The sequence below is a fragment of the Panulirus ornatus genome, chromosome 4 (genome assembly GCF_036320965.1).
Source record: "Panulirus ornatus isolate Po-2019 chromosome 4, ASM3632096v1, whole genome shotgun sequence".
NCBI lineage: Eukaryota > Metazoa > Arthropoda > Malacostraca > Decapoda > Palinuridae > Panulirus > Panulirus ornatus.
Window position 1 is genome coordinate 87,536,169 of NC_092227.1, and position 72,089 is coordinate 87,608,257.

At 40.2% G+C, this 72,089-nt stretch overlaps 1 protein-coding gene and 1 long non-coding RNA gene across 3 annotated transcripts in view; one reads left to right on the top strand and one right to left on the bottom strand.

Annotated features, from left to right (window-relative positions):
• Positions 1-12,330, top strand: part of LOC139746169 (uncharacterized) — a 339,213-nt gene extending 326,883 nt beyond the window's left edge. For both annotated transcript variants that reach the window (XM_071657053.1, XM_071657044.1), the window contains exons 8-9: positions 3,208-3,307; positions 4,755-12,330. In XM_071657053.1, coding sequence (XP_071513154.1) covers positions 3,208-3,307; positions 4,755-4,789 — 135 coding nt within the window. In that variant the 3' untranslated portion in view covers positions 4,790-12,330. The remainder of the gene's footprint in view (positions 1-3,207; positions 3,308-4,754) is intronic.
• A 3,199-nt stretch (positions 12,331-15,529) lies between these two features.
• On the bottom strand, positions 15,530-57,895 carry LOC139746176 (uncharacterized). The gene is made up of 2 exons (XR_011712088.1): positions 57,479-57,895; positions 15,530-16,033 (listed from the first exon to the last, which is right to left on the bottom strand). It is a non-coding gene; the product is annotated as an uncharacterized lncRNA (long non-coding RNA).
• Between the last annotated feature and the right edge of the window lie 14,194 nt (positions 57,896-72,089).

The window sequence follows — 72,089 nt, forward strand, 5'->3', positions numbered from 1 at the left end:
CAAAGAAACAAGCCATATAAGCCTTACATAACCCATGGAGAAATAGGAAACTTCAAGCAGGAACCTATATATTGATAAAGCACTGACTGCTATATACTATAACTTATAATGTGGATCATAGAGACTTTGATGCCAACTCATTATTATTGATTTTAGGCAAATTTCTTGATGTATCTTAATGTTTTGTGTTTCTTTGTACAATCATTTATTTTCTTGTACAGCATTACAGTATTTGCATAATTTTGCTGTATTCATTTATAAATATTGCACGACAAATTGTTGTAACTACTTTCTTGTTTTCATAGGTGTTATATACATAAAAGCTTTCTAGGTCTATTACCTTATTTGATGGAGTGTTAATAATATTTTCTTTCTGCCGCTAACATGATTAGAATTTTATTGCTACCATAATAAGTTCATCAGATTTTCTGCATTGACACTAATGCTGCTAACATCCAGTCAGTTGATATTTATTAATTTATTTTGCTTTGTCGCTGTCTCCCGCATTAGCAAGGTAGCACAAGGAAACAGACGAAAGAACGGCCCAACCTGCCCACATACACATGTATATACATACATGTCCACCCATGCACAATATACATACCTATACATCTCAATGTACACATATATATACACACACAGACATGTACATATATACATGTGTACATAATTCATACTGTCTGCCTTTATTTGTTCCCATCGCCACCTCGCCACACATGGAATAACAACCCCCTCCCCCCTCATGTGTGCGAGGTAGCGCTAGGAAAAACACCAAAGGCCCCATTCGTTCACACTCAGTCTCTAGCTGTCATGTAATAATGCACCGAAACCACAGCTCCCTTTCCACATCCAGGCCCCACACACTTTGCATGGTTTACCCCAGACGCTTCACATGCCCTGGTTCAATCCATTGACAGCACGTCGACCCCGGTATACCACATCGTTCCAATTCACTCTATTCCTTGCACGCCTTTCACCCTCCTGCATGTTCAGGCCCTGATCACTCAAAATCTTTTTCACTCCATCTTTCCACCTCCAATTTGGTCTCCCACTTCTCCTCGTTCCCTCCACCTCTGACACATATATCCTCTTGGTCAATCTTTCCCTACTCATTCTCTCCATGTGACCAAACCATTTCAAAACACCCTCTTCTGCTCTCTCAACCACACTCATTTTATTTCCACACATCTCTCTCACCCTTACATTACTTACTCGATCAAACCACCTCACACCACATATTGTCCTCAAACATCTCATTTCCAGCACATCCACCCTCCTGCGCACAACTCTATCCATAGCCCATGCCTCGCAACCATACAACATTGTTGGATCCACTATTCCTTCAAACATACCCATTTTTGCTTTCCAAGATAATGTTCTCGACTTCCAAACGTTCCTCAAGGCTCCCAGAATTTTCGCCCCCTCCCCCACCCTATGATTCACTTCTGCTTCCATGGTTCCGTCTGCTGCCAGATCAACTCCCAGATATCTAAAACACTTCACTTCCTCCAGCTTTTCTCCATTCAAACTTACCTCCCAATTGACTTGACCCTCAACCATACTGTACTTAATAACCTTGCTCTTATTCACATTTACTCTTAACTTTCTTCTTTCACACACTTTACCAAACTCAGTCACCAGCTTCTGCAGTTTCTTACATGAATCAGCCACCAACGCTGTATCATCAGCGAACAACAACTGACTCACTTCCCAAGCTCTCTCATCCACAACAGACTGCATACTTGCCCCTCTTTCCAAAACTCTTGCATTCACCTCCCTAACAACCCCATCCATAAACAAATTAAACAACCATGGAGACATCACACACCCCTGCTGCAAACCTACATTCACTGAGAACCAATCACTTTCCTCTCTTCCTACACGTACACATGCCTTACATACTCGATAAAAACTTTTCACTGCTTCTAACAACTTGCCTCCCACACCATATATTCTTAATACCTTCCACAGAGCATCTCTATCAACTCTATCATATGCCTTCTCCAGATCCGTAAATGCTACATACAAATCCATTTGCTTTTCTAAGTATTTCTCGCATTCATTCTTCAAAGCAAACACCTGATCCACACATCCTCTACCACTTGTGAAACCACACTGCTCTTCCCCAATCTGATGCTCTGTACATGCCTTCACCCTCTCAATCAATACCCTCCCATATAACTTACCAGGAATACTCAACAAACTTATACCTCTGTAGTTTGAGCACTCACTCTTATCCCCTTTGCCTTTGTACAATGGCACTATGCAAGCATTCCGCCAATCCTCAGGCACCTCACCATGAATCATACATACATTAAATAACCTTACCAACCAGTCAACAATACAGTCACCCCCTTTTTTAATAAATTCCACTGCGATGCCATCCAAACCTGCTGCTTTGCCGGCTTTCATCTTCTGTAAAGCTTTTACTACCTCTTGTCTATTTACCAAATCATTTTCCCTAACCCTCTCACTTTGCACACCACCTCGACCAAGACACCCCACATCTGCCACTCTATCATCAAACACATTCAACAAACCTTCAAAATACTCACTCCATTTCCTTCTCACATCACCACTATCAGAGTTTTTATCAGATCCCTATCTGTTACCATCAAATAGATTATCTTATAGGTCACAAGTCCTTATTACTGTGAATCAATTGCAGCTTGATTTTATCTGCACTTTGCAGTTTGGTGACATATTCCCCTGACACCATGGGCTACACGTGACATAATTGTAGCGTAATGAGGCTTTTGACATTTTGTGCCACTTCCATAGATCAGCAGAAATTCAATTCCTAGCCTGAAAACACCATTTGTTGGTCTACATGAATTCCCCTTTCTCTATGCCTAAAGGGTCAAAATCATAAAAGTAGTGTAAGGAACCCTTGGCAGGTTATTCAGTAACAAGTATGATATGGTCTTATAACAGTGCTTGTTCTTTAGTCTTGAAATTTTTGTATAGTCTTCTCTGGTAATCCTGTAATCATGAGGAATTCACTGATATTTTAAATCGTAAGTAGTGAAAAGCCAGTTTGTGACAAAGAGAATACTATATATTTTAATATGGGATTAACAGTAGCATGAGTAGTCTGTAAGAGTAAATACAGGTTAAGATCAGGTCTTTTTTTCTGACTTATAAACACTTAACATTATATCTGTTTTGTATTACATATAGAAATAACTAAGCAGTTCATTTTGTTAGGTTGAGCAGCAAGTTGCAACAATGGCAGCAGCTGTCAGTACTCCAGCACCTCCAGCAAACAACGAAACACACACTCGCAAGCAGAGATTAATACAGTCTAGTAAGTGTGTTGGTTTTTAGAGACATTTACTGTGTCCTATCTTTTATATAATTCCTTACCTTTTTTATAAGATATCATAGTAAAAGTATCTTCATCAGGTTCATCTAAACCCTTTCACTTGCTATATTCCTGACACAAATACTAACGGGACATGGACCCTTAGGTTTAATCTTTTCTATGTACATCCCAAAAAAGTCCTAAATGCATCAGCATTTCCTCTCCTAGTATACAAACTTTTTTTCATAGACTACACTTTAGTTTAATTTCTTACAAGGTTAAACTTCCTAAAACCTTTTCAGCTGTTTAAAATTCTATTCTATTATTTCACAGCTATCCTTCTTTTTCAGGATCACAGTAATCCCTGTAAAATTCTGTCACCCATTGGGTTCCCAGGAAAAGACATGCAAGATATAGCTTACTTATATACTTAGATGAATTTCCAAGATCACATTTTACTGTTTTTAATCTCAATTTATAATTAGAAATTGTGTACAGTAACTTTTACAGGTACATTCTAGTTGAGCAGCTTTTCTGTCAACCAGACAGGTTCCCCTCCAAATATTCTAATTACTTGAGACTTTATGATTTATGTATCTTGTAGAAGTTTTGGCTTTTAAGTGACAGGGAAAGCAAAAGCAGTTTTGATAAATGATGTTGATAATCAGCCTTTTTCAAAAATTCTAATATATGACAAAAATGTTATATATATATTTCTTTTCTTTCTTTCAAACTATTCGCCATTTCCCGCATTAGCGAGGTAGCGTTAAGAACAGAGGACTGGGCCTTTGAGGGACTACCCTCACCTGGCCCAATTCTCTGTTCCTTCTTTTGGAAAATTAAAAAAAAAACGAGAGGGGAGGATTTCCAGCCCCCCGCTCCCTCCCCTTTTAGTCGCCTTCTACGACACGCAGGGAATACGTGGGAAGTATTCTTGCTCCCCATCCCCAGGGATATATATATATATATCTTTCTTTCATACTATTCGCCATTTCCCGCATTAGCGAGGTAGCGTTGAGAACAGAGGACTGGGCCCTTGAGGGAATATCCTCACCTGGGCCCCTTCTCTGTTCCCTCTTTTGGAAAATTAAAAAAAAAAGTGAGAGGGGAGGATTTCCAGCCCCCCGCTCCCTCCCCTTTTAGTCGCCTTCTACGACACGCAGGGAATACGTGGGAAGTATTCTTTCTTCCCTATCCCCAGGGATAATATATATATATATATATATATATATATATATATATATATATATATATATATATATATATATACTACATGACTTCAATGCTAATTGGGGATATTTAGTCTTCCTAAATGTTTGGACAGCCAACTCTTGTCAACACGATATTGAATAACCTCTCCATAGCCCTACTTGGCATTAGTTAGGTATTAACTTCTTATTTTAGAGTCTCTAATTTAATTGAATGATATTACATAACTAACATTTTCCAGGTTCAGGAGCAGCGAGGGACACCAGAGGGCCATGATGATGGAGATTCCAGATCACTGCGTCAAAATGAATGTTATGTGCCAATAATGCTCTGCTTTCATCCAAAGATGTTTATAATATTTTGCCATCTTATGAAGAAGGCAGTTAAAGCTTTGCATTCCCTCATGATGGAGTGAAATAGCTGGTATGGACCTCAATGCCTTCTCTTAGAGCTACATTCCAAACTCTACATCCTTTAAGAGCATATAAACACACATAAAAGTGATTTCCATGACATAATGCTACACTGTGAACCTAACTAAAACAGTTTCAAATTAGGCTTTATTTTGCCTAAACCAACTGCACTTGGGAGATTTTTTTTTTCTTATTGCCCACAGAGATTTTGACATGCATTCACTTGTAGTAAATTAGGTATCAACACCAGATAATATTTGGATCCATAAGTTGATAGAATTATATTATTAAGTGCACTGGTTGACTAGCATACTTACTGAATATCGACATGAATTCTCATGTCCATCATGTTAGTTGAAGTGCTGATGCAAAAGATAATAAACAGTCTTGTTTCATATTTTTATTGAACTAGTAATTTTTTGCCAGCATAAACCAGATGCAAAAAGTATTTACCAAATGATATTTAGTATATATTAATCATAAATAATAATTATTACGGATACTTATACTGAATTGAAAAAATTCAATTGCCATCTGCTCATGCATAGGGGCTGGTGGAATACTTCCCATATTTCAGTCACTCAATTACACAAACCACCCAACTTTCCAGCATATTCTTTTGTATTTGCTTCTTTGCTTTTTTCCATTCCTGCTATCTGTCTTTTCACTCATGCACAGCAGCTTTAACTGTCCTACTCTCATACTTTTTGTTTAATCCCTGAACATTCTCATTGTTTAGTTGTGGTATCCTTAAGATGCTTCAATATCAACCCCTGTAAATTTAAACTCTCTTCCTGTTTGCTAGAAATCTCTTTTTATTGCCTTTACTTAGCTAGCCATCAGTATCATAATGCCATATAGAAAATGTATTGAATTATAGAGTTCTGTCAATTGGTATTATCTGTATATATGACATTGTCAATGTGTCAATCACTTGTCTCCCCATTATCATTTTTATCATCTCTGCCTAGGACATTTCCCTTTGTATTTAAAATGCTGCATAAGTATTTTAAATTCTTTACTCAGAGTCCTTTGGCTCTTTTGATATATTTTGCTTACTTAATTTCTTCTCAAAAAGTCACTTATATTTCTCCCGTAGCATTTCTCCACAGCCCCTTACCTAAGTTTGGAACTCTTGTGCCACCCAGCAGGACATTGTCGTCAGTGTACAACATTTCAAGACTTCACTATCATTCTACCATTCCATATAGTCAGATTCACATCCTAACCTTATATTCTTAGCAGTCACCTCCCTCACTGTGCCATCAGTGTAAATATTGAACAATCATGGTAACATAACACATCCATGCAAGACCCCTGCATGAATGCAAAAGCACTCAGTCCTCTACTTGTTCTGACAGGTGCTGTACTGTCTTCAACAAATACTTTCAGTTCTTTCAGTAATTTTCCTTCCATACATGTATTCTGAAATTTGCACAAATTTTTCCATACCTGTGTTTTTATTAATTATTTTTCGTGGTATCAACTGGGAAGATATACTTGAAGTGATTGCAATAAATTTACATTTTGATGAAATTATAGCTTTGAAATATTGATGTGTTATCTCTTTGTTTTCTGCCTTTTCGATGGCAGAATTATTCATACGGTAAATATACAGTGAAAGTATTTTTTTCAAATGTTAGTTTTTAAGGTCTGATTTTGAAACTGTTTGCTCTGGTCATTAAAATTCTATAACCAAAAGTTTTCTCATCAGAGTTTTTTTATACAAGGTACAGTAGGAATTGCTCAACATATATACATATATATTTTTAATTATTGTCATTTAGAAAAATTATATTAGTAAAAAATAATTATGCTGAATGCTAGTGATAAAAGATCAAGGTTTTGATATCTAAGTTCATGTATCAACTTAATTATGAATATGACGTTCACATGAAACACAAAATGTTTATGGTATGATATATATATTTTTTTCAAAACTTCACATACTGTACTTGATCTTTTGTCAATTATCAGCTTTTATAACTTCTTAGATTTAGCATTTACTTTTAATGACCTTTCCACAGTATCGTTTTATCAGACAGCAGCACTATACAAAGGGTACGTAGAGGGCTGAGTGGTGATAGGGGAGAAGCATTACATTGATGGTCTTCTAGTGAAGCATAATTTTGTAACACTTATTCACAACTGTGTTTCTTGCATTTTATATGAATATTTCATGTTCAACTGAAAATGTGTGAATTTCTACACAGCAACAGTTTAAAATCAAGTGTTACAGTATATGTACCCTTTATTGAATTTATAATTTCACTTAGAAATTTACATGAAATCGGAGTTATCCCTAATGGAAAGCATTGTATTGAGGATTTTTTAAAGATTTCCCCTACCTGCTATGGTCCTCTCATCTGCTCCAGAACTGCTTTTGCAGGTGTACTAGTATTGCTCACAACTGCATAAGGACTAAAAACAGTCCTGTAGTGTTAATTTAGTATAAGGATGTAAACATGTAAATCTGAAGTTTGAAAGATTTATACACTTTTTGTCCAGTGGTTGATTCACCTAAAGATGAAATTAAAGAAGGAAAGACTGGTGCTCTTGCCAAGTTGTTTTGATTTTAAATTAGTACTTTGAAATAGTGTGGCCATACTCAAAATTATACCTGTATACTGACTATCTAAAATCAGGTTAACTAACTCAATTATTTGCCCTGGTGTGTTATTTAAATTTCAAAATTTGATTCACTGAATGTATGATATATCAGATGTAAGCCAAGTGGTTCGTTTATGCAAATCTGCTGATCTGAGTTGTAGAACTCTGTGTTTGGTTGCTGCCTAATTCTCTTTGATCCATTCTTAGATCAAAAAGATTTGTATTGATTATCACTTGAACAGTCAAGATTCTTTTTAGCTCATAACTGAGAATTCAGAAAGTGAAAAAAAAAAAGTTGCAGTAGTATGACTACTGGTGCCCACATCAAAATGTTTAAATGAAAGTTGAGCATTTTTTGCTCCCTGTCATTGATAAAAGAGAAAGTTAACCTGAGAACTGGATAGTTGGGTGATTTAGGCCTTGGAAACTTGGGCCCAAATTGGGTTGCAGGTGCCAGGCATTCATATTTGTCAGAAACTCAGATCACTTCAAAAGATTCTTAGCAGACCTATCAGTGAATCTACTTTTTGTAGCCTCTTAATTCTAGTTGATCCCACATCTCATCCAGAAAAGCCATCCAACTTGTGCTTAGCAGATACTGTCCTGTTGAATGTTACCTACTTTAATGTTGTAGTTGTAAGTGTTCAAGAAATAATTAGCTACATATTTTACTGTTGTCATTAAATAGATTATAGAATTAATATTTAGGTATGCTTTTTCAATGTTTTCAGTGTCTCAAATTTCCTAAAAGGAAGACATTTTCACACATTAACTATTTTTTAGCTGCAGTAAAACTAGCTTCTGATGTTTGGATGTAGCCATTCCATGATAGTAAAGCTAATTTGGTGAGATGCTGTCAGCAAATAACTGATTTTCTGAAGGTATTACCAGTTTGAGATTTTTAACAGGTAATACTGTTTGCCATTTGAGATTCTTTTTACTTAATAAATCAGTTTTTCCTTTAGTAATTTGCTATGATAGATATAAACCATTAACTGTGCCCCTTTTCAAATAGAGTAGGTGTATCTATTCCTTTTTTACACATGTAAAATTGACTTTTAAATCAGTGCTCCAGTATCATATACAGAACCATCGCATCAAGTGTGAAAAGGGCAGTAATCACCCTTTTAGACTGTATATGTTGAGAAAAAATTGTATTGTGTTGATCAGTTGTATTTATTTACAAGATGGGTATCATGAGTGATGATAAAACTTAATTAAACTAGAAACACACATTGGAATAACTTAACAGGTTTCTTGATTTCTTACTGTTAAACAAGTGTTTCACCATTGAGATAATGGTATGTACAGTATATCTCATTTTCACTTAAGAAAGGTTTCCTATGTATCTGCCACTGAACCATACGTTGTATTATTAACTCATAAATATGCAGTTGTCTTTCTCTGCAAAAGAAGGCGTGCATGCATGTGCAACAAAAATTCTAACATTAATTTTGTACTGAGCAATTTATGTACTCTGCTTTACCTGTGATATTTGTACTGAGAGGGTTGACAGGGATTTATGTTGATAGCATCAAGTACTCTGATTTGTGCAGGAGTAAGTACAAGCTTATATTGAGATAACAAGCTCTTGATCATTTGTGATGTAAACAACAAAACTTACCAAAAATTAATGCTCTAAACATGATCATTAATGTCACCCACTCTTTAATTGTATCATTGATGACCATGCAGGAAAAGATTTGATGTAATTGATGAAAGTAAGGAAAGGGAATAAGTCAGACATTATGTTAGGTTACTTCCTCACAAAGGTTCACAATGACTGTTATCTGTATCATTTGGTACATATTTCCAACATTTAACTGTCATTACAGCAGCTCTACCAAAGGCAGTGCTTTAAAAACTTATGACTGAGCTGGAATTTTCAAATGACTGTATACAAATATCTTTGTCTCAAACTTTCAAACAAATAACATGTGTAAGACTGCACGATAATGGTTCATTCATGATATTTTAAAAACTAGACTTCATATGCACATAATAATAACATTGATTACCTGATGCTTTTCAGACCAAATAAGCATCTTCTGTTGATATATATCAGTGTAGAAAGCTACTACTTGCACTGATTTCAGAGAAACTCTGTGCAAGCCAATGAACTTACAATCTTTTTTGTAATTTGGATCCTGCAAACCATGAAGCACTGTGATTACAAATCCATGTGCTTGTATGAAAAAGCTGTTCAGGTGTGATTTTTTTTATTTTTTGATGCAGGTTAATAGGAAAGACAAGCAAAGTAGTGACATGATAATTATTTGAGCTTGGAAAAGTAATCTCTCCATTTAATCATAAATGTTGCAATACTAAGACACTGCTAGTAATAAGACTTCCACAACAATTTTCAGCATAGAGTTTTCAATATTCTGTTTTTATGATTTTATTACATATTACTTTCATAGAGGAAATGATTATCATCACTCGTAATGAGACAAACCGCCAGTAATGATTGGATGAAAGAATATTATACCAGGTTTTGTATTGTTTATCTACAGTTTAGTATGAATAAAAAAAAAATGAGTAATTTTCTTGTACTGTAGTTAGAAAGCTTGGATGTGAAAACCTCATATTTGAGGCATGGTGCATACAGCACTCAGATGCTTTCATTGGTCTGGTCTAGGTGAATCTTCACCCAGGATACTAGATGTCCCCACACAGAGTAGTAAACTCTGAGACACAAGCAGGATTAAATACCCTTTTTTGATGAGAATACACCTATTTAGCTTATACCAATTTTCTTATGGTGGGTTATTAGTATGAAATGAAAAATATGAGGTACAGGTAACTTAACCCTTTCACTGCAGCAGGTGTATGATCCAGCACTCACCACCTGTTAGGTGGATTTTTAGAAGTCAGAAAAACTATGTATATATTTCTTATGTTTTTACTGTGGCAGTGATGGGAGTACTAATTCCCAATTACAAAAAATATAATTCACTTTGATGCAATCATTTACATATCTGCTGTAAGGTGCTAAAGGGTGAGCATTGTCAGCATGCCTGGATGTTTGGTTACATTGATGCATTGTTCCTGCTTCTATTACACCAACTTTGTAGTCTTATGTCAGCATTCAAGGTAACACACATCAGTTTAGCTGGATATGTGTTTTGCATGAACTGTTACAGTATAGTGAAGATATCCAACAAATCCATGAAATTATCTGGATTTTTCTGTCCAGCTATAGCAGTGGAGGAAAATAATGTTCGTACAAAGAAAGAAAAAATGACCGATATACTATATGAAAAGGCATTATGGGATGTAGTGGATAATGTTAGCATCAATATTTACATTCCAAAACCTTGCAAGACATATTTGAAATTGGGAATCCTTGTTTGTGCCAACTATAGTGTATAGAAATGATGAGACCATATATGAACCAAATGTAGTGAAAGGGTTAAAGTATCTTATTTGATAGCCAGAGCAAATTGCAAAATGACTATAGATATGTCTGTCTCTGATGGATGGATGCAGGATTTAAGTAACTGGTGATTTTGGGTGAAGATTCTGCATGCATCATTCTGCTTGAAATGTAGGTCACATCGTGTATTAACCTTAATTTAGAATAAGCCATGCTCATTTCAAAGGTTTTGAAAGATCAAGAATACACAAAGCAAATAAAATTAACTCGTTTTCATATCAATATACAAACTAACAGGAATTTCTTTATGGCCAGTATTTCGAAAACTGTGCCCAACATTCAGTATTCCATCTTCATTAATTTTAGGTTACCTGCCTGGTCTGTGGGGTCCCACCAACTATTTTCCAATTCTATTTTCATTCCCACGGCCCTTAGGATTTTTTTCAACCCTACCGTCCTTGGAACCTCTCTCATCCTTACCGTCCTTAATATTAAGGGGTCCCACCAGAACTAACTCATCTCGATGTCCCTCAGGTTGTTACTAACATATGTTTTTTGCCTAATCCATTTGATATTCATCAGTATGCTGGAGCTAAGAATTTTTTCATGTATGACCATCTAATGACAACCACCTTAAAAGTTTGACAATTACTACAGTTTTACTACTCTTAAATATGTATGTTCTCTGATGAGGTATCTTTGGAAAGGATTTAGAGGTTGTCTTCACAGAGGGTTGTTGTGCAGGCATCTGGAAATAAAAAGAAAAAATTTCAGATTAGAAATCCATTAGTAGATAGTAAATGCTTTACTTAGTTTTCTGTCACATATGAAGCCATTTGTCTTTGGCTACCATTCTAATATTCATATTGTTTGATGGGCCTGTTTTTATGTTTTCCTCTGTTTATGCTCAAGTTATTGAAAGGGACAAATTTGATAATTCAAGGAAAAACTGTTTAGTTTTGTTGTCTAAAATGAGCATCCTCATGTATGTATGGTATGAAGTGGTTGTGTGTAAAGAATCATCCTTCAAAAATAATTATGTTATGTCATCCACCAATCAGTAATTTGCTAACCACTGTAAATGTGGTTCAGTTTTGCTTTACAATAATGCACAGCCCTTGCCTTTATGTATGTGAGGATCTTTTTCAGTATATTCATTATCATATGAGTTCTAGGTTACAGTTGGCTTGCAGCCTTTTTATTGTACCCCTGTAATTTTCAGTGTCATAAGCAGATTGAGGATCTGTGAGTGATTATGAGTCAAGGAACACCAACAACCATAGATTACTATATTTATTCAGCTTTACATCACTGGAAAACCAATCAATGTAATCACTGCAGACATGTCAATCCCATCCCATAAAACTTATGTCATCTTAAGACTAATTTGTTAAATTTGAAGATTATGGAAGAGTTTCTTTTGTTGTTTCATTAACCTTAACACTTAAAATGGCCAGCTGTGATTAACTGATATGTCTCAAATCAGAAGAATGAAGCATTAGAAACTCGCAATTCAATTTACAGAAAGGTTTTTTTTTTTTTTATATACTTTGTCGCTGTCTCCCGCGTTTGCGAGGCAGCGCAAGGAAACAGACGAAAGAAATGGCCCAACCCCCCCCCCATACACATGTATATACATACGTCCACACACGCAAATATACATACCTACACAGCTTTCCATGGTTTACCCCAGACGCTTCACATGCCTTGATTCAATCCACTGACAGCACGTCAACCCCAGTATACCACATCGCTCCAATTCACTCTATTCCTTGCCCTCCTTTCACCCTCCTGCATGTTCAGGCCCCGATCACACAAAATCTTTTTCACTCCATCTTTCCACCTCCAATTTGGTCTCCCTCTTCTCCTTGCTTCCCTCCACCTCCGACACATATATCCTCTTGGTCAATCTTTCCTCACTCATCTCTCCATGTGCCCAAACCACTTCAAAACACCCTCTTCTGCTCTCTCAACCACGCTCTTTTTATTTCCACACATCTCTCTTACCCTTACGTTACTCACTCGATCAAACCACCTCACACCACACATTGTCCTCAAACATCTCATTTCCAGCACATCCATCCTCCTGCGCACAACTCTATCCATAGCCCACGCCTCGCAACCATACAACATTGTTGGAACCACTATTCCTTCAAACATACCCATTTTTGCTTTCCGAGATAATGTTCTCGACTTCCACACATTCTTCAAGGCCCCCAGAATTTTCGCCCCCTCCCCCACCCAATGATCCACTTCCGCTTCCATGGTTCCATCCGCTGCCAGATCCACTCCCAGATATCTAAAACACTTCACTTCCTCCAGTTTTTCTCCATTCAAACTCACCTCCCAATTGACTTGACCCTCAACCCTACTGTACCTAATAACCTTGCTCTTATTCACATTTACTCTTAACTTTCTTCTTCCACACACTTTACCAAACTCAGTCACCAGCTTCTGCAGTTTCTCACATGAATCAGCCACCAGCGCTGTATCATCAGCGAACAACAACTGACTCACTTCCCAAGCTCTCTCATCCCCAACAGACTTCATACTTGCCCCTCTTTCCAAAACTCTTGCATTTACCTCCCTAACAACCCCATCCATAAACAAATTAAACAACCATGGAGACATCACACACCCCTGCCGCAAACCTACATTCACTGAGAACCAATCACTTTCCTCTCTTCCTACACGTACACATGCCTTACATCCTCGATAAAAACTTTTCACTGCTTCTAACAACTTTCCTCCCACACCATATATTGTTAATACCTTCCACAGAGCATCTCTATCAACTCTATCATATGCCTTCTCCATACAAATCCATTTGCTTTTCTAAGTATTTCTCACATACATTCTTCAAAGCAAACACCTGATCCACACATCCTCTACCACTTCTGAAACCACACTGCTCTTCCCCAATCTGATGCTCTGTACATGCCTTCACCCTCTCAATCAATACCCTCCCATATAATTTACCAGGAATACTCAACAAACTTATACCTCTGTAATTTGAGCACTCACTCTTATCCCCTTTGCCTTTGTACAATGGCACTATGCACGCATTCCGCCAATCCTCAGGCACCTCACCATGAGTCATACATACATTAAATAACCTTACCAACCAGTCAACAATACAGTCACCCCCTTTTTTAATAAATTCCACTGCAATACCATCCAAACCTGCTGCCTTGCCGGCTTTCATCTTCCGCAAAGCTTTCACTACCTCTTCTCTGTTTACCAAATCATTTTCCCTAACCCTCTCACTTTGCACACCACCTCGACCAAAACACCCTATATCTGCCACTCTATCATCAAACACATTCAACAAACCTTCAAAATACTCACTCCATCTCCTTCTCACATCACCACTACTTGTTATCACCTCCCCATTTGCGCCCTTCACTGAAGTTCCCATTTGCTCCCTTGTCTTACGCACTTTATTTACCTCCTTCCAGAACATCTTTTTATTCTCCCTAAAATTTAATGATACTCTCTCACCCCAACTCTCATTTGCCCTTTTTTTCACCTCTTGCACCTTTCTCTTGACCTCCTGTCTCTTTCTTTTATACATCTCCCACTCAATTGCATTTTTTCCCTGCAAAAATCGTCCAAATGCCTCTCTCTTTTCTTTCACTAATACTCTTACTTCTTCATCCCACCACTCACTACCCTTTCTAATCAACCCACCTCCCACTCGTCTCATGCCACAAGCATCTTTTGCGCAATCCATCACTGATTCCCTAAATACATCCCATTCCTCCCCCACTCCCCTTGCTTCCATTGTTCTCACCTTTTTCCATTCTGTACTCAGTCTCTCCTGGTACTTCCTCACACAGGTCTCCTTCTCAAGCTCACTTACTCTCACCACCCTCTTCACCCGAACATTCACTTACATTCATTTACAGAAAGGTATTTTTTTTTTATTCCCAATTACAAAAAATATAATTCACTTTGATGCAATCATTTACATATCTGCTGTAAGGTGCTAAAGGGTGAGCATTGTCAGCATGCCTGGATGTTTGGTTACATTGATGCATTGTTCCTGCTTCTATTACACCAACTTTGTAGTCTTATGTCAGCATTCAAGGTAACACACATCAGTTTAGCTGGATATGTGTTTTGCATGAACTGTTACAGTATAGTGAAGATATCCAACAAATCCATGAAATTATCTGGATTTTTCTGTCCAGCTATAGCAGTGGAGGAAAATAATGTTCGTACAAAGAAAGAAAAAATGACCGATATACTATATGAAAAGGCATTATGGGATGTAGTGGATAATGTTAGCATCAATATTTACATTCCAAAACCTTGCAAGACATATTTGAAATTGGGAATCCTTGTTTGTGCCAACTATAGTGTATAGAAATGATGAGACCATATATGAACCAAATGTAGTGAAAGGGTTAAAGTATCTTATTTGATAGCCAGAGCAAATTGCAAAATGACTATAGATATGTCTGTCTCTGATGGATGGATGCAGGATTTAAGTAACTGGTGATTTTGGGTGAAGATTCTGCATGCATCATTCTGCTTGAAATGTAGGTCACATCGTGTATTAACCTTAATTTAGAATAAGCCATGCTCATTTCAAAGGTTTTGAAAGATCAAGAATACACAAAGCAAATAAAATTAACTCGTTTTCATATCAATATACAAACTAACAGGAATTTCTTTATGGCCAGTATTTCGAAAACTGTGCCCAACATTCAGTATTCCATCTTCATTAATTTTAGGTTACCTGCCTGGTCTGTGGGGTCCCACCAACTATTTTCCAATTCTATTTTCATTCCCACGGCCCTTAGGATTTTTTTCAACCCTACCGTCCTTGGAACCTCTCTCATCCTTACCGTCCTTAATATTAAGGGGTCCCACCAGAACTAACTCATCTCGATGTCCCTCAGGTTGTTACTAACATATGTTTTTTGCCTAATCCATTTGATATTCATCAGTATGCTGGAGCTAAGAATTTTTTCATGTATGACCATCTAATGACAACCACCTTAAAAGTTTGACAATTACTACAGTTTTACTACTCTTAAATATGTATGTTCTCTGATGAGGTATCTTTGGAAAGGATTTAGAGGTTGTCTTCACAGAGGGTTGTTGTGCAGGCATCTGGAAATAAAAAGAAAAAATTTCAGATTAGAAATCCATTAGTAGATAGTAAATGCTTTACTTAGTTTTCTGTCACATATGAAGCCATTTGTCTTTGGCTACCATTCTAATATTCATATTGTTTGATGGGCCTGTTTTTATGTTTTCCTCTGTTTATGCTCAAGTTATTGAAAGGGACAAATTTGATAATTCAAGGAAAAACTGTTTAGTTTTGTTGTCTAAAATGAGCATCCTCATGTATGTATGGTATGAAGTGGTTGTGTGTAAAGAATCATCCTTCAAAAATAATTATGTTATGTCATCCACCAATCAGTAATTTGCTAACCACTGTAAATGTGGTTCAGTTTTGCTTTACAATAATGCACAGCCCTTGCCTTTATGTATGTGAGGATCTTTTTCAGTATATTCATTATCATATGAGTTCTAGGTTACAGTTGGCTTGCAGCCTTTTTATTGTACCCCTGTAATTTTCAGTGTCATAAGCAGATTGAGGATCTGTGAGTGATTATGAGTCAAGGAACACCAACAACCATAGATTACTATATTTATTCAGCTTTACATCACTGGAAAACCAATCAATGTAATCACTGCAGACATGTCAATCCCATCCCATAAAACTTATGTCATCTTAAGAATAATTTGTTAAATTTGAAGATTATGGAAGAGTTTCTTTTGTTGTTTCATTAACCTTAACACTTAAAATGGCCAGCTGTGATTAACTGATATGTCTCAAATCAGAAGAATGAAGCATTAGAAACTCGCAATTCAATTTACAGAAAGGTTTTTTTTTTTTTTATATACTTTGTCGCTGTCTCCCGCGTTTGCGAGGTAGCGCAAGGAAACAGACGAAAGAAATGGCCCAACCCCCCCCCCCCCCCCATACACATGTATATACATACGTCCACACACGCAAATATACATACCTACACAGCTTTCCATGGTTTACCCCAGACGCTTCACATGCCTTGATTCAATCCACTGACAGCACGTCAACCCCGGTATACCACATCGCTCCAATTCACTCTATTCCTTGCCCTCCTTTCACCCTCCTGCATGTTCAGGCCCCGATCACACAAAATCTTTTTCACTCCATCTTTCCACCTCCAATTTGGTCTCCCTCTTCTCCTTGCTCCCTCCACCTCCGACACATATATCCTCTTGGTCAATCTTTCCTCACTCATCCTCTCCATGTGCCCAAACCACTTCAAAACACCCTCTTCTGCTCTCTCAACCACGCTCTTTTTATTTCCACACATCTCTCTTACCCTTACGTTACTCACTCGATCAAACCACCTCACACCACACATTGTCCTCAAACATCTCATTTCCAGCACATCCATCCTCCTGCGCACAACTCTATCCATAGCCCACGCCTCGCAACCATACAACATTGTCGGAACCACTATTCCTTCAAACATACCCATTTTTGCTTTCCGAGATAATGTCCTCAACTTCCACACATTCTTCAAGGCCCCCAGAATTTTCGCCCCCTCCCCCACCCTATGATCCACTTCCGCTTCCATGGTTCCATCCGCTGCCAGATCCACTCCCAGATATCTAAAACACTTCACTTCCTCCAGTTTTTCTCCATTCAAACTCACCTCCCAATTGACTTGACCCTCAACCCTACTGTACCTAATAACCTTGCTCTTATTCACATTTACTCTTAACTTTCTTCTTCCACACACTTTACCAAACTCAGTCACCAGCTTCTGCAGTTTCTCACATGAATCAGCCACCAGCGCTGTATCATCAGCGAACAACAACTGACTCACTTCCCAAGCTCTCTCATCCCCAACAGACTTCATACTTGCCCCTCTTTCCAAAACTCTTGCATTTACCTCCCTAACAACCCCATCCATAAACAAATTAAACAACCATGGAGACATCACACACCCCTGCCGCAAACCTACATTCACTGAGAACCAATCACTTTCCTCTCTTCCTACACGTACACATGCCTTACATCCTCGATAAAAACTTTTCACTGCTTCTAACAACTTTCCTCCCACACCATATATTCTTAATACCTTCCACAGAGCATCTCTATCAACTCTATCATATGCCTTCTCCATACAAATCCATTTGCTTTTCTAAGTATTTCTCACATACATTCTTCAAAGCAAACACCTGATCCACACATCCTCTACCACTTCTGAAACCACACTGCTCTTCCCCAATCTGATGCTCTGTACATGCCTTCACCCTCTCAATCAATACCCTCCCATATAATTTACCAGGAATACTCAACAAACTTATACCTCTGTAATTTGAGCACTCACTCTTATCCCCTTTGCCTTTGTACAATGGCACTATGCACGCATTCCGCCAATCCTCAGGCACCTCACCATGAGTCATACATACATTAAATAACCTTACCAACCAGTCAACAATACAGTCACCCCCTTTTTTAATAAATGCCACTGCAATACCATCCAAACCTGCTGCCTTGCCGGCTTTCATCTTCCGCAAAGCTTTCACTACCTCTTCTCTGTTTACCAAATCATTTTCCCTAACCCTCTCACTTTGCACACCACCTCGACCAAAACACCCTATATCTGCCACTCTATCATCAAACACATTCAACAAACCTTCAAAATACTCACTCCATCTCCTTCTCACATCACCACTACTTGTTATCACCTCCCCATTTGCGCCCTTCACTGAAGTTCCCATTTGCTCCCTTGTCTTACGCACTTTATTTACCTCCTTCCAGAACATCTTTTTATTCTCCCTAAAATTTAATGATACTCTCTCACCCCAACTCTCATTTGCCCTTTTTTTCACCTCTTGCACCTTTCTCTTGACCTCCTGTCTCTTTCTTTTATACATCTCCCACTCAATTGCATTTTTTCCCTGCAAAAATCGTCCAAATGCCTCTCTCTTTTCTTTCACTAATACTCTTACTTCTTCATCCCACCACTCACTACCCTTTCTAATCAACCCACCTCCCACTCTTCTCATGCCACAAGCATCTTTTGCGCAATCCATCACTGATTCCCTAAATACATCCCATTCCTCCCCCACTCCCCTTGCTTCCATTGTTCTCACCTTTTTCCATTCTGTACTCAGTCTCTCCTGGTACTTCCTCACACAGGTCTCCTTCTCAAGCTCACTTACTCTCACCACCCTCTTCACCCGAACATTCACTTACATTCATTTACAGAAAGGTATTTTTTTTTTATTTCTAGATTTCTTTAAGTAAAATAACAACTCATGTTTATCTTCTTGTCCATGTATTTATTAAGGTGATCTATACCTAATGGTCCCTTTAAAGTTGTTCTCAACAAGTTTTCTGGTATTCAACTCTGGCAAACCAGACCAGCTTGTGTTGGTTGATGTGAAATTTACGTCAGTAAAACAATAATTTCCTTGTCAAACAGTGAAGAGGTTAAGAATGCACCTAGAATCCTGAGACACTTCTGGGGTACTAAAGGACAGGCCCAGAATAGTCTACCCAATGGGTAGTCTAAGATTTTTTTTTTTAGAAATTCACCTCATGGTGAACATTATAATGTGATAAAAGTATAGTGGCTACATCACAACCTTAAAACTGTGTATGTTGGAAGTGAAACAAACACAAAGTAAGAAATATCTGCCAAGATAAAATCAATCATGAGGTGTCAATCCACCTTAGCCCTTCTTGCTCAAAAAGCTGCTCAAATGCACTTGTCCAGGTATAGTAGAACCATGCTGGTGAAATTCCAAACATGTCCTTGACTCATTCTTTCATAATTTTTTTTGGCAGTCAAATTCAATTTTCTGAGCATGAGAAAGTTGAGTGTGCTAAAGCTGAGTTAACACTTGATTTTCCTCTGCCATAATAATTGATCTTGCAGGTATCAAGATACTTTCTGAATCTATTTTAATAGCAAAATGACTATGAATAACATGGTTCTTATGGTATAATGTAGGGAACTAACAAGTGAAGAACAAGACAAACTGTTTCAGAGCAGAATAAAGAGTACTAAATTTCTTTCTACGAACATTCCTGCAAAAGTCATCTTTGGTGTACTTTTGCTTAGTAATTTACTGAATAAAGATAGATGAAAGGATAAAGCATACAGTTACCAGCACTGTCACTATTAAAACCAGAATGGAGCACTCCTTACCAGACTGGAAAATTGCATGGTGATTTTGTTCTTGATGAGAAATGTCTGGGTAGCCATCTTCTGCAATAACAATGAGGACAGAGTGAACCTGAACCCTCTCGTTAACCCAGTCATGGTCAATAACAAACAAACAAACAAAAAAAAACCTCATTTCTTCACATCCACTCCAACTGACATGAAATACCAAAATGTTTGGCATCCCTCTCCACAGCCAAGCCTAACAGACATTTCTGTGATTTCCCCTGAACCCCTTATATGCACTGGTTTAGCCCACTGACAACATGTCACCCCTGTATACCACATCAGTCCAATTCATAAAATCACATGCAAGCCTCTCACCCTCTTGCTCGTTCAGGCCCTGATACTCGAGTCTTTTTATCTCTATCCTTCCCTCCACTTGTGACACATGTATCCTCTGTCTCTTTTCACTCATCCTCCTTATATGTGTAAACCATTTCAGCACAAACTGTTCAGCCCTCTCAATCACAGTTGGGTTACACAGCTATTCTTTACATAATCAATAATCCTTACACTGTCTTTAACCATTTCATTTCCAAAGCATACCCCCTCTTCTGTTCTTTTGCGCTTGGGGCCCATGATCTGTACTCATACAGCACCATCAGAGCCACTATAAAATCAAACATACATCTTTGTCATCACAGACAATGACCTATCTTTTCAAATATTCCCCAATGCATCCAGGAACTTATCCACTTCACTCACCCTATGGTTCAGTTCAGCTTCCATTGCTCCATCCACTGCCATGTCCAGATTTTTAAATCACTCCAGTTCCTCCAAGCTCTCTCCTTTCAAACTCACTAGTCTAACCCCCATAGTAAATAATAACCTTAATTTTATTCACATTAACTCGCAACTTCCTTTCACACACTCTCCCAAACTCAGACAGCACCTTCTGAAGTTGATCACTTGAGTATGCCACCAAAGTTGTCATATTTATATAAGCAGGAACCCCAGAAAAAAAAAGCCATGGTTACATCACTTGCCCTTGATGCTGACCTACCCTCACCTGGAACCACTCACATTCCTCCCTTCCTACAAATGCATTATTCTCTTAATAAAGCCTCCTCATTGCTTCTAGTAGATATCTTTCCACACCGCAAAGTACTCTGTCAACTCTATTACATTCTTTCTCCAGATCCATAAGACCATATACAAATTCCTCTCTCTAAGCATTTCACACACAAATTCTTCAAAACAAATCCCTGGTCCACACATCCTCTACCACACCAAGTCATATTACTACCTCCCAGTCCAATGATCTGTGAATGTCACCACCCAATCAATCACCATTCCCATAAAAATTACCAAAAATACTTAATTGACTTGTACCCATGTAATTTTAGCAATCACTTCAATCCCCCTAAAAGTGAATTCTTAATTGCTATTTTCCATATATTTTCAGAACTTACACAGCAAGCTTCTTCCCTTCTTAGAGCATCATAAGACTAATCAAATTGCATTCACAAAATCTTGAAAACATTGATCATGATATACAAATTTTTTTACTTGGTCGCTGTTTCCCATATTAATGAGGTAGTGCCAGGAAACAGAACTGGATCATGATATTTCAATGAATTACTCAAGTGACACTCTGTACAATCATTTATCATCGAAGTTCATAAAAACTTATGACCGTAGTAATGAAAATAATAAAAAAATAGTGGCAAAAGGCTGAACCACTGACAATTTCACGAACTTCTGTCAAAGTTCAGTTTTAAATAAGGAGACTTCCTCCCACACAACAAAGTATGATGGCTTTCCATGGGACAATGCTTGTATGTTTTGGGTCCTGTTTAGAAGAAATAAGGATGTTTATAAATGAGAAAAGTTGTTAATATGCAGCTTACAAATCCTATATAAACTTCACTTCATGGTGGACATCACATTGAAGTGACCATACCAGAAAACTACATGGGTAGGGAAATACAGCTTTTCTACTTTTAGACAAGATGCTTCCATCTGAGTAAAATATAGTGTTGTTTGCCAAAGGCCTTGAGATGGGTTAGCCTGCTTATTACCCATCAATGAATCGATATACAAAAGCAACAAATTATGAGTTTGACACTGAAGAAGTAAAAAAGATTCCTTTGAAAATACAGAAAACCCTTTGGATACATTTTCAGGAATTCAAAAAGAATACAGGTAACATTGTCATTTGTGAGAAATACATGGAAGTTGAAAATTCCAGACATGGCTTCTTAGCATTTATGAGAGTGGACTGAGCAGAACTGGAACTTGAATTAGCTGAGGTATGGACTACAAAATTTGGAATTTGCAAACCAAACTTGAAAATCTAGAGAAGCAGAAATCTACCCAGTCCTAGTATTTCAACACGAATGGAAGTGTTTGATATAAAATAAGTTAATTTTGAGTTTGAAATATGGAATTCATTACCTTACACTGACACATATGTGAAGATATATGGATTTGGCATTCCAATATCGGATTCACTTATCTGTGAGAACAAGTGTTTTCTAGTATGACCTTCATAAAGGTTCATCTGGTCTTTAAGTAGGAGCATCTTTAACAACTTCTGTCACTCTACCTTTCCTTCACTTCTCTGTTCTGATGGTACTATAGCTGTCTCTCCAGTAGACAAAGCAACTCTCTTTGGTTACCGTTTATCCTCTGACTCCACCTTGGATGACTCTAAATTCCTTCACCCCCTGATGCTCCTCTTATTAATCCTATGCCCCTTCCCATGTCTCTTTTTAGACTATCAAAAAAAATGCTTCTTTCTCATGTACTGAAAGAGTGTGCCTCTGAACTTGCACCTGTGATTGCTCATCTGTTCCATTTCTGTTTAAAAACCAAAACTTTTCCTTCTCCTTGATACATCCCATCCCTAAGACGGGTGACCATTCTGACCCTTCTAACTATCATCCTATTGCTTTGACATCTACCATTTCCAAAGTATTTGAATCCATCCTTAACTCCCATATCCTTAGACACCTCAAAAATCACGGTCTTCTCTCTGATCATCAGTATGGCTTGCGTAAGATGAGGTGATATGCTTTTCTATCTTACTAATGTTTGGTCATCATCCCAGAAAGATTTTGGGGAGTCATGTGTAGTTGTCCGTGAGATATCTAAGGCTTTTGACAGGGTGTGGCATCAGGGTCTCATCTCTAAGCTCCCCTCTTTTGGCTTCCTTCCCGCACTTTGCCCCTTCATATATAACTTTCTCTCCGGCCCATCTAACTCTGTGGTTATGGATGAATCAGCCTCCCCCCCTCTTTTTTCCATCAACAATGGTGTCCCTCAAGGTTCTGTCCTGTCCCCTACACTTTTTCTCCTTTTTTCAACAATTTTCTCTCCTCTACAAATAATCAAATGCACTCTTATGCTAATGACTCAACATTCCATTCATCCACATCCTTCAATTCTTCTCTCACTCGACTTGGACAGGATCTCTCAGTAGGGTACACAAAATCTTAAGTTTAATGCCTCCAAGACCCAATTTCTACCCATCTCTATCAAAAACTCCTCACAACTTTTGGCTCTCCTTTCAAGGTTCTGTAATTCCATCTCTTTACTCAATAAGCATACTTAGAATTACTGTAACATCCACTCTTTCTTGGAAATCCCATATTACAGGAATAGCTAAGTCTGCCCCTAAGAAACTGGGTGTCCTTTTTAGATGTTGAAACTTCTTTTCTTCTGAATTGTTGCTCCATTTATACAAAGGACTGATTCATCCTCAAATGGAATGCTGCATCTTTACTGGACAAAGTTGAGTCGAAAGTGGTCCGACTTAAAAACTGCGCCAGGCTAACTTCTAAACTTGACCCCCTTGCCCTATGCCACAATGCTGATTCATTTTCCCTCTCCTACAGGTATTACTCTGGTTTTTGCTAGACCAGGCAATACTCAGCAAACTGCTGTATCACATGATTACCATGTGGCCCTCGGCAAAGCAAGGGTGGGTCATTTGATACCTGCCTCTTTCCTTACATGTCAAAGCTTTGGAACTCTTCTATCTTTTCATGTTTTCCCCAATAATATGACCTGGCACATTTCAAGAGATTTTTCACTCCCTCCAAAATTCATAAATACTTTCCCTTGCCTTTTCTTTTTCTGTTTCATAATTCTCAATACATTTCAATTATGGCATACTTATGGCTTGACCTTGATGTGGACTTTTGTTCATGACTGGAGCCTTAAAAACAGAGAGAGAAAGAGAGAGAGCCAAATCACTGATACATACCTAAAATGCTCCTTGAAACTAAAAATTACAACTTACCCTTCAAACAATGAAAAACACCCCAAAAAAACTCCAAATATAAATCGTATAAAGCTATTGGTAAAATCATTTTTTCTAATATAGATTTGATTGAAAACCATGGAAAGGTCTGTGGAGGCCTGTATGTGGATAGGAAATTGTGGTTTTGGTGCAGTACTCAAGACAGCTAAAGAATAAGTGTGAGTGGATTTGGCCTTTCTTCAATTGTTTCCTGATGCTGCGGGTAGCAACTGGGTGCGAGGGAAGAGGAGAGAATGTACACGGTATCCCTTTTCCTTTCCTTCGTGCATGTATGCTGGTTCCTGTATGGCGGGGTAATGTCAGGAATGGATGAAGACAAGCAAATATGAATACATACATGTGCATACATGTATGTGTATGTGTATTGCAATAGCTCACAGAGGGGAGCGTGATCTAGTATTTGCTGATAACCCAAACACCACCATCTGGTAACATTTGTTTACCAATGGTGTCTTAGCTATATCTCTTCCTTCTATATCAACTGACTATTTGAAGGCTTCTAACACATTCTTGTATCTCCCCTGACGATATGATCATTATACGAAAGTGCACTTGAGAACTTTCCATGTTTTATTTCCTTCCTGGTTATCAGCAAATGTATGTGTAAGTATATGTATTTTTATGTATGTTTATATCTACATGTGGGTGCATATATATATATATATATATATATATATATATATATATATATATATATATATATCCCTGGGGATAGGGGAGAAAGAATACTTCCCACGTATTCCCTGCGTGTCGTAGAAGGCGACTAAAAGGGAAGGGAGCGGGGGGCTGGAAATCCTCCCCTCTCGTTTTTTTTTATTTTTCCAAAAGAAGGAACAGAGAAGGGGGCCAGGTGAGGATATTCCCTCAAAGGCCCAGTCCTCTGTTCTTAACGCTACCTCGCTATCGCGGGAAATGGCGAATAGTATGAAAGAAAGAAAGAATATATATATATGGGAGGCTGGAAATCCTCCCCTCTCGTTTTTTTTTTAATTTTCCAAAAGAAGGAACAGAGAATTGGGCCAGGTGAGGGTGTTCCCTCGGGGCCCAGTCCTCTGTTCTTGGCGCTACCTCGCTGGTGCGGGAAATGGCGAATAGTTTGAAAGAAAAGAAAAGATATATATATATATATATATATATATTTTATTTTTTTTTTTTGTCGGTCTCCCGCATTTGCGAGGTAGCGCAAGGAAACAGACGAAAGAAATGGCCCAACCCACCCCCATACACATGTATATACATACGTCCACACACGCAAATATACATACCTACACAGTTTTCCATGGTTTACCCCAGACGCTTCACATGCCTTGATTCAATCCACTGACAGCACGTCAACCCCAGTATACCACATCGCTCCAATTCACTCTATTCCTTGCCCTCCTTTCACCCTCCTGCATGTTCAGGCCCCGATCACACAAAATCTTTTTCACTCCATCTTTCCACCTCCAATTTGGTCTCCCTCTTCTCCTCGTTCCCTCCACCTCCGACACATATATCCTCTTGGTCAATCTTTCCTCACTCATTCTCTCCATGTGCCCAAACCATTTCAAAACACCCTCTTCTGCTCTCTCAACCACGCTCTTTTTATTTCCACACATCTCTCTTACCCTTACGTTACTTACTCGATCAAACCACCTCACACCACACATTGTCCTCAAACATCTCATTTCCAGCACATCCATCCTCCTGTGCACAACTCTATCCATAGCCCACGTCTCGCAACCATACAACATTGTTGGAACCACTATTCCTTCAAACATACCCATTTTTGCTTTCCGAGATAATGTTCTCGACTTCCACACATTCTTCAAGGCTCCCAGAATTTTCGCCCCCTCCCCCACCCTATGATCCACTTCCGCTTCCATGGTTCCATCCGCTGACAGATCCACTCCCAGATATCTAAAACACTTCACTTCCTCCAGTTTTTCTCCATTCAAACTCACCTCCCAATTGACTTGACCCTCAACCCTATATATATTTATATTAGTGAAAGAGAAGAGAGAGGCATTTGGACGATTTTTGCAGGGAAAAAATGCAATTGAGTGGGAGAAGTATAAAAGAAAGAGACAGGAGGTCAAGAGAAAGGTGCAAGAGGTGAAAAAAAGGGCAAATGAGAGTTGGGGTGAGAGACTATCAGTAAATTTTAGGGAGAATAAAAAGATGTTCTGGAAGGAGGTAAATAGGGTGCGTAAGACAAGGGAGCAAATGGGAACTTCAGTGAAGGACGTAAATGGGGAGGTGATAACAAGTAGTGGTGATGTGAGAAGGAGATGGAATGAGTATTTTGAAGGTTTGTTGAATGTGTCTGATGACAGAGTGGCAGATATAGGGTGTTTTGGTTGAGGTGGTGTGCAAAGTGAGAGGGTTAGGGAAAATGATTTGGTAAACAGAGAAGAGGTAGTAAAAGCTTTGCGGAAGATGAAAGCCGGCAAGGCAGCAGGTTTGGATGGTATTGCAGTGGAATTTATTAAAAAAGGGGGTGACTGTATTGTTGACTGGTTGGTAAGGTTATTTAATGTATGTATGACTCATGGTGAGGTGCCTGAGGATTGGCGGAATGCGTGCATAGTGCCATTGTACAAAGGCAAAGGGGATAAGAGTGAGTGCTCAAATTACAGAGGTATAAGTTTGTTGAGTATTCCTGGTAAATTATATGGGAGGGTATTGATTGAGAGGGTGAAGGCATGTACAGAGCATCAGATTGGGGAAGAGCAGTGCGGTTTCAGAAGTGGTAGAGGATGTGTGGATCAGGTGTTTGCTTTGAGGAATGTATGTGAGAAATACTTAGAAAAGCAAATGGATTTGTATGTAGCATTTATGGATCTGGAGAAGGCATATGATAGAGTTGATAGAGATGCTCTGTGGAAGGTATTAAGAATATATGGTGTGGGAAGCAAGTTGTTAGAAGCAGTGAAAAGTTTTTATCGAGGATGTTAGGCATGTGTACGTGTAGGAAGAGAGGAAAGTGATTGGTTCTCAGTGAATGTAGGTTTGCGGCAGGGGTGTGTGATGTCTCCATGGTTGTTTAATTTGTTTATGGATGGGGTTGTTAGGGAGGTAAATGCAAGAGTCTTGGAAAGAGGGGCAAGTATGAAGTCTGTTGGGGATGAGAGAGCTTGGGAAGTGAGTCAGTTGTTGTTCGCTGATGATTCAGCGCTGGTGGCGGATTCATGTGAGAAACTGCAGAAGCTGGTGACGGAGTTTGGTAAAGTGTGTGGAAGAAGAAAGTTAAGAGTAAATGTGAATAAGAGCAAGGTTATTAGGTACAGTAGGGTTGAGGGTCAAGTCAATTGGGAGGTGAGTTTGAATGGAGAAAAACTGGAGGAAGTGAAGTGTTTTAGATATCTGGGAGTGGATCTGGCAGCGGATGGAACCATGGAAGCGGAAGTGGATCATAGGGTGGGGGAGGGGGCGAAAATTTTGGGAGCCTTGAAAAATGTGTGGAAGTCGAGAACATTATCCCGGAAAGCAAAAATGGGTATGTTTGAAGGAATAGTGGTTCCAACAATGTTGTATGGTTGCGAGGCGTGGGCTATGGATAGAGTTGTGCGCAGGAGGATGGATGTGCTGGAAATGAGATGTTTGAGGACAATGTGTGGTGTGAGGTGGTTTGATCGAGTAAGTAACGTAAGGGTAAGAGAGATGTGTGGAAATAAAAAGAGCGTGGTTGAGAGAGCAGAAGAGGGTGTTTTGAAATGGTTTGGGCACATGGAGAGAATGAGTGAGGAAAGATTGACCAAGAGGATATATGTGTCGGAGGTGGAGGGAACGAGGAGAAGAGGGAGACCAAATTGGAGGTGGAAAGATGGAGTGAAAAAGATTTTGTGTGATCGGGGCCTGAACATGCAGGAGGGTGAAAGGAGGGCAAGGAATAGAGTGAATTGGAGCGATGTGGTATACAGGGGTTGACGTGCTGTCAGTGGAGTGAATCAAGGCATGTGAAGCGTCTGGGGTAAACCATGGAAAGCTGTGTAGGTATGTATATTTGCGTGTGTGGACGTGTGTATGTACATGTGTATGGGGGGGGGGGTTGGGCCATTTCTTTCGTCTGTTTCCTTGCGCTACCTCGCAAACGCAGGAGACAGCGACAAAGTATAAAAAAAAAAAAATATATATATATATATATATATATATATATATTTCTTCTTTCAAACTATTCGCCATTTCCCGCATTAGCGAGGTAGCGTTAAGAACAGAGGACTGGGCCTTTGAGGGAATACCCTCACCTGGCCCAATTCTCTGTTCCTTCTTTTGGAAAATTAAAAAAAAACCGAGAGGGGAGGATTTCCAGCCCCCCGCTCCCTCCCCTTTTAGTCGCCTTCTACAACACGCAGGGAATACGTGGGAAGTACTCTTAATCCCCTATCCCCAGGGATATATATATATATATATATATATATATATATATATATATATATATATGTAATGTGGCAGTTGAGGGAATAATTGGTATACATGGGGTGTTCAGTGTTGTAAATGGAAATGGTGAAGAGCTTGTAGATTTATGTGCTGAAAAAGGACTGATGATTGGGAATACCTGGTTTAAAAAGCGAGACATACATAAGTATACTTATGTAAGTAGGAGAGATGGCCAGAGAGCGTTATTGGATTACGTGTTAATTGACAGGCGTGCGAAAGAGAGACTTTTGGATGTTAATGTGCTGAGAGGTGCAACTGGAGGGATGTCTGATCATTATCTTGTGGAGGCTAAGGTGAAGATTTGTATGGGTTTTCAGAAAAGAAGAGTGAATGTTGGGGTGAAGAGGGTGGTGAGAGTAAGTGAGCTTGAGAAGGAGACCTGTGTGAGGAAGTACCAGGAGAGACTGAGTACAGAATGGAAAAAGGTGAGAACAATGGAAGCAAGGGGAGTGGGGGAGGAATGGGATGTATTTAGGGAATCAGTGATGGATTGCGCAAAAGATGCTTGTGGCATGAGAAGAGTGGGAGGTGGGTTGATTAGAAAGGGTAGTGAGTGGTGGGATGAAGAAGTAAGAGTATTAGTGAAAGAGAAGAGAGAGGCATTTGGACAATTTTTGCAGGGAAAAAATGCAATTGAGTGGGAGATGTATAAAAGAAAGAGACAGGAGGTCAAGAGAAAGGTGCAAGAGGTGAAAAAAAGGGCAAATGAGAGTTGGGGTGAGAGAGTATCATTAAATTTTAGGGAGAATAAAAAGATGTTCTGGAAGGAGGTAAATAAAGTGCGTAAGACAAGGGAGCAAATGGGAACTTCAATGAAGGGCGCAAATGGGGAGGTGATAACAAGTAGTGGTGATGTGAGAAGGAGATAGAGTGAGTATTTTGAAGGTTTGTTGAATGTGTTTGATGATAGAGTGGCAGATATAGGGTGTTTTGGTCGAGGTGGTGTGCAAAGTGAGAGGGTTAGGGAAAATGATTTGGTAAACAGAGAAGAGGTAGTGAAAGCTTTGCGGAAGATGAAAGCCGGCAAGGCAGCAGGTTTGGATGGTATTGCAGTGGAATTTATTAAAAAAGGGGGTGACTGTATTGTTGACTGGTTGGTAAGGTTATTTAATGTATGTATGACTCATGGTGAGGTGCCTGAGGATTGGCGGAATGCGTGCATAGTGCCATTGTACAAAGGCAAAGGGGATAAGAGTGAGTGCTCAAATTACAGAGGTATAAGTTTGTTGAGTATTCCTGGTAAATTATACGGGAGGGTATTGATTGAGAGGGTGAAGGCATGTACAGAGCATCAGACTGGGGAAGAGCAGTGTGGTTTCAGAAGTGGTAGAGGATGTGTGGATCAGGTGTTTGCTTTGAAGAATGTATGTGAGAAATACTTAGAAAAGCAAATGGATTTGTATGTAGCATTTATGGATCTGGAGAAGGCATATGATAGAGTTGATAGAGATACTCTGTGGAAGGTATTAAGAATATATGGTGTGGGAGGAAAGTTGTTAGAAGCAGTGAAAAGTTTTTATCGAGGATGTAAGGCATGTGTACGTGTAGGAAGAGAGGAAAGTGATTGGTTCTCAGTGAATGTAGGTTTGCGGCAGGGGTGTGTGATGTCTCCATGGTTGTTTAATTTGTTTATGGATGGGGTTGTTAGGGAGGTAAATGCAAGAGTTTTGGAAAGAGGGGCAAGTATGAAGTCTGTTGGTGATGAGAGAGCTTGGGAAGTGAGTCAGTTGTCGTTCGCTGATGATACAGCGCTGGTGGCTGATTCATGCGAGAAACTGCAGAAGCTGGTGACTGAGTTTGGTAAAGTGTGTGGAAGAAGAAAGTTAAGAGTAAATGTGAATAAGAGCAAGGTTATTAGGTACAGTAGGGTTGAGGGTCAAGTCAATTGGGAGGTGAGTTTGAATGGAGAAAAAATGGAGGTAGTGAAGTGTTTTAGATATCTGGGAGTGGATCTGGCAGCGGATGGAACCATGGAAGCGGAAGTGGATCATAGGGTGGGGGAGGGGGCGAAAATTCTGGGGGCCTTGAAGAATGTGTGGAAGTCGAGGACATTATCTCGGAAAGCAAAAATGGGTATGTTTGAAGGAATAGTGGTTCCAACAATGTTGTATGGTTGCGAGGCGTGGGCTATGGATAGAGTTGTGCGCAGGAGGATGGATGTGCTGGAAATGAGATGTTTGAGGACAATGTGTGGTGTGAGGTGGTTTGATCGAGTGAGTAACGTAAGGGTAAGAGAGATGTGTGGAAATAAAAAGAGCGTGGTTGAGAGAGCAGAAGAGGGTGTTTTGAAGTGGTTTGGGCACATGGAGAGGATGAGTGAGGAAAGACTGACCAAGAGGATATATGTGTCGGAGGTGGAGGGAGCAAGGAGAAGAGGGAGACCAAACTGGAGGTGGAAAGATGGAGTGAAAAAGATTTTGTGTGATCGGGGCCTGAACATGCAGGAGGGTGAAAGGAGGGCAAGGAATAGAGTGAATTGGAGCGATGTGGTATACCGGGGTTGACGTGCTGTCAGTGGATTGAATCAAGGCATGTGAAGCATCTGGGGTAAACCATGGAAAGCTGTGTAGGTATGTATATTTGCGTGTGTGGACGTATGTATATACATGTGTATGGGGGGGTTGGGCCATTTCTTTCGTCTGTTTCCTTGCGCTACCTCGCAAATGCGGGAGACAGCGACAAAGTATAAAAAAAAGAAAAAAAAAAAAAAAATATATATTTTTTTTTCATACTATTCGCTATTTCCCGCGATAGCGAGGTAGCATTAAGAACAGAGGACTGGGCCTTTGAGGGAATATCCTCACCTGGACCTCTTCTCTGTTCCTTCTTTTGGGAAAAAAAAAAAAAAAAAAAAAAATGAGAGGGGAGGATTTCCAGCCCCCCGCTCCCTTCCCTTTTAGTCACCTTCTACGACACGCAGGGAATACGTGGGAAGTATTCTTTCTCCCCTATCCCCAGGGAATATATATATATATATTTTTTTTCTTTTAAACTAGTCGCCATTTCCCGCGTTAGCGAGGTAGCGTTAAGAACAGAGGACTGGGCCTTTTTTGGAATATCCTAACCTGGCCCCCTCTGTTCCTTCTTTTGGAAAATCAAAAAAAAAAAAAAAAAAAAAAAAAAAAAAAGAGAGGGGAGGATTTCCAGCCCCCCGCTCCCTCCCCTTTTAGTCGCCTTCCACGACACGCAGGGAATACGTGGGAAGTATTCTTAATCCCCTATCCCCAGGGATAATATTATATATAAATAAATAAATAAATAAATATATATATATATATATATATATATATATATATATATATATATATATATATATATATATATATATATATCCCCCACCCTATGATTCACTTCCGCTTCCATGGTTCCATCTGCTGCCAAATCCACTCCCAGATATCTAAAACACTTCACTTCCTCCAGTTTTTCTCCATTCAAACTTACCTCCCAATTGACTTGTCCCTCAACCCTACTGTACCTAACAACCTTGCTCTTATTCACATTTACTCTCAACCTTCTTCTTTCACACACTTTACCAAACTCAGTCACCAGCTTCTGCAGTTTCTCACACAAATCAGCAACCAGTGCTGTATCATCAGTGAACAACAACTGACTCAATTTCCAAGCTCTCTAATCCACAACATACTGCATACTTGCCCCTCTTTCCAAAACTCTTCCATTCACCTCCCTAACAACCCCATCCATAAACAAATTAAACAACCACGGAGACATCACACACCCCTGCCGCACCTACATTCACTGAGAACCAATCACTTTCCTCTCTTCCTACACATACACATGCCTTACATCCTCGATAAAAACTTTTCACTGCTTCTAACAACTTGCTCCCCACACCATATATTCTTAATACCTTCCACAGCATCTCTATTAACTCTATCATATGCCTTCTCCAGATCCATAAATGCTGCATACAAATCCATTTCCTTTTTTAAGTATTTCTCACATGCATTCTTCAAAGGTAAAACCTGATCCACACATCCTCTACCACTTCTGAAAGCACACTGCTCTTCCCCAGGCTGATGCACTGTACATGCATTCACCCTCTCAATCAATACCCTCCCATATAACTTCCCAGGAATACTCAACAAACTTATACCTCTGTAATTTGAGCACTCACTTTTATCCCCTTTGCCTTTATACAATGGCACTATGCAAGCATTCCGCCAATCCTCAGGCACCTCACCATGAGTCATACATAGATTAAATAACCTTACCAACCAGTGTGTGAAAGAAGAAAGTTAAGAGTAAATTTGAATAAGAACAAGGTTATTAGGTACAGTAGGGTTGAGGGTCAAGTCAATTGGGAGGTAAGTTTGAATGGAGAAAAACTGGAGGAAGTAAAGTGTTTTAGATATCTGGGAGTGGATCTGGCAGCGGATGGAACCATGGAAGCGGAAGTGGATAATAGGGTGGGGGAGGGGGCGAAAATCCTGGGAGCCTTGAAGAATGTGTGGAAGTCAAGAACATTATCTCGGAAAGCAAAAATGGGTATGTTTGAAGGAATAGTGGTTCCAACAATGTTGTATGGTTGCGAGGCATGGGCTATGGATAGAGTTGTGCGCAGGAGGGTGGATGTGCTGGAAATGAGATGTTTGAGGACAATGTGTGGTGTGAGGTGGTTTGATCGAGTAAGTAATGTAAGGGTAAGAGAGATGTGTGGAAATAAAAAGAGCGTGGTTGAGAGAGCAGAAGAGGGTGTTTTGAAATGGTTTGGGCACATGGAGAGAATGAGTGAGGAAAGATTGACCAAGAGGATATATGTGTCAGAGGTGGAGGGAACGAGGAGAAGTGGGAGACCAAATTGGAGGTGGAAAGATGGAGTGAAAAAGATTTTGTGTGATCTGGGCCTGAACATGCAGGAGGGTGAAAGGCATGCAAGGAATAGAGTGAATTGGATCGATGTGGTATACCGGGGTTGACGTGCTGTCAGTGGATTAAATCAGGGCATGTGAAGCATCTGGGGTAAACCATGGAAAGCTGTGTAGGTATGTATATTTGAGTGTGTGGACATGTATGTATATACATGTGTATGGGGGTGGGTTAGGCCATTTCTTTCGTCTGTTTCCTTGCGCTACCTCGCAAACACGGGAGACAGCGACAAAGCAAAAAATAAAAAAAAAAAATAAAAATATATTATTTTGCTTTGTTGCTGCTCCCGCATTAGCGAGGTAGTGCAAGGAAACAGATGAAAGAATCGCTCAACCCACCCACATACACATGTATATACATACACGTCCACACACGCAAATATACATACCTATACATCTCAACGTATACATATATATACACACACACATATACATGTATACACATATACATAATTCATACTGTCTACCTTTATTCATTCCCATCACCACCCTGCCACACATGAAATAAAAACCCCCTCCCCCCTCATATGTGCGAGGTAGCGCTAGGAAAAGACAACAAAGGCCACATTCGTTCTCACTCAGTCTCTAGCTGTCATGTAATAATGCATCGAAACCACAGCTCCTTTTCCACATCCAGGCCCCACAGAGCTTTCTATGGTTTACCCCAGATGCTTCACATGCCCTGGCTCAATCGAATGACAGCACATCGACCCTGGTATACCACATCATTCCAATTCACTTTATTCCTTGCATGCCTTTCACCCTTCTCCATGTTCAGGCCCCGATCACACAAAATCTTTTTCACTCCATCTTTCCACCTCCAATTTGGTCTCCCACTTCTCGTTCCCTCCTCCTCTGACACATATATCCTCTTTGTCAATCTTTCCTCACTCATTCTCTCCATGTGACCAAACCATTTCAAAACACCCTCCTCTGCACTCTCAACCACACTCTTCTTATTACCACACATCTCTCTTACCCTATTATTACTTACTTGATCAAACCACTTCACTCCACACATTGTCCTCAAACATCTCATTTCCAGCACATCCACCCTCCTCTGCACAACTCTATCTATAGCCCATGCCTCGCAACCATATAACATTGTTGGAACCACTATTCCTTCAAACATACCCATTTTTGCTTTCCGAGATAACGTTCTCGACTTCTACACATTCGTCAACACTCCCAGAACTTTCGCCCCCTCCCCAACCTATGATTCACTTCCACTTCCATGGTTCCATCCACTGCCAGATATCTAAAACACTTCACATACTCCAGTTTTTCTCCATTCAAACTTACCTCCTAATTGACTTGTACCTTAACCCTACTGTACCTAATAACCTTGCTCTTATTCACATTTACTCTCAGCTTTCTTCTTTCACACACTTACCAAACTCAGTCACCAGCTTCTGCAGTTTCTCACATGAATCAGCCACCAGCACTGTATCATCAGCGAACAACAACTGACTCACTTCCCAAGCTCTCTCATCAACAACAGACTGCATACTTGCCCCTCTTTCCAAAACTCTTCCATTCACCTCCCTAACAACCCCATCCATAAACAAATTAAACAACCATGGAGACATCACACACCCCTGCCGCAAACCTACATTCACTGAGAACCAATCACTTTCCTCTATTCCTACACGTACACATGCCTTACATCCTCGATAAAAACTTTTCACTGCTTCTAACAACTTGCCTCCCACACCATATATTCTTGATAACTTCCACAGAGCATCTCCATCAACTCTATCATATACCTTCTCCAGATCCATAAATGCTACATACGAATCCATTTGCTTTTCTAAGTATTTCTCACATCCATTCTTCAAAGCAAACACCTGATCCACACATCCTCTACCCCTTCTGAAACCACACTGCTCTTCCCCAATTTGATGTTCTCTGTACATGCCTTCACCCTCTCAATCAATACCCTCACATATAATTTCCCAGGAATACTCAACAAACTTTTACCTCACTTTTATCCCCTTTGCCTTTATACAATGGCACTATGCAAGCATTCTGCCAATCCTTAGGCACCTCACCACGAGTCATACATAGATTAAATAACCTTACCAACCAGTCAACAACATATATATATATATATATATTATTTTGCTTTGTCACTGTCTCCCGCATTAGCGAGGTAGCGCAAGGAAACAGATGAAAGAATGGCCCAACCCACCCACATACACGTCCACATTCGCAAATATACATACCTATACATCTCAACTTATACATATATATACACACACACAGACATATACATATATACACATCTACATAATTCATACTGTCTGCCTTTATTCATTCCCATCGCCACCTTGCCACACATGAAATAACAACCCGCTCCCGCCTCATGCATGCAAGGTAGCGCTAGGAAAAGACAACAAAGGCCCCATTTGTTCACACTCAGTCTCTAGCTGTCATGTAATAATGCACCGAAACCTCAGCTCCCTTTCCACATCCAGGCCCCACAGAACTTTCCATGGTTTACCCAAGACGCTTCACATGCCCTGGTTCAATCCACCGACAGCACGTCGACCCCGGTATACCACATCGTTCCAATTCACCCTATTCCTTGCACGCCTTTCACCCTCCTGCATATTCAGGTTCCGATCACTCAAAATCTTATTCACTCCATCTTTCCACCTCCAATTTGGTCTCCCACTTCTCCTCGTTCCCTCCACCTCTGACACGTATATCCTCTTTGTCAATCTTTCCTCACTCATTCTCTCCATGTGACCAAAGCATTTCAAAACACCCTCTTCTGCTCTCTCAACCACACTCTTTTTATTACCACACATCTCTCTTACCCTATTATTACTTACTCGATCAAACGACCTCACACCACATATTGTCCTCAAACATCTCATTTTCAGCACATCCACCCTCCTGCACACAACTCTATCCATAGCCCACACCTCACAACCATATAACATTGTTGGAACCACTATTCCTTCAAACATACCCATTTTTGCTTTCCGAGATAATGTTCTCGACTTCCACACATTCTTCAACGCTCCCAGAATTTTCGCCCCCTCCCCCAACCTATGATTCACTCCCGCTTCCATGGTTCTATCCACTGCCAAATCCACTCCCAGAAATCTAAGCTTCACTTCCTCCAGTTTTTCTCCATTCAAACTTACCTCCCAATTGACTTGACCCTCAACCCTACTGTACCTAATAACCTTGCTCTTATTCACATTTACTCTTAACTTTCTTCCCTCAAACACTTTACCAAACTCAGTCACCAGCTTCTGCAGTTTCTCACATGAATCAGCAACCAGCGCTGTATCATCAGCGAACAACAACTGACTCACCTCCCAAGCTCTCTCATCCACAACAGACTGCATACTTGCTCCTCTTTCCAAACTTTTGCAATCACCTCCCTAACAACCCCATCCATAAACAAATTAAACAACCATGGAGACATCACACACTCCTGCTGCAAACCTACATTCACTGAGAACCAATCACTTTCCTCTCTTCCTACACGTACACATGCCTTACATCCTCAATAAATACTTTTCACTGCTTCTAACAACTTGCCTCTCACACCATATATTGTTACTACCTTCCACAGAGCATCTCTATCAACTCTATCATATGCCTTCTCCAGATCCATAAATGCTACATACAAATCCATTTGCTTTTCTAAGTATTTCTCACATCCATTCTTCAAAGGAAACATCTGATCCACACATCCTCTACCACTTCTGAAACCACACTGCTCTTCCCTAATCTGATGCTCTGTACATGCCTTCACCCTCTCAATCAATACCCTCCCATATAATTTCCCAGGTATACTCAACAAACTTATACCTCTGTAATTTGAGCACTCACCTTTATCCCCTTTGCCTTTGTACAATGGCTTTATGCATGCATTCCGCCAATCCTCAGGCACCTCACCATGAGTCATACACACATTAAATATCCTTGCCAACCAGCCAGTCAACAACACAGTCACCCCATTTTTTAATAAATTCCACTGCAATACCATCCAAACCCGCTACCTTGCCAGCTTTCATCTTCCGCAAAGCTTTTACTACCTCTTCTCTGTTTACCAAATCATTCTCCCTAACCCTTTCACTTCGTACACCACCTCAACCAAAACACCCTATATCTGCCACTCTATCATCTAACACATTCAACAAACCTTCAAAATACTCACTCCATCTCCTTCTCACATCACCACTACTTGTTATCACCTCCCCATGAGACCCTTCCACCAATGTTCCCATTTGTTCTCTTGTCTTATGCACTTTATTTACCTCCTTCCAAAACATCTTTTTATTCTCCCTAAAATTTAATGATACTATCTCAACCCAACTCTCAAATGGGAACATTGGTGAAGGGGGCTAATGGGGAGGTGATACCAAGTAGTGGTGATGTGAGAGGGAGATGGAGTGAGTATTTTGAAGGTTTGTGGTGTGCAAAGTGAAAGGGTCAAGGAGAATGGTTTGGTAAACAGAGAAGAGGTAGTGAAAGCTTTGCAGAAGATGAAAGCTGGCAAGGCAGCACCTTTGGATGGTATTGCAGTGGAATTTATTAAAAAAGGGGGTGACTGTAATGTTGGTGAGGATATTCAATGTATGTATGGCTCATGGTGAAGTGCCTGAGGATTGGCGGAATGCATGCATAGTGCCATTGTACAAAGGCAAAGGGGATAAAGGTGAGTGTTCAAATCACAGAGATATAAGTTTGTTGAGTATTCCTGGGAAATTATATGGGAGGGTACTGACTGAGAGCGTGAAGGTATGTACAGAGCATCAGATTGAGGAAGAGCAGTATGGTTTCAGAAGTGGTAGAGGATGTATGGATCAGGTATTTGTTTTGAAGAATGTATGTGAGAAATACTTAGAAAAACAAATGGATTTCTATGTAGCACTTATTGATCTGCAGAAGGCATATGATAGAGTTGACAGAGATGCTCTGTGGAAGGTATTAAGAATATATGGTGTGGGAGGCAAGTTGCTAGAAGCAGTGAAAAGTTTTTATCGAGGATATAAGGCATGTGTATGAGTAGGAAGAGAGGAAAGTGATAACTTCCCAGTGAATGTCGGTTTGCGGCAGGGTGTGTGATATCTCCATGGATGTTTAATTTGTTTATGGATGGGGTTGTTAGGGAGGTGAATGCACGAGTTTTGGAGAGAGGGGCAAGTATGCAGTCTGTTTTGGATGAGAAGGCTTGGGAAGTGAGTCAGTTGTTGTTCGCTAATGATACAGCGCTGGTGGCTGATTCAGGTGAGAAACTGCAGAAGCTGGTGACTGAGTTTAGTATAGTTTGTGAAAGAAGAAAGCTGAGAGTAAATGTGAATAAGAGCAAGGTTATTAGGTACAGTAGGGTTGAGGGACAAGTCAATTGGGAGGTAAGTTTGAATGGAGAAAAACTGGAGGACGTGAAGTGTTTTAGATATCTGGGAGTGGATTTGGTAGCGGATGGAACAATGGAAGCGGAAGTGAGTCACAGGGTGGGGGAGGGGGCGAAAGTTCTGGGAGCGCTGAAAAATGTGTGGAAGGCAAGAACATTATCTCGGAAACCAAAAATGGGTGTTTGAAGGAGTAATGGTTCCAACAATGTTATATGGTTGTGAGGCATGGGCTATAGATAGAGTTGTGCTGAGGAGGGTGGATGTGTTGGAAATGAGATGTTTGAGGACAATATGTGGTGTGAGGTGGTTTGATCGAGTAAGTAATGAAAGAGTAAGAGAGATGTGTGGTAATAAAAAGAGTGTGGCTGAGAGAGCAGAAGAGGGTGTTTTGAAATGGTTTGGTCACATGGAGTGAATAAGTGAGGAAAGATTGACAAAGAGAATATATGTGTCAGAGGTGGAGGGAACGAGAAGTGCATGAGTGAATAAGTGAGGAAAGATTGACAAAGAGAATATATGTGTCAGAGGTGGAGGGAACGAGATGGAGTGAAAAAGATTTTGAGAAATCGGGGCTTGAATATGCAGGAGGGTGAAAGGCGTGCAAAGAATAGAGTGAACTGGAATGATGTGGTATACCGGGGTCGACATACTGTCAATGGATTGAACCAGGGCATGTGCAGCATCTGGGGTAAACCATGGAAAGTTTTGTGGGGCTTGGATGTGGAAAGGGAGCCGTGGTTTCGGTGCATTATACATGACAGCTTGAGACTGAGTATGAACGAATGTGGCCTTTGTTGTCTTTTCCTAGCACAACCTTGTGTGTGTGCGAGGGGAGGGGGGTGTAATTTCATGTGTGGCGAGGTGGGGATGGGAATGAATAAAGGCAGCAAGTATGAATTATGTACATGTGTATATAGGTATACGTGTGCGTATGTATATGTATGAAAACGTTGAAATGTACAGATATGTATATGTGCGTGTGTGGACGTGTATGTATATACATGTGAATGTGGGTGGGTTGGGCCATTCTTTGGTCTGTTTCCTTGTGCTACCTCGCTAATGCTGGAGACAGCAACAAAGTATATTCCCTCAAAGGCCCAGTCCTCTGTTCTTTACACTACCTCGCTAATGCGGGAAATGGCATATAAGGGGAGTGGGGAAGGTATGGGATGTATTTAGGGAAGTAGTGATGGCATGCACAAAAGATGCTTATGGCATGAGAAACGTGGGAGGTGGGCAGATTAGAAAGGGTAGTGAGTGGTGGGATGAAGAGGTAAGGTCATTTGTGAAAGAGGAGAGAGAGACATTTGGACGATTTTTGCTGGGAAATAGTGCAAATGACTGGGAGATGTATAAAAGAAAGAGGCAGGAAATCAGGAGAAAGGTGCAAGAGGTGAAAAAGAGGGCAAATGAGAGTTGGAGTGAGAGAGAATCATTAAATCTTAGAAAGAATAAAAAGATGTTTTGGAAGGAGGTAAATAAAGTGCATATGACAAATGGGGATATCAGTGAAGGGGCTAATGGGGAGGTAATAACAAGTAGTGGTGATGTGAGAAGGAGATGGAGCGAGTATTTTGAAGGTTTGTTGACTGTTAGATGACAGATTGGCATATATAGGGTGTTTTGGTCGAGGTGGTGTGAGGTCAGGGAAAATGGTTCGGTAAACAGAGAAGAGGTAGTGAAAGATTTGCAGAAGAAAGCCGGCAAGGTGGCGGGTTTGGATGGTAATGCAGTGGAATTTATTAAAAATGGGGTTGACTGTGTTGTTGACTGGTTGGTGAGGATATTCAATGTATGTATGGCTCATGGTGAAGTACATGAGGAGTGGCATAATGCATGCATGGTAACAAGGTACAAAGGCAAAGGGGATAAAGGTGAGTGTTCAAATCACAGAGGTATGAGTTTGTTGAGTACTCCTGGGAAATTATATGGGACGGTATTGATTGAGAGGGTGAAAGCATGTACAGAGTATCAGATTGGCGAAGAGCAGTGTGGTTTCAGAAGTGGTAGAGGTTGTGTGGATCAGGTGTTTGCTTTGAAGAATATTTTTTTTTTTGTCATACTTAAAAGTATGTCGCTGTCTCCCGCATTAGCGAGGTAGCGCAAGGAAACAGACAAAAGAATGGCCCAACCCACCCACATACACATGTATATACATAACGCCCACACACGCACATATACATACCTATAAATTTCAATGTATACAAACATAAACATGCATAGACATATACATATATAAACATGTACATATTCATACTTACTGCCTTCATCCATTCCTGTTGCCACCCCATCACACATGAAATGGCATCCCCCTCCCCCAACACACATGTGAGGTAGTGCTCAGAAAAGACAACAAAGACCACATTCGTTCACACTCAGTCTCTAGCTGTCATGTGTAATGCACAGAAACCGCAGGTACCTTTCCACATTCAGGCCCTACAAAACTTTACATGGTTTACCCGAGACGCTTCACATGCCCTGGTTCAATCCACTGATGGCACGTCGACCCCGGTATATCACATTGTTCCAATTCACTCTATTCTTTGCACGCCTTTCACCCTCCTGTATGTTCAGGCCCTAATCGCTCAAAATCTTTTTCACTCCATCCTTCCACTTCCAATTTCGTCTCCCACTTCTCATTCCCACCACCTCTGATGCATATATCCTCTTGGTCAATCTTTCCTCACTCATTCTCTCCATGTGACCAAATCATTTCAACACACGCTCTTCTGCTCTCTTAACCAATTTTTACTGCCACACATCTCTCTTACCCTTTCATTACTTACTCGATCAAACCACCTCACACCACATGTTGTCCTTAAACATCTCATTTCCAACACATCCACCCTCCTCTGTACAACCTTATCTACAGCACATGCCCTGAAACCATATAGTATTGTTGGAACTACTATTCCTTTAAACATGTCCATTTTTGCTCTCCGAGATAACATTCTCTCCTTTCACACATTCTTCATCACTCCCAGAACCTTCACACCCTTACATCCCAATTAACTTGTCCCTCAACCCTAGTGAGCCTAATAACCTTGCTCTTATTCACATTTACTCTCAACTTTCTCCTTTCACACACTTTTCTAAACTCAGTCACCAACTTCTGCAGTTTCTCACTTGAATCAGCCACTAGAGCTGTATCATCAGCGAACAACAACTGACTCACTTCCCAGGCCCTCTCATCCACAACAGACTGCATACTTGCCACTCTCTCCAAAACTCTTGCATTTACCTCCCTAAGCACCTCATCCATAAACAAATTAAACAACCATGGGGACACCTCTGCCACAGACTGACCTTCACTGGGAACCAATCACTCTCCTCTCTTCCTACTCATACACATGCCTTACATCCTTGGTAAAAACTTTTCACTGCTCCTAGCAGCTTACCATATACTCATAAGACTTTCCACAAAGCAGCCTAGCAACCCTGTTATATGCCTTCTCCAGATCCATAAATGCTTCATACAAATCCATCTGTTTTTCTAAGTATTTCTCACACATTCTTCAAGGCAAGTGGCTGTGTGTGTGTGTGTGTGTGTGTGTGTGTGTGTGTGTGTGTGTGTGTGTGTGTGTGTGTAAAAGGATGTCTTTCTTCGTCTGTTTCGTGGTGCTACCTCGCTGACACAAGAAACATTGACCAAATATGAAAAGAATGTTTGCAAACTGTTATACTTATATAAACTCATTTTAGCAATGCAAAGGATGATGGTTGTATTGAAAATTTTTATCACTATGTACAAGAAGAAAAAATGTAATTCAATTTCATTAAAATGAGTTTATGTTAGCACAGAAGTGAATTTGTTAGTAATATCCATAAGCCATGGTGATAGTACATAAACTGTTATAAGAAATCAAAATATGTAAAAATCTTGTGAAAAACCATATGGCAATATTTTTTGCATTACTAATCACAATGAAAATACCAATATGTAGTCCTTTGCATACCAAGATGTACTATCCAAGGAAGAAGTTCTACACTTGTGGGGCCCCATCTCAAAAATTCTTTATAACTTCTTAAATTTCAGTACACTTTCTTATACCATTCTTATACTATAAAAGTATTTCTTCAAATCTTTTAACAAATTTCTTGCTTATTCTATGTTATGTCCCTATGTCTTCTGAAGAACTATTCACAGTATATATCTATGATCTGTTTAGAAACTTTAAAGTTATGATCAGGTCATCCCTCAACCTTCTATCTTCCAAGGTGAGCAAATTTGGAACCTATAGCCTTTCCCTATGACTCAGGTCTCTTAATTCTTTTCCCATTTTTGTTTCTTCTCTATTAGCACCCTGTGCCTCTTTAGGTGCAGTGACCAAACCTAAGAAGCATATTCTAGTTTTGGTCCCACATACAGTTTGCTGAATATTTCCTTTTCCATTAACTCAAATGCAATGCTAATAATTTCTGACAGACAGCTGGTCTCCTTAACTATTCCCCTAAGGTGGGACCCTGACAAGAGATTCCTGCAGCTAGTCTCCTGCTAGAAGATAACCATACAGGGGGTCTTTTTTTGGTGTGACCCTTCCTCATTACTTTACATTTACTTGGGCTACATTTCACCAACCATGTATCAGACTAACTGTGGAGTATGTCAAGGTCCCCTTGTAAGCTCATGAAACCCCCCATGCTTTTCACTTCTCACATGACCTTTGAATCACTGGCAAACATATTCAGGTAGGAATCCATACCTTCTGGTAAGTAATGTCTGTGTGTGTGCTACAGGGATAATAGTATGGTATGACACTTTCTGATATTTACATTACACATTTTCAAATGTTGCAGCTCCAGGGAGGTGACTTTGAAGAAATGACTTTTGCCATACTTTAGGTTGCTCAACTCTAGCCCTGAACAATATCATAACTTCTTTTGTTCAGTTCTATATCACATGCCAAGTAATACTCTATACTCAGAAAATGAATGCATTCACAATGCAAAATAGATAGAAAAAATTCTGAACCAAAATGTACATACTGACTCCAGGAATTAAAGATAAGAAACATTACCAGAACATACAGCCAACCAACCAACTAAGATCAGTTTAGCATTTTTCAATCTGCTCAGACAAAATCTACCTCTACCAACTGACTACAGCCTCGCATTCAACCAACCAGATTCAGATTAGATGTGTCCTTCCACATCTTCCACGTCTAAGACACTTACCTTTCTGCTGTATAACATTCTCTGACCCACTTCCAATTTACCCAATATAATGTACGGAAGTCCAAAGACAACTATTTGATAAAAACAATAACTTGACAGAGGTGTTCATTCACATGGGAAAATTAAAACTTTATAGACAAACTGAGGATGAAGTAAAGCCCTCAGATTAGTTCTCCACCTATATTTTCCATTAAAGGACATTACTCATCATTTAATGAGGTACAGATAAAAAACTCAATTGTAATCCAAGAAGCAGCTAAATCATGACATGTCAAGATAAAGATCCTAAACCTTTGGTGCAATTTTTGGCAAACATCCTCCACTTACCATCAACTATGTAGTTCTCTCACAAGCCATTGGGTTATCATATAACAGAAGAAAATAGGCTGCTAATCTTTATGTCACAGTGACATCCACTGCATAAAACATAGCTATAATGAGTCCTGCAGGTGGTTTGAAAATATCTGTAGAAAAACAATGTTGTAGAAAAACATAGTTATGATTTCCCAGCTTAGTGGTAACCACCTTCTGTAACTATATTATGCAGCCACAATCCCTCCCACTTTGTTGTCTTACACTTCAGTCTCTCAAAAGTCATCAAGAGAAGAGTCATCAAGAGAAAAGTTACACTCTAAGCACTACAGTTTAAGGCTAAGCTCATGACACATATCATTTAGTTTGCCAGCTCCATGAGTTAGTCTACAATATAAGGATGGTTATGTTTTGCTGTGATGTTAAATACAGACTATATTCTAGTGAATATTCTACTCTCTTACTGGCCAATCGTTCTGTAATAACTAGAACTGCTATGACACAAATATAAATTTCTTTACAAATGTTTTATCCTGTGCTGTTCTTATGGGTGTCTATAGCAATGGCCTATGGGAAGCCCTAGATTAGTAAAAATTCATTTCAGTATTACATGTTACAAAAAATGTTTCCATGGTGTATTTTCTTTATCACCCAAGAATATTGACAGCGAGTTATAGACTGTTGATTACCTATTTGAGATATAAACAAATATACAAAATGTCTCTCTGATACATATTCTTGATTTTCCATGAATGACATGCATTGTGCATCAAATGTTAGACTCTGGTGGTACTGTTGTAATGCCAGTGACACTTACTGGAGGCCTTTAATATCACTCTCTGAAGCTATTAATCAATACATATGTTCCTTAATAGGTAGTCAAAATAACAGGCATTACTTTTGACAAAAAACTTCTTCTATGGGTTTTCTTATACTTAATCATTACTAGTAATAAAGTGTTTCTTTGTGGCAAACCTCCCATATGGGTAGCCGTCACACATAACCTATCAATCATCACTATAATGTGTGACTTCCTACATGGCCTGTCAAGAAAATTAAAGATAGCTTTCTATTTGGGCTGTTTTTAGTTATTTATGCTTGATCAAAACAATATACAAGACATACAAAAGGAATTTTAAATGATTTACATATGATCAAATTTACAAGACAATCTCAGATCCTACAATCAATTTCCTTTAAAATTGATTTAATACAAGCCTAAAAATCCTTCTCTTTAAATAATTTTATAATGAATATAAAGTTAGAATGGGTGGGGTAAATTATTTCTATTTTGCAGCCCCAGGACACCTTTTATGGGGCCTGTAGCTTCAAGGTTACAACCCATGCATGAACAGGGCAAAACAGACTCCTCTAGGGAAAGGTCCTTGAAAAGAATTTTGGTGATACAGCCTTAATGAAGGTGACTTTTTCCTTACGATGCAACCACTTGCAGGCAATGAGGAAAGGACTGCTGTGAATAGCAAAACATGGAAGGTAAATTTGTGATGCACATGGTTCATCCCAGAAGCTGGTCATAAATGTTAATCCCATGAATAATCAGTAGTGTCACGCTTATTCCTTACTACCTCTGAATTATTGGAACCAAACTCTTTTTATTACCACACATCTCTCTTACCCTTTCATTACTTACTCGATCAAGCCACCTCACACAACATATTGTCCTCAGACATCTCATTTCCAGCACATCCACCCTCCTCCGCACAACTCTATCTATAGCCCATGCCTCACAACCATATAAGATTGTTCAATTCTAGGATGAAAATGTGAATGTCAGAGCCAAAGTTGCCCTTACTCATATACCTTGATTAAGTAAGCTTAAAAGCCTTTGGCACAACAACAAAAATTTCTGAGGATGTGTATGGAGATTCTAACTTTGAGGATTTGCTTAGCAAAGCATTTAGATGACTTACATCTATAAGATTATGCCTGAATTCAATTTAAGGGTCATTATTTCTACAAAAAAGAGTTGCACCAGACTTTGCCTATATGAGGTTACCCCATGAGTGAAAAGTGAATTTTTACAAGGCTGCATCATTGGGAGCACAGACTCAACACAAAGAAATTATCAATCTAAAGGAGTCCACATGCCTCTGCTGCTACTACAGGAGTGTCTGGAAAGAGATCCTCAGTGACATCAGAACTAGAATTTTCTCTTAAAAAGATGGTCTAGGGTCAGGGCCTCTGAGAGGAATTTTATCACAGGGTATAAAGTTTCTTTTGGGTCCCCTTCCCTTATCCATTCATTAGTCATCCTGTTTCTATTCACCACAGCTTTATGCCATGAGCTGTACGGCCAAAATGGGTATGGAAGAAGAGAGAGGGGTGGAATGGAGCAATTTGTTGATTTCCTGCATTTGAGGCCTTATGCTCCCAGACTCCCTCATGATAAATACCAACATATATAAATAACTGAGTTTGGTAAAGTGTGTGAAAGAAGAAAGTTAAGAGTAAATGTGAATAAGAGCAAGGTTATTAGGTACAGTAGGGTTGAGGGTCAAGTCAATTGGGAGGTAAGTTTGAATGGAGAAAAACTGGAGGAAGTAAAGTGTTTTAGATATCTGGGAGTAAATCTGGCACCGGATGGAACCATGGAAGCGGAAGTGAATCATAGGGTGGGGGAGGGGGCGAAAATCCTGGGAGCCTTGAAGAATGTTTGGAAGTCGAGAACATTATCTCCGAAAGCAAAAATGGGTATGTTTGAAGGAATAGTGGTTCCAACAATGTTGTATGGTTGCAAGGCGTGGGCTATGGATAGAGTTGTGCGCAGGAGGGTGGATGTGCTGGAAATGAGATGTTTGAGGACAATATGTGGTGTGAGGTGGTTTGATCAAGTAAGTAATGTAAGGGTAAGAGAGATGTGTGGAAATAAAAAGAGCGTGGTTGAGAGAGCAGAAAAGGGTGTTTTGAAATGGTTTGGGCACATGGAGAGAATGAGTGAGGAAAGATTGACCAAGAGGATATATGTGTCAGAGGTGGAGGGAACAAGGAGAAGTGGGAGACCAAATTGGAGGTGAAAAGATGGAGTGAAAAAGATTTTGAGTGATCGGGGCCTGAACATGCAGGAGGGTGAAAGGCGGGCAAGGAATAGAGCGAATTGGATCGATGTGGTATACCGGGGTCGACGTGCTGTCAATGGATTGAATCAGGACATGCGAAGCGTCTGGGGTAAACCATGGAAAGTTCTGTGGGGCCTGGATGTGGAAAGGGAGCTGTGGTTTCGGGCATTATCACATGACAGCTAGAGACTGAGTGTGAACGAATGGGGCCTTTGTTGTCTTTTCCTAGTGCTACCTTGCACACATGAGGGGGGAGGGGGATGTTATTCCATGTGTGGCGAGGTGGTGATGGGAATAAATAAAGGCAGACAGTATGAATTATGTACATGTGTATATATGTATATGTCTGTGTGTGTATATATATGTGTACATTGAGATGTATAGGTATGCATATTTGCGTGTGTGGACATGTATGTATATACATGTGTATGGGGGTGGGTTGGGCCATTTCTTTCGTCTGTTTCCTTGTGCTACCTCGCAAACACGGGAGACACCGACAAAGCAAAATAAATAAATATAAATATTTATTTTCTTTTCTTTTCTTTTCTTTTTTTTTTTTTTTGCTGTCTCCCGCGTTTGCGAAGTAGCGCAAGGAAACAGACGAAAGAAATGGCCCAACCCACTCCCATACACATGTATATACATACGTCCACACACGCAAATATACATACCTACACAGCTTTCCATGGTTTACCCCAGACGCTTCACATGCCCTGATTCAATCCACTGACAGCACGTCAACCCCGGTATACCACATCGATCCAATTCACTCTATTCCTTGCCCTCCTTTCACCCTCCTGCATGTTCAGGCCCCGATCACACAAAATCTTTTTCACTCCATCTTTCCACCTCCAATTTGGTCTCCCACTTCTCCTCGTTCCCTCCACCTCCGACACATATATCCTCTTGGTCAATCTTTCCTCACTCATTCTCTCCATGTGCCCAAACCATTTCAAAACACCCTCTTCTGCTCTCTCAACCACGCTCTTTTTATTTCCACACATCTCTCTTACCCTTACGTTACTTACTCGATCAAACCACCTCACACCACACTCTGTCCTCAAACATCTCATTTCCAGCACATCCATCCTTCTGCGCACAACTCTATCCATAGCCCACGCCTCGCAACCATACAACATTGTTGGAACCACTATTCCTTCAAACATACCCATGAAATATAAATATATATATATATATATATATATTTCTCATATGTATATATATGTATGTGTGTGTGTGTGTATATGTGCGTATGTATGTGTATGTGTGTGTATGTGTATATGTATATATATATGTATATTATCCCTGGGGATAGGGGTGAAAGAATACTTCCCACGTATTCCTCGCGTGTTGTAGAAAGCGACTAGAGGGGACGGGAGAGGGGGCCAGAAATCCTCCCCTCCTTGTATTAACTTTCTAAAATGGGAAACAGAAGAAGGAGTCACGCGGGGAGTGCTCATCCTCCTCGAAGGCTCAGAGTGGGGTGCCTAAATGTGTGTGGATGTAACCAAGATGTGAAAAAAGGAGAGATAGGTAGTATGTTTGAGGAAAGGAACCTGGATGTTTTGGCTCTGAGTGAAACGAAGCTCAAGGGTAAAGGGGAAGAGTGGTTTGGGAATGTCTGGGGAGTAAAGTCAGGGGTTAGTGAGAGGACAAGAGCAAGGGAAGGAGTAGCAATACTCCTGAAACAGGAGTTGTGGGAGTATGTGATAGAGTGTAAGAAAGTAAATTCTCGATTAATATGGGTAAAACTGAAAGTTGATGGAGAGAGGTGGGTGATTATTGGTGCATATGCACCTGGGCATGAGAAGAAAGATCAAGAGAGGCAAGTGTTTTGGGAGCAGCTGAATGAGTGTGTTAGTGGTTTTGATGCACGAGACCGGGTCATAGTGATGGGTGATTTGAATGCAAAGGTGAGTAATGTGGCAGTTGAGGGAATAATTGGTATACATGGGGTGTTCAGTGTTGTAAATGGAAATGGTGAAGAGCTTGTAGATTTATGTGCTGAAAAAGGACTGATGATTGGGAATACCTGGTTTAAAAAGCGAGATATACATAAGTATACTTATGTAAGTAGGAGAGATGGCCAGAGAGCGTTATTGGATTACGTGTTAATTGACAGGCGTGCGAAAGAGAGACTTTTGGATGTAAATGTGCTGAGAGGTGCAACTGGAGGGATGTCTGATCATTATCTTGTGGAGGCTAAGGTGAAGATTTGTATGGGTTTTCAGAAAAGAAGAGTGAATGTTGGGGTGAAGAGGGTGGTGAGAGTAAGTGAGCTTGAGAAGGAGACCTGTGTGAGGAAGTACCAGGAGGGACTGAGTACAGAATGGAAAAAGGTGAGAACAATGGAAGTAAGGGGAGTGGGGGAGGAATGGGATGTATTCAGGGAATCAGTGATGGATTGCGCAAAAGATGCTTGTGGCATGAGAAGAGTGGGAGGTGGGTTGATTAGAAAGGGTAGTGAGTGGTGGGATGAAGAAGTAAGAGTATTAGTGAAAGAGAAGGGAGAGGCATTTGGACGATTTTTGCAGGGAAAAAATGCAATTGAGTGGGAGATGTATAAAAGAAAGAGACAGGAGGTCAAGAGAAAGGTGCAAGAGGTGAAAAAAAGGGCAAATGAGAGTTGGGGTGAGAGAGTATCATTAAATTTTAGGGAGAATAAAAAGATGTTCTGGAAGGAGGTAAATAAAGTGCGTAAGACAAGGGAACAAATGGGAACTTCAGTGAAGGGCGCAAATGGGGAGGTGATAACAAGTAGTGGTGATGTGAGAAGGAGATGGAGTGAGTATTTGAAGGTTTGTTGAATGTGTTTGATGATAGAGTGGCAGATATAGGGTGTTTTGGTCGAGGTGGTGTACAAAGTGAGAGGGTTAGGGAAAATGATTTGGTAAACAGAGAAGAGGTAGTGAAAGCTTTGCGGAAGATGAAAGCCGGCAAGGCAGCAGGTTTGGATGGTATTGCAGTGGAATTTATTAAAAAAGGGGGTGACTGTATTGTTAACTGGTTGGTAAGGTTATTTAATGTATGTATGACTCATGGTGAGGTGCCTGAGGATTGGCGGAATGCGTGCATAGTGCCATTGTACAAAGGCAAAGGGGATAAGAGTGAGTGCTCAAATTACAGAGGTATAAGTTTGTTGAGTATTCCTGGTAAATTATATGGGAGGGTATTGATTGAGAGGGTGAAGGCATGTACAGAGCATCAGACTGGGGAAGAGCAGTGTGGTTTCAGAAGTGGTAGAGGATGTGTGGATCAGGTGTTTGCTTTGAAGAATGTATGTGAGAAATACTTAGAAAAGCAAATGGATTTGTATGTAGCATTTATGGATCTGGAGAAGGCATATGATAGAGTTGATAGAGATGCTCTGTGGAAGGTATTAAGAATATATGGTGTGGGAGGAAAGTTGTTAGAAGCAGTGAAAAGTTTTTATCGAGGATGTAAGGCATGTGTACGTGTAGGAAGAGAGGAAAGTGATTGGTTTTCAGTGAATGTAGGTTTGTGGCAGGGGTGTGTGATGTCTCCATGGTTGTTTAATTTGTTTATGGATGGGGTTGTTAGGGAGGTAAATGCAAGAGTTTTGGAAAGAGGGGCAAGTATGAAGTCTGTTGGGGATGAGAGAGCTTGGGAAGTGAGTCAGTTGTTGTTCGCTGATGATACAGCGCTGGTGGCTGATTCATGTGAGAAACTGCAGAAGCTGGTGACTGAGTTTGGAAAAGTGTGTGGAAGAAGAAAGTTAAGAGTAAATGTGAATAAGAGCAAGGTTATTAGGTACAGTAGGGTTGAGGGTCAAGTCAATTGGGAGATGAGTTTGAATGGAGAAAAATTGGAGGAAGTGAAGTGTTTTTGATATCTGGGAGTGGATCTGGCAGCGGATGGAACCATGGAAGCGGAAGTGGATCATAGGGTGGGGGAGGGGGCGAAAATCCTGGGGGCCTTGAAGAATGTGTGGAAGTCAAGAACATTATCTCGGAAAGCAAAAATGGGTATGTTTGAAGGAATAGTGGTTCCAACAATGTTGTATGGTTGCGAGGCGTGGGCTATGGATAGAGTTGTGCGCAGGAGGATGGATGTGCTGGAAATGAGATGTTTGAGGACAATGTGTGGTGTGAGGTGGTTTGATCGAGTGAGTAACGTAAGGGTAAGAGAGATGTGTGGAAATAAAAAGAGCGTGGTTGAGAGAGCAGAAGAGGGTGTTTTGAAGTGGTTTGGGCACATGGAAAGGATGAGTGAGGAAAGATTGACCAAGAGGATATATGTGTCGGAGGTGGAGGGAACAAGGAGAAGAGGGAGACCAAATTGGAGGTGGAAAGATGGAGTGAAAAAGATTTTGTGTGATCGGGGCCTGAACATGCAGGAGGGTGAAAGGCATGCAAGGAATAGAGTGAATTGGAGCGATGTGGTATACCAGGGTTGACGTGCTGTCAGTGGATTGAAGCAAGGCATGTGAAGCGTCTGGGGTAAACCATGGAAAGCTGTGTAGGTATGTATATTTGCGTGTGTGGACGTATGTATATACATGTGTATGGGGGGGGGGTTGGGCCATTTCTTTCGTCTGTTTCCTTGCGCTACCTCGCAAACGCGGGAGACAGCGACAAAGTATAATAAAAAAAATAAAATAATATATAAATAAAAGAAAAGAGGATCAGAGAGAAGAAAGCACATTTGATTTGAACATCTTTGTTTACACTACAATACAGATAAGGAAAAAAAATTCACATCGAAACATTTTATATTGCAATGCAGACCTGAACGCTAGTCTTCAATATTTATTTATTTATTTAATATACTTTGTTGCTGTCTCCCGCATTAGCAAGGTAGCACAAGGAAACAGACGAAAGAATGGCCCAACCCACCCACATACACATGTATATACATACACGTCCACACATGCAAATATACATACCTATACATCTCAACGTAAACATATATATACACACAAAGACATATACACATGTACATAATTCATGGTCTGCCCTTATTCATTCCTATTGCCACCTGGCCACACATGAAATGACAAACCCCTCCCCCCACATGTGTGCGAGGTAGCGCTAGGAAAAGACAACTAAGGCCACATTCGTTCACACTAAGTCTCTAGCTGTTATGTATAATGCACTGAAACCACAGCTCCCTTTTCACATCCAGGCCCCACAAAACTTTCTATGGTTTACCCCAGATGCTTCACATGCCCTGGTTCAATCCATTGACAGCACGTCGACCCTTGTATACCACATCATTCCAATTCACTCTATTCCTTGCACTCCTTTCACCCTCCTGCACGTTCAGGCCCCGATCACTTAGAATCTTTTTCACTCCATTTTTCCACCTCCAATTTGGTCTCCCACTTCTCCTCGTTCCCTCCACCTCTGACACATATATCCTCTTGGTCAATCTTTCCTCACTCATTCTCTCCATGTGACCAAACCATTTCAAAACACCCTCTTGTGCTCTATCAACCACACTCTTTTTATTTCCACACATCTCTCTTACCCTTTCATTACTTACTCAACAAACCACCTCACACCACATATTGTCCTCAAACTTCTCATTTCCAGCACATCCACCCTCCTCTGCACAACTCTATCTATAGCCCATGCCTCGAAACCATATAATATTATTGGAGCCACTATTCCTTCAAACGTACCCATTTTTGCTTTCCGAGATAACATTCTCGCCTTCCACACATTTTTCAATGATCCCAGAACCTTCCCTCCCTCCCCCACCCTATGACTCACTTCTGCTTCCCTGGTTCCACCTGCTGCCAAATCCACTCCCAGATATCTAAAACGCTTCACGTACTCCAGTTTTTCTCCATTCAAACTTATCTCCCAATTGACTTGTCCCTTAACATTGCTCTTACTCACATTTACTCTCAGCTTTCTTCTTTCACACACTTCACTAAACTCAGTCACCAGCTTCTGTAGTTTCTCACCCGAATCAGCCACCAGTGCTGTGTCATCAGCGAACAACAACTGACTCATTTCCCAAGCTCTCTCATCCACAACAGACTGCATACTTGCCCCTCTTTCCAAAACTCTTGCATTCACCTCCCAACAACCCCATCCATAAACGAATTAAACAACCACGGAGTCATCACGCACCCCTGCCGCAAACTGACATTCACTGAGAACCAATCACTTTCCTCTCTTCCTACACGCACACATGCCTTACATCCTCGATAAAAACTTTTCACTGCTTCTAACAACTTGCCTCCCACACCATATATTCTTAATACCTTCCAAGAAGAAAGTTAAGAGTAAATGTGAATAAGAGCAAGGTTATTAGGTACAGTAGGGTTGAGGGTCATGTCAATTGGGAGGTGAGTCTGAATGGAGAAAAACTGGAGGAAGTGAAGTGTTTTAGATATCTGGGAGTGGATCTGGCAGCGGATGGAACCATGGAAGCGGAAGTGGATCATAGGGTGGGGGAGGGGGCGAAAATTCTGGGAGCCTTGAAGAATGTGTGGAAGTCGAGAACATTATCTCGGAAAGCAAAAATGGGTATGTTTGAAGGAATAGTGGTTCCAACAATGTTGTATGGTTGCGAGGCGTGGGCTATGGATAGAGTTGTGCGCAGGAGGATGGATGTGCTGGAAATGAGATGTTTGAGGACAATGTGTGGTGTGAGGTGGTTTGATCGAGTAAGTAACGTAAGGGTAAGAGAGATGTGTGGAAATAAAAAGAGCGTGGTTGAGAGAGCAGAAGAGGGTGTTTTGAAATGGTTTGGGCACATGGAGAGAATGAGTGAGGAAAGATTGACCAAGAGGATATGTGTGTCGGAGGTGGAGGGAACGAGGAGAAGAGGGAGACCAAATTGGAGGTGGAAGGATGGAGTGAAAAAGATTTTGTGTGATCAGGGCCTGAACATGCAGGAGGGTGAAAGGAGGGCAAGGAATAGAGTGAATTGGAGCGATGTGGTATACCGGGGTTGACGTGCTGTCAGTGGATTGAATCAAGGCATGTGAAGCGTCTGGGGTAAACCATGGAAAGCTGTGTAGGTATGTATATTTGCGTGTGTGGACTTATGTATATACATGTGTATGGGGGTGGGTTGGGCCATTTCTTTCGTCTGTTTCCTTGCGCTACCTCACAAACGCGGGAGACAGCAACAAAAAAAAGAAAAAAAAAAAAAAAGAAAAAAAAAAAACCTTCCAAGGAGCATCTCTATCATATGCCTTCCCAGATCCATACATGCTACATACAAATCCATTTGCTTTTCTAAGTATTTCTCACATACATTCTTCAAAGCAAACACTTGATCCACACATCCTCCACCATTTCTGAAACCACACTGGTCTTCCCCAATCTGATGCTCTGTACATGCCTTCACCCTCTCAATCAATACCCTCCCATATAATTTCCAAATATATGCAAACATATTCTGAGATTCCAGGAAATTCCCAGGCCTGGGTACAATGTACCCACTGCACCCCCATCTCATTGGCCATGCCTATTATGCATAAATAAATTAATTACCTCTACACTGGAAGGGAGTAACTCATTCCGCAAAAAGGAAGAGCAAGGCTCCAAAAGCTCCAGCCATACCAGAAATCAAAGCTCTTAGCTGACAGTAGCTATAATCTGATACATTTATCTTGAATTTATCATCCTATGCCACATTTATCTTGAATTTATCATCCTATGCCTGAGGCAGGGGTGAGTAATGGAGGGAGGAGCTGGGGTGTCTGAGAGTGCTGAAGAGTGTGTAGAGGCAGAGAACATTGTCATGTGTGTGTGTGTGGGTGTGGGTGTGTGTGTGTGTGTGTGTGTGTGTGTGAAGAAATCATGGTCTTAAAAATGTTATGTGGATGTGAGGCTTTGGCTGTAGATGGAGCTGTGTGGAGGAGGGTGGGTGCATTAGAAATGAAATGGTTGCGGGCAGTATGTGGTGTGAAGTGGATTGACTGAGTAGTGATAAAAGGGTAAGAAAGATGTGCGGTGGTGGTGGTGGTGGTGGTGGTGGTGGTGGTGGTGGTGGTGGGTGGGGGTGGGGGGGTGGGGGGTGTTAGTAAAGAGAGCAGGGGAGGGTGTGCTGACATGGTTTGGACATCTGGAGGGGGTTGAATGGGGAAAGGTTGACTGTGGGGTGTGTGTGTGTGTGTAAGGGGTGGGGAGAGCAGGGAGACTAAGTTTGGAGATGAAGGTATGGACTGAGGTGGATCTCAGCGATCAGGGCCTGAACATACAGGAGGGTGAAAGGCACACACGGGATAGAGGGAATTGGAAAGATGTAGTGTACTTGGATCAACATGCCATCCATGGACTGAACCAGGGAATGTGGAGCATCCAAGATAAACTAAGGAGAGGTGGAGAGGTCTATTGGGCCTGGATGCGGAAAGGGAGCTGTGGTTTCGATACAATATACAACATGGCAGCTAGAGAATGGATGAGTGCTTGTGGCCTTTCTTTGCCTGTGCCTGGCAGTACCTCACTAACTCACGAAATGGCAATGAAATATAAAAAAAAAATAAAAGCTTGAACTAAATGCCTGTGAGAGGACGACATGAAGTGATGATAAATCAGACGTTTAACTTAAAAATAATATCACTTCTTTTCTCTTACTTGCAAGACCCAAAATGCACAAAGTAAGATGCTGTTTCAACAAGAATTTGCCTATTGATGTTTTGAAGTATACCTAGGACTTGTTCAAATAAATATAAACAACCCAATCTGAAGTTTCTTCATATTAAAATATACATCCAAATTGTACAGAAATCTAAAAAAGCCCAGTGGCAATGACCCCACAGAGTTGATTCTCAAAACATCTTTTATGATTTCAAAAATCCTGAAAAACCCTAAGATATAAGAAGTATAATCATAACAATCCTAGCTCCAATTCATACAAATTACTGCTCGGACCATAACCAAAGGATTATAGCACTTTACACAAGTTATTGGCGAAATGCCTAGGACGTTATCATAATTCACCTATTAATGGCCCCATAACCAACATGAGTATATCACTCAACAAGTCAAATTTATGAAACTTAATATATATCTCACTTCAGGAGTTACAGGCTGGTGTAGACTGTTACAATACTTGTCAAACCACGCACACCAATCTACTTTAAACAGCTTTCACTGAACATCTTATAAAATCGGTGTATACTAGTCATCCTAAACTAACCTCTTTTATACATCAACTAACCTAGATGGTTTTTACTGTTTACCACTCAACCTAAGATAGTTCTATGTGTACAAGTTAACCAAGGCTGGTCTTCACTGTTTACCACTCAATCTGGGTTGGTCTTCACTGCTGTAAGTCAACCAGGAATAGTTCTCACTGTTTATGTCAAACTGGGCTGGTCTTCACTGCTTACCACTTATCTTAAACTGGTCAACCGCAGTTACTCTTCACTTTCTACTAGTCAATGTTTGTTTGTTTTCACTGTATTTGTCAACCTCTGCTACTTTTCACTGTCAATTGTTCAACCTAGACTGGTCTTCCTAATGTATCCGACACTATAGGTTGGTCTTCACTATAAACCCTTCACTGTATACCAATCACCTACGCTATCTTTTACTGTACACCGTTTACTTAAGTTACTCTTCACAATAAACCATTCATCCCTATCCACCATTTACCTAACTTCAGGTACTAAGCTACCATTCACTATATACCAGTAAACCGGTCAAACTAGAATACCGTTCTCTATATGCCTGTCAACCTAGAATAGGGTTCCCTTCTCTATGTATCTGTCAACCTAGAATACCCTTCTCAATATACCTGACAACCTAGAATACCCTTCTCTACATACTAATTAGAGTATGCTACCCACCATTGGCCTTCACTACTTACCCACAGTGTTGGAAATTCACAGTTCACCTTGTTGACCTTCCATTCCGGGACTTGGCAAGTGAAATATATCAGAAGTGAATGTTGTCATACTCTGCCATGAATTTTCGTGAGAACTCTTCTAAACATCTTGACAAAACACGACTCGAAGCTCCTGCTGCTCAACCACAGTCCGTTTTCCTTCGAGTACGACAGTACAATCCCTGTGTACGACAGTACGACCCCTGTGCACGACGGTACGACCCTGGGCCATGGTGGTGTAACGTTCGACCTTAAGGTGTCAGGTTCAAGGCCAGGCCATTAACCTTGAGAGACGTTCCAGTGTGCTTGAGGTGTTACGAGTCACATCACATTATCTTTCCATTTGAATACATGAGCAAAAAGGCAACTCATAATTCAGCGCAGCCAACGACTCCCGATATTAAAAAGAGCAAAATCTACAGTGTATATGTTCGTTTTTCTTTTTTGTAATCCCATATTTTACTGAAAGTTGAGAAAAAAAAGTTTTTACTACATGTTTTATTTGAGTTATGAGCTAGGAAGTTCCACAGCGAACCTATTTTTCGACTGCTATTAAACTTAGTGTTTAACAGCATATGGTAATTGTGGCTATGATTACTATTTTTTGAGATGAAAATTTTACACTCGTGGGGTCCAGTCTCTTAACTTATATATATATATATATATATATATATATATATATATATATATATATATATATATATATATATATTCATGATGCGTAGTTTTTATACACGTCGTCACTGTCATTCATTTCATTCCTAATTTTCACTATCAATTTCAATTTACATCTGCAAATTTGAACTGCTTATCTTGTCCAGGACATCCAAGGAATAGATCATGATAACAAAAGAAAAATGAAAGGTAGACCTCGTAAATAATAAGAATAAATAAGGAATTCTTGCTGAAAAAAACAGACACGATAATGTATGCAAATCATATTCACTTAAGAGCAGAGATGCAACAAGAACCATTAAGGAAATTTGCATACGTGTTAGGGGCTTAACGGCGGTTCAACCTACTACCTGAATTACGAAGGAACGCTACGAAATATTATTAAGACAGCCGATTCCTTCAACTTGCATAAGTCAGTCAATCAGGTTGCATAGCATACAACTGACCTTGATCTGCAGGATCAAACAGCCTAGCTGATCCAACCCTCAAGTAAAACCATTATGTTTGGCTGCAGACTGAGCTGCCAACAGACAAATTTACATTATCGGCAAGGGAGGCAATCACTTTATTACTTTCTTTCGTCACTTTTGGAGACTTAATAGATGATGTTAACCCGAAAAAACGTCTATAACCTGTAGACCTAAAGAAGATTTTTGTTGTCAACAAACACAGAAGGAATAGTAATCAGAGTTACAGTAAAAGAAATACTCCCCTATAATTCCTTCAATGTCCTAAGTAGTTTTCATGCTTTTGGGGTCTCATCAAGCTTCTTGATATATCAGAATTTTTCAATTCTGTTATGTAGCGGCAAATTAGGTCGTTACCTATTTGTACTGATCAAGAAGAAAATCTTTCCATCCGCGCCTCCCATCTTTCTCATACAAATACTTCATTTTATATTTTCAACCATTTACATTTACTGTTATATTTCCTATGTTTCTGTGGCCATCACCACAATCATTTGTATTAACTCTTTATTCTCTCCGGTCTGAAATTCATTCTTTATAAATCTTTTTCTGATCTCGAAACCTATCACCGTTTCCTCACGTCAATGAAAAAAAAAAAAAAAAGAATCCGTCTGTTATGCCGATTCGAGGTTCCTGTGCCTCTGTTTCTGTATATCATTTATTTAAGTAATATATGGAGCTTTGATGAACCCAGTGAAATATATTTCTTTACTTAAAACACATCCATTTTTCTGATTTTATCAATCTGTTCTCGGCTACATACAGAACTGAGGACATTAAAAAGTTGTAGACATACAAAATATAATAGTTTATTCACTGTAGTTTCTTCCGACCCAAATAAAATATCAAATATGTGTAAGAGATTCATTATACTGTTGTTTTGTGGGTACTGTTGTAATTACTGTAAACTGAAACCGGAAGAATTTAAAAGTATTCTTTTGTAAACGTGCGGTGGTGCTGGATATAATATGTGGAGAGGGAGCTGTGGCTTCGGTGCATTACACATATAACAACGGAATGTGTGTAACCGGATGTGGTCCTTCTTCGTCTGTTAACGGCGATCAGGTAAAAAAGTATATATATATATATATATATATATATATATATATATATATATATATATATATATATATATATATATGGGTTTTCAGAAAAGAAGAGTGAATGTTGGGGTGAAGAGGGTGGTGAGAGTAAGTGAGCTTGGGAAGGAGACTTGTGTGAGGAAGTACCAGGAGAGACTGAGTACAGAATGGAAAAAGGTGAGAACAATGGAAGTAAGGGGAGTGGGGGAGGAATGGGATGTATTTAGGGAATCAGTGATGGATTGCGCAAAAGATGCTTGTGGCATGAGAAGAGTGGGAGGTGGGTTGATTAGAAAGGGTAGTGAGTGGTGGGATGAAGAAGTAAGAGTATTAGTGAAAGAGAAGAGAGAGGCATTTGGACGATTTTTGCAAGGAAAAAATGCAATTGAGTGGGAGATGTATAAAAGAAAGAGACAGGAGGTCAAGAGAAAGGTGCAAGAGGTGAAAAAAAAAAGGGCAAATGAGAGTTGGGGTGAGAGAGTATCATTAAATTTTAGGGAGAATAAAAAGATGTTCTGGAAGGAGGTAAATAAAGTGCGTAAGACAAGGGAGCAAATGGGAACTTCAGTGAAGGGCGCAAATGGGGAGGTGATAACAAGTAGTGGTGATGTGAGGAGATGGAGTGAGTATTTTGAAGGTTTGTTGAATGTGTTTGATGATAGAGTGGCAGATATAGGGTGTTTTGGTCGAGGTGGTGTGCAAAGTGAGAGGGGTTAGGGAAAATGATTTGGTAAACAGAGAAGAGGTAGTAAAAGCTTTGCGGAAGATGAAAGCCGGCAAGGCAGAAGGTTTGGATGGTATTGCAGTGGAATTTATTAAAAAAGGTGACTGTATTGTTGACTGGTTGGTAAGGTTACTTAATGTATGTATGACTCATGGTGAGGTGCCTGAGGATTGGCGGAATGCGTGCATAGTGCCATTGAACAAAGGCAAAGAGGATAAGAGTGAGTGCTCAAATTACAGAGGTATAAGTTTGTTGAGTATTCCTGGTAAATTATATGGGAGGGTATTGATTGAGAGGGTGAAGACATGTACAGAGCATCAGATTGGGGAAGAGCAGTGTGGTTTCAGAAGTGGTAGAGGATGTGTGGATCAGGTGTTTGCTTTGAAGAATGTATGTGAGAAATACTTAGAAAAGCAAATGGATTTGTATGTAGCATTTACGGATCTGGAGAAGGCATATGATAGAGTTGATAGAGATGCTCTGTGAAAGGTATTAAGAATATATGGTGTGGGAGGCAAGTTGTTAGAAGCAGTGAAAAGTTTTTATCGAGGATGTAAGGCATGTGTACGTGTAGGAAGAGAGGAAAGTGATTGGTTCTCAGTGAATGTAGGTTTGTGGCAGGGGTGTGTGATGTCTCCATGGTTGTTTAATTTGTTTATGGATGGGGTTGTTAGGGAGGTGAATGCAAGAGTTTTGGAAAGAGGGGCAAGTATGAAGTCTGTTGGGGAAGAGAGAGCTTGGGGAGGGAGTCAGTTGTTGTTCGCTGATGATACAGCGCTGGTGGCTGATTCATGTGAGAAACTGCAGAAGCTGGTGACTGAGTTTGGTAAAGTGTGTGGAAGAAGAAAGTTAAGAGTAAATGTGAATAAGAGCAAGGTTATTAGGTACAGTAGGGTTGAGGGTCAAGTCAATTGGGAGGTGAGTCTGAATGGAGAAAAACTGGAGGAAGTGAAGTGTTTTAGATATCTGGGAGTGGATCTGGCAGCGGATGGAACCATGGAAGCGGAAGTGGATCATAGGGTGGGGGAGGGGGCGAAAATTCTGGGAGCCTTGAAGAATGTGTGGAAGTCGAGAACATTATCTCGGAAAGCAAAAATGGGTATGTTTGAAGGAATAGTGGTTCCAACAATGTTGTATGGTTGCGAGGCGTGGGCTATGGATAGAGTTGTGCGCAGGAGGATGGATGTGCTGGAAATGAGATGTTTGAGGACAATGTGTGGTGTGAGGTGGTTTGATCGAGTAAGTAACGTAAGGGTAAGAGAGATGTGTGGAAATAAAAAGAGCGTGGTTGAGAGAGCAGAAGAGGGTGTTTTGAAATGGTTTGGGCACATGGAGAGAATGAGTGAGGAAAGATTGACCAAGAGGATATATATGTGTCGGAGGTGGAGGGAACGAGGAGAAGAGGGAGACCAAATTGGAGGTGGAAGGATGGAGTGAAAAAGATTTTGTGTGATCGGGGCCTGAACATGCAGGAGGGTGAAAGGAGGGCAAGGAATAGAGTGAATTGGAGCGATGTGGTATACCGGGGTTGACGTGCTGTCAGCGGATTGAAGCAGGGCATGTGAAGCGTCTGGGGTAAACCATGGAAAGCTGTGTAGGTATGTATATTTGCGTGTATGGACGTATGTATATACATGTGTATGGGGGGGGGGGCATTTCTTTCGTCTGTTTCCTTGCGCTACCTCGCAAACGCGGGAGACAGCGACAAAGTATAATAATAATAATAATAATAATAATAATAATATATATATATATATATATATATATATATATATATATATATATATATATATATATATATATATATGACAGGAATTAAGTAATCAAGTAAATATACGATGAAAAGTAAAATATAAATATGCGTCTAAGATGAAGCTCAACGGCTGATAACTGAAAATGGCAGGACAAATTACTGGTATCTGCTGGTTCCAGTTCTGATTTTGGAAAGTCTGAAAATAACTTACGATTATGTTTTAAATGAAGCAAACGAAATACGAACCATTTATGTTTTAAGGAGTTAAAGGTAACGAAATTCCTTAATCCAACAAATCTTTATATTTTTCTAACCTATGCTTATATAAACGTTAATTTTGGGAATATTTACATATTATACGATATCTTTTGATATATTTCAGGGAATTAATGGTGGCTCTAAGTACAGAATTCCCTTTTCATTTCTTGCTAGCTGTATATCATCATGAACTACATGTCAAATGAAAAGAAAAAAAATAATGCCAGAATGAATTAAACTTGTCATACGGAATAAAAGCAGTTCACGTTTTCCGCAACACACACATCCACCTCAAATTTTGCCCACTATACTAGTTACATATGGGCCGCCCTGTGCCAGTAATGGCACCTCGAGCACACCCACACCAGACCAGTGTCAGTAATGGCACATCCGTGAACAGGCTGTCATTGACAAGATTTCTTGTCAAAATTAGTCTTGGCGAATCAGTACACACACACACACACACACACACACAGGATTACTACGATATTAACTGCGGATAATTTTTCTGAAGCCTCATCAGTGCTATATAACACATGCACTTCTAAAATAACAGATAAAATTCTACAGCACTTTGTACAGCCAGGATGTAACCTAACCTTGAGAAGAGTATTTTGTTGACATGAAGTTGCTCGGCCACGCATGCGTTGTGTCAGCGGAACAAAACGGTAGTAACACCGTCCACTGAAGCCCTTGAGCCATTAACTCACTGTACTTCATTCAATTATCGATTTTATGATGCCTCACACGACCGAATTCCAACCTTCCAACATCTTCAACCTTCGTTGACAGACAGACACTTGCTATGACGTCATGTAAACATTTGAGTTGTATTTCTAAATTCGTCTGGAAAACACAATAAACATCCAATTTATCATTCTATAAGCTTGAACAAGAAAGTAAAAGAAGCATTAGTGCATTCGACAGTATCTAAGTAATACTTGTTCGTAAAGATCATATTTTTCGCTCTAAAGTGTTCTTTGTAACTAACCACTTAATATGGCAGTTCAGTAATATATGTTACCACCAATCAATTTTTACACGTAAACTTTTTTTCTAATACAATCAAAGCAATTAAGATAGACTTATTCTTAGATATGATTAATTAAAACACATTCCAGGGTAGAGGACCACAACAGCTGCTATACAACGTTGAACGATTTTTTTGTGAAGCAAATATGTCCCTAAGTTAGGAATGATAAGCCTGGCAGCACTGGATATACTATCACATTCGTATTTATTATTACGACAGAAATTGTCAGTCTACAATTCCACCATTATAATGAATTTCAGTACATTTCCAACTGTCACTCGACTTTTTGTGGTGATTTTTTTTTTTTTTGTCTAAAATGATATGTTCTTACAAGTATACATCAACAGTCTGACGAGAAAGTGAAGCTTAAAAGAAAGAAAGAAAAAGAAAAGTTTTCCCTTACTTGTGAACTCATGCGAGTTTTTATCAAAAAGTGCTGAGGAATTTTAAGTCAGAGACGTACTTTAGGGTATCAACTGTCTCTTCTGTATAATTGAGATAACAAGGATAGCTAGTATAGTTAGCAATAGTTTAGTAGAAAATTTGACATAAAGACATAGGTATGTCCACACATGTACGTTAACAGAGACATAGCGAGATTAAAGGCAATATATATATATATATATATATATATATATATATATATATATATATATATATATATATATATATTTGGGAGACCAAATTGGAGGTGGAAAGATGGAGTGAAAAAGATTTTGTGTGATCGGGGCCTGAACATGCAGGAGGGTGAAAGGAGGGCAAGGAATAGAATGCATTGGATCGATGTGGTATACCGGGGTTGACGTGCTGTCAGTGGATTGAATCAGGGCATGTGAAGCGTCTGGGGTAAACCATGGAAAGCTGTGTAGGTATGTATATTTGCGTGTGTGGACGTATGTATATACATGTGTATGGAGGGTGGGTTGGGCCATTTCTTTCGTCTGTTTCCTTGCGCTACCTCGCAAACGCGGGAGACAGCGACAGAGCAAAATATATATATATATATATATATATATATATATATATATATATATATATATATATATATATATATATTTGTTTATGGATGGGGTTGTTAGGGAGGTAAATGCAAGAGTTTTGGAAAGAGGGGCAAGTATGAAGTCTGTTGGGGATGAGAGAGCTTGGGAAGTGAGTCAGTTGTTGTTCGCTGATGATACAGCGCTGGTGGCTGATGCATGTGAGAAACTGCAGAAGCTGGTGACTGAGTTTGGTAAAGTGTGTGGAAGAAGAAAGTTAAGAGTAAATGTGAATAAGAGCAAGGTTATTAGGTACAGTAGGGTTGAGGGTCAAGTCAATTGGGAGGTGAGTTTGAATGGAGAAAAACTGGAGGAAGTGAAGTGTTTTAGATATCTGGGAGTGGATCTGGCAGCGGATGGAACCATGGAAGCGGAAGTGGATCATAGGGTGGGGGAGGGGGCGAAAATTCTGGGGGCCTTGAAGAATGTGTGGAAGTCGAGAACATTATCTCGGAAAGCAAAAATGGGTATGTTTGAAGGAATAGTGGTTCCAACAATGTTGTATGGTTGCGAGGCGTGGGCTATGGATAGAGTTGTGCGCAGGAGGATGGATGTGCTGGAAATGAGATGTTTGAGGACAATGTGTGGTGTGAGGTGGTTTGATCGAGTGAGTAACGTAAGGGTAAGAGAGATGTGTGGAAATAAAAAGAGCGTGGTTGAGAGGGCAGAAGAGGGTGTTTTGAAGTGGTTTGGGCACATGGAGAGAATGAGTGAGGAAAGATTGACCAAGAGGATATATGTGTCGGAGGTGGAGGGAACAAGGAGAAGAGGGAGACCAAATTGGAGGTGGAAAGATGGAGTGAAAAAGATTTTGTGTGATCGGGGCCTGAACATGCAGGAGGGTGAAAGGAGGGCAAGGAATAGAGTGAATTGGAGCGATATGGTATACCGGGGTTGACGTGCTGTCAGTGGATTGAATCAAGGCATGTGAACCGTCTGGGGTAAACCATGGAAAGCTGTGTAGGTATGTATATTTGCGTGTGTGGACGTATGTATATACATGTGTATGGGGGGGGGGGATTGGGCCATTTCTTTCGTCTGTTTCCTTGCGCTACCTCGCAAACGCGGGAGACAGCGACAAAGTATAATAAATATAAATATATATATATATTTTATAATATATATATATATATATATATATATATATATATATATATATATATATATATATATATATATATATATTGTGCACAAAGCATTAATTCTAATGAAATCTAAAAATTCTTTACTTGAATGAAATATACCATAAAAGCCTACGTGAAAGTAATGATAATAAAGTTAAACTGATAATGACTAACAATCCTATCTTACCTACAATATGAATAAAGGGAAAATATGTAGTTACGTTTAAAATCTTAGAATTCACAATTAAATACCCTAATATTAAAACTCATATCTACAACTTACATAATAGCACAATTACTGTATTGATACCTCATTGTTACAATGGCTTTGTTCCTGTAGGACAGACGAGACTCCAGTATTAATAGAGGAGTGTTTAATGAGCCACTGGCCGGCACAGAGTAGCTCGCTGCCAACAATGGGTTACTTGGCGTGGCCATTGTTGTGTGATTATGTATTGCTGAGAAGGGCGGCTTGGCAATTACGCGGTTTGTTTATGCTACTCGACCAAGGTGTTCACTAATGTGTATACTAGTGAAACACTAAACAAATTATCATGTCCTTCGGTAAAACCATGAGCTGTACTCAAGAATATAATATACTTTCCAGCCTTGTTCACTGGGATGGACGAATATAAATTGACTTACTAATTTCTGAGTTTTATCAACAGAAAAACACGAATAGTTTATAAAGTTACATATCCTTGAGCAGGACGGTACGATCCTTGAGCATAATGGTACGATCCGTTAGTCTTTGAGGACGATGGTACGATCTTTGGGCACCACGGTACGACCCCTTGAGCACGATAGTACGACCCTTTTGAGGTGGTATTCCTGCCAAGTTCTTTACGGTCTATTATAATGATACAAGTGACATCAAAATGTTGAGTCATTATAACCTAATATGTTCATCCATAACCTGTCAATCCTTTTCATAGTTCGCGTTCTCCAAGCAACACATACATTGCTGATATATATATATATATATATATATATATATATATATATATATATATATATATATATATATATATATATATATACATATATATATATATATTTTTTTTTTTTTTTTTGCTTTGTCGCTGTCTCCCGCGTTTGCGAAGTAGCGCAAGGAAACAGACGAAAGAAATGGCCCAACCCACCCCCATACACATGTAAATACATACGTCCACACACGCAAATATACATACCTACACAGCTTTCCATGGTTTACCCCAGACGCTTCACATGCCCTGATTCAATCCACTGACAGCACGTCAACCCCGGTATACCACATCGCTCCAATTCACTCTATTCCTTGCCCTCCTTTCACCCTCCTGCATGTTCAGGCCCCGATCACACAAAATCTTCTTCACTCCATCTTTCCACCTCCAATTTGGTCTCCCTCTTCTCCTCGTTCCCTCCACCTCCGACACATATATCCTCTTGGTCAATCTTTCCTCACTCATTCTCTCCATGTGCCCAAACCATTTCAAAACACCCTCTTCTGCTCTCTCAACCACGCTCTTTTTATTTCCACACATCTCTCTTACCCTTACGTTACTTACTCGATCAAACCACCTCACACCACACATTGTCCACAAACATCTCATTTCCAGCACATCCATCCTCCTGCGCACCACTCTATCCATAGCCCACGCCTCGCAACCATACAACATTGTTGGAACCACTATTCCTTCAAACATACCCATTTTTCCTTTCCGAGATAATGTTCTCGACTTCCACACATTCTTCAAGGCTCCCAGAATTTTCGCCCCCTCCCCCACCCTATGATCCACTTCCGCTTCCATGGTTCCATCCGCTGCCAGATCCACTCCCAGATATCTAAAACACTTCACTTCCTCCAGTTTTTCTCCATTCAAACTCACCTCCCAATTGACTTGACCCTCAACCCTACTGTACCTATTAACCTTGCTCTTATTCACATTTACTCTTAACTTTCTTCTTTCACACACTTTACCAAACTCAGTCACCAGCTTCTGCAGTTTCTCACATGAATCAGCCACCAGCGCTGTATCATCAGCGAACAACAACTGACTCACTTCCCAAGCTCTCTCATCCCCAACAGACTTCATATTTGCCCCTCTTTCCAAAACTCTTGCATTCACCTCCCTAACAACCCCATCCATAAACAAATTAAACAACCATGGAGACATCACACACCCCTGCCGCAAACCTACATTCACTGAGAACCAATCACTTTCCTCTCTTCCTACACGTACACATGCCTTACATCCTCGATAAAAACTTTTCACTGCTTCTAACAACTTTCCTCCCACACCATATATTCTTAATACCTTCCACAGAGCATCTCTATCAACTCTATCATATGCCTTCTCCAGATCCATATATATATATATATATATATATATATATATATATATATATATATATATATATATATGAATGGGTAATCGCACTTCATTAGCAGTTCAGGTAATTTTATATATTGAAATTGAATTCTTTACACGTGATGAGGCGGATTTCCCCCAAGACACATACAGTGTATCGTGAAGTCAATGGTAAGGAGAAAAGTGCGTCACTCCACGTTAATCTCTGCCAAAAACAACCTGAAAATAATCTTCGGGTTTTCTACAACATTTTTTTTACTGGACTTACGAACGTATCCTGAAGGATATGATAGATAGGAACATCACTTGCAACATCATACCATCATTTACCACAAGAACAAGAAAACTAGTGACACCATTTTGAGGAACGACCTCAAACAGGACAAGAACCCCACTACAGTCAACCACTGTAGTTTACAAATCCTCCTGCCCAGCTGAAGGTTGGAAACTTCAAAACAACATGAACTACAGCTGTATGACTACTACTACATCATTCAGTCGACGTTCAATACTTCATCTTCAGAACGGAGGAACTTAAACTACACATGCATCAACATCATTAGATGAATCTCACTCGTCATCATCTTACTGAAAACACAATACTGAAACACTGCCACGACCCTACAAGACTACAGATACAAGAAACCATATGGGTACATGAGGAATACAAGCCCTTCAAAAATCATCAAAGTACAGGACTCGATACAATTATTACTCTGTTCCGCAGCCCAAATGACCCGACTCTCTTCCTCCACCGGACATTCCCAAGTGTGGTGACCTCAGGCAAACCCCCTCAACCGCTGATCCAACGAGTCTGACCCCTACCGACCGAGTACACGACCACGCATGGACTCCGAGGGAACACGGTCCACGAATTCATATATCAACCACGTCATCGCTTTCAGCTGTAACGCTTCAAGATGCGATTCTTTCCTGTTTCGTTCACTATACTGTGTTGTATCATTTATAATCAATTTCACGAAAGATGACCTTTGAGGACGCCGGAACGACCCTTGCATGATCGTGCGACCTTTGAGGACGATGGAACGACCCTTAGATATGATGGACTGGCCTACGTGTCACCACGTCAAACGTCGTACCGTCGTGATCAAGTATCAAACCATCATGCTCACGGATCGGATAGTCGTGCTCAAGGATCGTACCGTCATGCTTATGGATCGTACCGTCATACTCACGGATCGTACCGTCATGCTCAAGGATCGTACCGTCATGCTCAAGATCGTACCGTCATGCTCAAGGATCGTACCGTCATGCTCATGGATCGTACAGCCGTGCTCAAGGATCGTACCGTCAGTATCAAGGGTCGTACCCTCGTGCTCAAGGATTGTACCATCGAGCTCAAGGACCGTACCGTCGGGCCCAGGGACCGTACCGTCGGGCCCAAGGACCGTACCGTCGGGCCCAAGGACCGTACCGTCGGGCCCAAGAACCGTACCGTCGGGCCCAAAGGGCTTATGACTTAGGAACTGACAAATGAAAAATCGAGACAGCCTCAGCATTGACCATGGACACCCACGGTACAGAGGCAATGTATTTCTTTTTCCCTTCCGTTGTCAAGGTAGCAACTGAAATGTTAGAATATATATTACTATCTTTTTGTATCCCATATGAAGAAGGATTTGGTTTCTGTAACATGTGCATGTAACCAGAGGTAGGAGGAATGTGTAACATGCATGTCCTCTGTATCCTTAAGCGACACGAGTCAACGGGCGCTCGAAGTTGTAGGTGAAGAAACAGATGATTGTAGCAGATAAGATGGGCGTCAAGGCTGGGTCATCTACATCCAAGATATTCTTTAACACGGAAAACATAACCCCTTGGATTCTTATCTCCTCTAGTCCTGTCTAAAGCGACAGTGTCAGGGGAAGAGGACAAGGCCAGTGTCGGAGCAGCCCACACCCACACAGAGCAGGAACGATGCCCCATACCCTGGTGCTGGAGCTACAGCTGGACGGAAACATTTGACGCAGTGGCGGTCAACTCTGACGTCAGCAGCTGCCGAGGCCTCTGCTGCTGACGCGGTAGGTCAGTGAGGGTCAGCGCCCCCCCCCCCCACACCACACACACACACACACACACACACACACCTGGAGCACGATGACGCAGGCAGACCTGGGGAATAAATCATTTATAAAAAGTGTACAGACGAGTTAAGGAAGCGGTGCAGCTGCTGTGGAGGTGAGGCTGCAATCTACATACTGACGGATGAGAGACGACTGTGATCATCTCCCTGTGGTCTACTGACGTATGTATGTTTGTATGTATTTATGTATGTATGTATGTATGTATGTATGTATGTATGTATGTATGTATGTATGTACGTATGTATGTATGTATATATGTATATATGTATGTACGTACGTATGTATATATGTACGTATGTATGTATGTATGTATGTATGTATGTATGTATGTATGTATGTACGTATGTATATATATATATATGTAAGTATGTATGTATGTATGTATGTATGTATCAACGACCAGCTGATATAACCCGTGATGACCAGTGACCTCGTCACTGGTCATCACAGACCACACAGACCCAAAGCCCAATAAAAACTACTTAACTACTTCAAAAAAGAGATTCCTTAAAAGCAGAAGAATAGGACAGCAAAGCAAAGGTTCTCTCCACCCACCCACCCATCCTGCTGATTGTAAGACATGATGTGCGTCTTGTACAACCATGTTGTGTGTTGTTGATCAGGCTGGGTTGTTCCTGCTGGGTTACCATTTCAGCTCTCATGATCGACTCCAGAAGTTGACATATAACTGATGTGAGGTTAACAGGACGGTAATTAGCAGGCAATTCACGTATATAGGTGTGAGGTCTGCCAGTCTCCAGTCCTGTGGGACCATTCCATCCTGGTAAGATTGTTCAAAAATATAAAGTTACTGGTCCAGCAATCTCGTGTTTGACATCTTTAATTACTCGTGGATAGAAGCGATCAGGACCTGGACTTGTGCTAGTCTTCAACTTACGTGTGTTGGTGCTTCTCAAACTGTGATGGTAAATTCTGGTGTCGTGTGAGTGCTATTCATCACTGTCTCAACATTCGTGACGTTGCTTTCTAATGTAAACACTGAACTAAAAATACCTGTTCAAGGTTGATGTTATGCTTTCATGGTCTACACTGGGTTCCCCATCCTCGTTTACAATGGTTCCTATATCCCACTTCTTATATATATATATATATATATATATATATATATATATATATATATATATATATATATATATATATATATATATCTTATAATTGATATATCTATAAGATCATTTAGGATTTCTATCCCTTGCAATACTCACTTCGTATTCTCTCTTGGTTTGTTTGATAACATATTTCACGTTATCATGTGTTTGTTACAGTGTGTTGCAATACCTGGGTCTTTGTCTGACGTCTTATGTTTGTAGAGTTTATATCTACGCTGTATAGCGGTTCTTGCTACATCTTGGGGACACCATTGATGCTTTTTACTGGTTTCATTGTTCCTGTTGTGGATGGGGAATGAACGTGGCTTGATGGTGGATAAACTGACGCTTACAACTGGCCCATAATTCCGCTGGGCAGGAACCAACAAGGGTCCGACTCTTCAATGCGTCGCACAACACATTAAAATCCGCCTTTTTAGAATTAGGATAATAGTACTGGTTTTATGGGGAGTTGGTCTTAATATTCAGGTCGAGCCTAACCATGTTATGGTCACAAGTGCCTGGATGTTCACCAAGACGGTCGGGTGTTGATCACTAAGAACTCCCGCCATGCAAGAACTACATCGAGTATGTGATCAACTCCCGCCATGCAAGAACTACATCAAGTATATCAGTTTCCCTCGTCGGCTCAGTCACGGTTTGGTTAACTGTCGTCGACAGAGTTGATAAGTCTGGCAGATTCACTTTCTCCACCTGAGACAGTTCGTCAGTTGATTTCTGGAGGATTATCATCCCTCCAGAATGATCGAGTCTTTCTCCTCCTGTATTGCTCGTTGTAAACTCTCGTACATGACAGAGTCAACATCTGCTGGCTGACCAGGGCGTCTATACACAACGTTTATGTAAAGTATGTA